The sequence below is a fragment of the Musca autumnalis genome, unplaced genomic scaffold (genome assembly GCF_047663935.1).
Source record: "Musca autumnalis isolate F117 unplaced genomic scaffold, ASM4766393v1 scaffold_3, whole genome shotgun sequence".
NCBI classification, from domain to species: domain Eukaryota; kingdom Metazoa; phylum Arthropoda; class Insecta; order Diptera; family Muscidae; genus Musca; species Musca autumnalis.
The window spans coordinates 56,414,663-56,486,751 of record NW_027411866.1 but is presented as its reverse complement, the minus strand read 5'-3'; the positions used below and the strand labels follow the sequence as shown (position 1 = coordinate 56,486,751).

The 72,089-nt window shown below is 35.5% G+C and overlaps 1 protein-coding gene across 2 annotated transcripts; it reads left to right on the top strand.

Moving 5' to 3' along the window:
* Nucleotides 1-12,980: 12,980 nt before the first annotated feature.
* On the top strand, nucleotides 12,981-70,747 carry Sik2 (Salt-inducible kinase 2). 2 transcript variants are annotated; one of them, XM_073978565.1, is made up of 14 exons: nucleotides 12,981-13,562; nucleotides 57,380-57,536; nucleotides 57,654-57,949; nucleotides 58,022-58,138; nucleotides 58,194-58,257; nucleotides 65,431-65,546; nucleotides 65,716-65,886; nucleotides 65,962-66,085; nucleotides 66,150-67,369; nucleotides 67,427-67,551; nucleotides 67,612-67,727; nucleotides 67,800-68,199; nucleotides 68,258-69,329; nucleotides 69,410-70,747. In XM_073978565.1, the coding sequence occupies exons 2-14, from the start codon at nucleotides 57,425-57,427 to the stop codon at nucleotides 69,770-69,772; spliced, it is 4,296 nt and encodes a 1,431-aa protein (XP_073834666.1). In that variant the 5' UTR covers nucleotides 12,981-13,562; nucleotides 57,380-57,424; the 3' UTR covers nucleotides 69,773-70,747. The 2 variants fall into 2 exon arrangements, with proteins under 2 accessions (XP_073834666.1, XP_073834668.1); XM_073978567.1 differs by lacking the exon at nucleotides 12,981-13,562 and adding an exon at nucleotides 13,714-13,872.
* Nucleotides 70,748-72,089: the final 1,342 nt, after the last annotated feature.

Below are 72,089 nucleotides of genomic sequence, written 5' to 3'. Positions count from 1 at the left end.
ATAAGGTTAGATGAATAAGTACTAAATCACAAATCATGCATACGTGTCTGGCACTCACTACATACGCATAATAGCATTTTTTATCAAGTTTAAAGGGTCAGTAAACGATATACTATTATATATATTATTAAAGGATTCACATAAAGCTCTCATGGGATTATTAGCTTCATAATTGGATCTAACGAGTGGCAAATTTATTGGGATAAAATTACGAGTTAAACGAGACGGGAAATTAAAATTTATTTCGCCTAATAAATATGGAGAATCAATTAATCCACGAGTCAGTTTTATAATAAACATTGATTTCAACATGAAACGTCTTCTCTCGAGTGTAGGCAGGTCAATTAACATAAGACGACTTTCATAAGGGGGGAGCGGTACCGATGTATTCCAATTTAAGCCGCGGAGAGCAAACAAAAGGAATTGACTTTGAACAGATTCAATTTTATCTGAATAACACTTATAAGAAGGACTCCATATAATACAGCCGTATTCTAAGACCGGACGAACCAAGCTAACGAATAGACGTTTGGTCACGTAAGGATCCTGAAATTCTTTGGACCATCGCTTAATAAATCCCAATAATGACTTGGCTTTATTAACACAGGAATCAATATGAAGATGAAATCTTAGTTTATTATCCAATATTACACCAAGATCAACGAATGACAAAACATTTTCTAATTTGTATGAACCAACATGGTATTCAGTGAAGATATGTTGAGTCCTAAATAGTGAAAGCTTTTTACATTTTTTAAGATTTAAGGACATTCCATTAACGCCACACCAGTTAGCTAAAGAATGTAAATCAAATTGTAATTGAAGTGAATGGCTTGAAGTTTTTATTTGATGGAACAATTTAACGTCGTCAGCGTACATTAACATTTTAGAAAAACGTATAACAGAAGGGAGATCATTAAGGTATAGTACGAACAGAAGAGGTCCTAAGTGACTACCTTGTGGAACACCAGACGAGACAGTAACATTTTTCGATAAACAACTATTAAATAACACATTCTGTGTACGACCTTCTAAGTAGGTGGATATCCAGTTTAAGAAAACGCAAGGAAACCCCATTACGTTAAGTTTGTAAAGCAACAGTTTATGTACAACCATATCGAAGGCTTTACTAAAGTCAGTATAAATAACATCAATTTGATTCTTATTACTAAATGCTTTATGCACATGCGTAACCAATTCTAAGAGATTTGCGGTTGTTGATCTTCCTTGAATAAACTATTTCCTCGATCTTACCTCGGAGTCCATTGCTATTAAATTGGAAAAATGATGCATTCTCTGGGATTGGGACAACAACGGCTGGTGTTAAAGGCTGCGTGTGCGGTTGTTGTCGAGGGGACTGCGGGGGAGTTTCGTAGTCAGACGACGAGGGAGTTTAGTAATCCAACGACGACTCACTGGGGACTGTGTTCACGCAGCATGCAGCAACATAGTCCCTTTCGTAGTCCCTCACGTGGACAAGTCCAGAGCAACCCCTTAGGTTTTCCTCCCTCCCGGCACGGAGCACGGGATATGCCGCTCCTAACACAGAAAAACGAACAAATACAAACATATGTACACTGAGGTGGCAGCCGCTGGCCGGAACGATGATTTTGTGCTGTTCTGGGTCAATCCGGTACGAAAGAACCCGCTGCCGTGGGATTGATGTTGCTTAGTGGCAAGGCTTATTTATATAAGGTATATGCATGAATTACAACAGCTAACAAATTTACAAAACAATATTGTCGTTATTGAAAATCGTCGTTCCAAAAATTTGTTCAGGAAAACATAAATACATTTTGAAAATCCTCTAAAATAGAACAAATTTGAATCAAAATGTAAATATAAAGTATACAGAACTATCGTAGGTCATTGTTATTACACGTTTACGGTGAAAAGAAGAATTTTAGTCGATGTTTAGACGTTCAAAGTTAATGGGAAAGAGAATTGAGTTTATGGGCGGTGGAGTAGAGAGGAATAAGAGGGGGTACACACACCCCTGTACTCGCAAATTCTGTTTTGTTTCTTTATTCTTGCAGATTTTTTTTGCATTTTCTTTCATTTTATTTTCTCCCCCGGCAAATAAACAACTACGCATACATATGAATTAAATAATTTTGTGATGAAAATTTAATGGAACAAAAAATTAACAGCCAGTTTCTGTATTTCGAAAGAAGAATGTGTGCGAATGAAACACGCCCGCAGAGAATTGGCGCTAAATGTCCATGTTCCGATATGGCCCTATAGAACGGTACTCTCATTTTGGGGATTATCAAAGTAGAAGCCGCATTATCCTAACGAAATGGCTGAAATAATTTTACCTTTGCTTTTGCTTCAAAACAAAAAAACAAATTTGAAAAACGTGTTTCTTTCGCACACATTCTTCTTTCGACATACAGAAACAGGCTGTGTTCCTTTACTTAGTCGATGGTCAGACTAGCAAGGTTTCTTGAAACCAATTTCGGTAAAGTTTCTTTTCAAGTTTCGTTAGTGTCCACACACGTTAACGAGAAATTTAAGATTTTTGCGTGTCCTCTTTATTTTACCATTCGCATTTGTTGTGTTTCTCATACCAATAAAAACAAAAAAAGACATAAATAAACCAAAAAACAACATAAAATAATTAACATTAATAATTAAATTAATATTAATAGTTAAATTTTCGCTATTTCATTAATTAAATGTTTTTATTAAATCTTTTTATGTTTGTTTTGTTGTTAACGTTTGCTTGAGAAAATAAAAATGAAAGAAAATGGAAGAAATAATCTTGCAACGAAAAACAAGAAGAGGCAACATAACAAACACAGAAAACCATGTACATGGGTTTCACTACTTCATACCCCTCGCCTATAAACTTGACGTCGCCATGTTGAAATCGTGCTAGTCTGACCATCGACTTACCTGAGGTTACCATTTTTACCATTTGTTACCATTTTTAACCTGCAAAGCGTTCCTTAACCCCGAAAAGTGGCAAAACTGGAAGCAATTTTTAAGAGAGTGAGAGAGGACAGAGAGCGAAAATGGCTTTCTCTTCTACCACAGGCTACCAGACAAATTTCTGCAGGTAAAAATGGCAGAACTGATTTTTCGACTTTTGTTTGACGATTATTTTACAATGAAGAAGAAAATGGACGAAAAACAGACGAAAAAGACGAACGCTGACAAAACTAAATTAAAAACTGTGAAATAAAAGACAAAAATTGATTTTGTATGTTTCTTTTTGACTTTGCTGCCAGATCTACCATTTTTCCGTTCCTTTACTTTTCTGGTAAAAATGTTCATGAGAGAGCAATTTTGAGCAATTTTGACACTTTTATCTTTTACCACTCTTACCATAAAAAAGTAAAGGAACAGAGCTATACATACGCGCTTATTTAATTTAATTTCTATAATGACAGCTTTGTTGTTGTGGTTGCTGGACGGTTGGACAGTTATCGATAATTGCAAAAAATCGTCATTCAAAACTGACTATGTGTACTGTACTTTTGTATTGCCTTTGAATGATCAAACGAGAAAATTAGTATGAAGAATCAGATATTTGACACAAACATATTTGTTCTGTTCCAGTACTGCAAGAATTGACTAATTTTTACTATTTTTTCGATAACATAAAGGAAAATGTGTTATCGTAGTAAAAAGTAGTAGCTTCTTACAGGTTCTGGAATAGAGCATATGTGTGTTCGTTTACTCAATAATTTGTACAAATTTGTACAAGCCCAGTATAAGAACAATTCGTACAAATTTTGAGTAAACGAACACACATATTTGGTCTGTTCCAGTACTGCAAGAATCTACTAATTTTTACTATTTTTTTCGATAACATAAAGGAAAAATTTTATCGTAGTACAAAATAGTAGCTTCCTGCAGGTTCTGGAACAGAGCAATTATTTGCGTGTCTAAACTGCAAGGAAATTTTAAATTTGCCATTCCAGTTTGAACGTCTAAACACGGACTTATGATAGCAAATTTCGATGTTTCAAATTTCATGAGTAGACCCAAGGCCTACAGAAGGTCAAAGACATAAATACAACTAAGACTAGACAAAATGCATGCAACAAAAAAATGTTTACGAAACTTTGTATAGAAACATTACCCTTAACAGGTTGCAGTTAATTCAAAATCGCAACCAAGGAGGAACATTTCATGTAATGGTATCAGAAACGAAATTTATGAATTCAAGGATCTATTCAAGAATAATTCTATGTCAAATGGATCGGTAAATTCGGTTAAATACGTAAAAATGTATAAAAGAAAAAAATGTTATATCACCATATCGTGATATAACATTATGTTAAATTCAAAAGCCATTCACTGAAGAATGATAGCAAACAAAATGTCTTATCTTGTTGTATTTATGTCTTTGAGAAGGTCGGTCATTCACAATTCTGTTAACAACTTTTGACAACAAACATAATAGATTTTACATTATTGTGATTTGAGTTTCTTTGTACAGTAGTTTTGATTTTGCTGCCAATCGTTTTAGTGCGAATTTGATTTTCCTGCCAAAAAAAAACTAAAATATTTGCATTTTTGTCAAATTTTCAATGCAAATTACACTTTTAACTGCTAATCACCTAAGTGCGAATTTTATTTAACTACCAATAATATTTGGAAAAATTAACGCATTTTCACAGAGAAATTTGTATTTACCAGCCAAAAACTAAAATCACGTCATGCTACAGTTGCTAACTCATGCACAGGGTCTTTTGTACAGAAGAAAACTGTTTTATGTTGATCATTTGTAGACAACCTATGATATTATGGAAAAAATAGGTAGGCTTTCTTAGTCTTGGGAACTCTTTCTACGAACTTATAATAATAATTAATAATAATTATTAATTATTCCAGAAACATCCCAGAAGGGACAAGGGTGACTTCACTCATATCACATCTGCAGGTTCAAGGCATATTTGTTGTGTCACCTGCAGGTTGTTGCAATAATACAAAGAAAAAGTTAACATCACTTTCTTTGAAACATAAATTTAATGACAAATGTGGAAGGAAATATTACGATAATAATTGTAATTTAAATCCATTTTGGTTCTTTCAGCTGATGGAAATTAAACTTTATGATTATTTGTTTCTATTTTTTTTTCAATATTCCTCTCCAAATAGTTTTCGCATATCAAGAAATCTGAAGCTGAATATTACATGAAGAGCCAATTCTTTGGTAGGTGAGCGAATCGGATAACTGCCACTTTTTGGCTGCTAAAAATATTAAAGATAAGTGCGAAATTCGCTTTGCTGACACAAAATGCGTGCAAAACTTGTTTTGGCAGCTAAGTCAAAACTGTATTTCATCACAATAATGTTTGTGACAACAAACATAATAATAATCAGTAGTGCGATTCTCTAACTCCTTTTTTGAGTTACCGACAAAAATCGTTAACATTAAAACGCAAAATTATGAATGAAAAGTTCAAACAACAGTTGACAACACTGTTGCTATCGGTAGAACTTTACGACTACTTTTTATTGGTCGCTAACTTACCGAATAATATCGTTAATTACCGAAATTATAAGCATTTTAATTTTACCGACATTTGTCGGTAAATCAAAAAATGAGTTAGAGAATCGCACTACAGGTGGGCTTATTGACCGATCTTGTATAGGCTAAATTTTTGAAAGCTGATTGTCACTTCTACCTTGTATAAATATGCCTTGCTTAGTGGTATATAGGAACAAATTTCTCAAAGACATTAGGCCTGTTCGATAACTTCGCAAGTAAAAAGTTTTTGCGAGTTCTTGCAAGTACTTGTAACTACTTCTCATTACTCTTTAACTGAACAAGTTTGTTATCGAACAGCATTTTGTAAAAGTTTGTACAAATTTGTACAAACTTTTGGGTTATCGAACAGGCCTATTGTATATAATGGTCTGTTCCATTACTGCAAGAATCTACCAATTTTTACTATTTTTTCCGATAACATAAAGTAAAAATGTTATCGTAGTGAAAAGTAGTAGCTTCTTGAAGGTTTTGGGACAGAGCATAAATTAAAACAGAAACAAATGCATTTTCCAAAAACATGTCATATGCTTCACCTCTCTCTCTCCATCAAGCTGACAATTGCCGCTAGGAAAATTGCTTAATATACACTGCCGCTCACTTGAATAGAACCCCCCTGCAAAATTTGTTTCAACCTCCATTTTTTCCGAATTATACAAGATATGAAGTTTTTAAGTTTTATTATATTTTGCTTCATGTGTTTGGAGTAAACTTAGTCATTCATTTGCATTCAAATCCAGTTTGTATAAGAATTATGCAAGGAAAACAAAATAAAGTCAAAAATTTAAGTTAAAAATTTGGCTCATTTGAATAGAACCCCCCTTTAAAACTTGGGAATACAGAAAGATTGTGTTAGCATATCAATGCATATTCACTCTATATTGAAAACGAAGTACTTTCAGTAACATTAGGAAAAGTATATCTCTCCTGATTAAGGATACACCCGTATATCCTGCTTTGACAAGGATTCTTTAAATAATCAGGTGTAATGCCTTACAAACTTGCTTTTTTCATTCAACAACTTTATTTTTGGAAGCGTACTGTCTCCTTTAGTCGTATATTTTACTCAAAAGTCACTCCCATATATTTTAGAGAATATTTACCACTGAAGAATATGACAGCCCCTGCAGGAATCCGCATTTATTTTCAAAATTTTAAGTTTTGATGACTCGAAGTGTACAAAAATCGTGATGAAATTGCCACTCGGGATATCTGAAAATGCTTCTCACTACTGGGAATGCCTGTTTTAGAACTCCTTTGTAAATTGTCGTATGCGTTCCAGTAATTAGTAATGCGTTCCAGCACCATAAAAACACATTCATCGCAACAGAAACAATTTAGAAGACGGTCTTCCATTCAATAGACGGGAAATCAATAGTTATATAGCTATGCAATTGTTTACTTAATGAGGGGAGTCCTTAATAATTATGAAGGACATGGGCGTCAATTTCTTTCACCCTAAATGCGCACGACAATTTACAAAGGAGTTCTAAAACAGGCATTCCCAGTAGTGAGAAGCATTTTCGGATATCCCGAGTGGCAATTTCATCACGATTTTATAAAGTTTTGTACACTTCGAGTCATCAAAACTTAAATTTTTGAAAAGAAATGCGGATATCCTGGAGGGGCCGTCATATTCTACAGTGGTAAATATTCTCTAAAATTTATGGGAATGACTTATGCGTAAAATATACGACTAAAGGAGACAGTACGCTTCCAAAAATAAAGTTGTTAAAAGAAAAAAGCAAGCTTTATTTGGCAATACACCTGATTATTTAAAGAATCCTTTCCCAAGCAGCATATCCGGGTGTATCCTTAATCAGGAGGGATATACTTTTACTGAATATTACTGAAAGTTCTTCGTTTTCAATATAGAGTGAATATGCATCCATATTCTAATACAATCTTTCTGTATTCCCAAGTTTTAAAGGGGGGTTCTATTCAAATGAACCAAATTTTTTACTTAAATTTTTGACTTTATTTTGTTTTCCTTGCATAATTCTTATACAAATTGGATTTGAATGCAAATGAATGACTAAGTTTACTCCAAACACATGAACAAAATATAATATAACTTAAAAACTTCATATCTTGTATAATTCGGAAAAAATGGATGTTAAAAACAATTTTGCAGGGGGGTTCTATTCAAGTGAGCGGCAGTGTAAATATGGACGATTTCATATTGTCTTTTTGATTAAAATGTAAAAATTGTTGTTTGTTTGTTGTCGGTTTATAAAAGAAAAATAGAATTATTAAAAAAAAATCTCAGCATTTTATACACAAAATAACAAGAAAAAATGGGAAAAGTCCTTTGCACTCATTTGAGAAATAGTAATAAAATTAGAATTAAAATAAATACACAAATTTGTACATTCATTAGCCAAAATTTACTGTTTGCAGTCTTTAAAAATAATTTGAAAAATGTAAGCATTTCCGCAAAAAATTTAAGCTCTGTTCCAGAACTAAAAAGTTTTTACAATTTTTACCACTTTTACACATTTTGCGTTCCCATACACAAAATTTATATGAAAATCATTTACGACTTTTACAACTTTTACGACTTTTACCACTTTATAAATTACGGAAATAGGCCATTAATATTAATTGCCTTTTTTATAGGTGAACAACATTTAATGCAATACATCCGCCGTTGTTTAAGGTAGATGTATTAGCAATCTGTTACAACATTAGTCGTTACGTGCCTGAGGTTACCAGTTTTTACCACTTTTTACCCGCAAAGTGTTTCCTTACTTTAAGAAGCATACAATTTATATGACAGCAGCTGACCACTTTTACCATTTTTTTGCCACTGTTACCATTTTTAAAAGTAAAGGAACAGACCAATTGTGTGTGTTCGTTTACTCAAAATTTGTAAAAATTGTTGCTGGATGTTGTTCGTTTACTCTACAGTACAATGCAAAAGATCTTAGCCAATTACGAGAAGTTACTGAACTTGTACAAATTTGTACAAATTGTTAAGTAAACGAACACACCTAATGTCAAAAGGGTTTTGTAAACATAAACAATTTTCTTATTTTCTTAGCACTACTTCATTCCGAAATTATTATTCAATGTATTGTTCAACAAATTTCACAAATATTCACATTTTCTCATTCATAATTTTGTTTTTTAGTTTTTTTTTAAATAGCATCAACACACCAATGACGGTAATCAAAAACAATTTGATGAAAAAGTGTCCGATTTCACTCAGAAATCCCCATATGTCGATGGTCTGACAAGCAAGTTTTTCGAAACCAATTTCGTTAAAGTTTCTTTTCCACACACGTTTACGTGAAATTTAAGATTTTTTAGTGTCCTCTTTATTTTACAATTCGTGTTTGTTGTGTTTCTCATACCAATAAAACAAAACAAACATAAATAAACCAAAAAAAAAAAAACACAAAATAATTAACATTAATAACACTGTGCTACAGTGAAAATTTGCAGGGGTTCTGATACATAAATTCGGTATTGTGGGAGTCCATGGAACACGAAAATACCTTTGGTTTCTTTGGATCACTTCGTTTTTTGATTTTAATGCGTTTTTGTCACACTTAAATCACTATAACTTAACCATTTGTTACCCGATTTTTAAAAATTATGGCTTGTTCGAAAGACATGTGGAAAAAAGAAGTTATGTCCGTTTTAAGTTGAAAATCCAAGAAACCCCGTTTTCACTACATTTACCGTTATAAACTCAAAAAACGAAGTGACCCAAAGAAAACAAAGGTATTTTCGTCTTCAATGGACTCCCACAAAACTGAATATATGCATCAGAACCCCTACAAAAATTTTCTTTCAACTTTTGTAGCACAGTGTAATTAAGTTAATATTAATAGTTAAATTTTCACTATTGCATTGATTAAATGTTTTTATTAAATCTTTTTATGCTAGTTTTGTTGTTAACGTTTGCTTGAGAAAATAAAAATGAAAGTAAATGGAAGAAAAAATCTTGCAACGAATAACAAGAAGAGGCAACACAACAAACACAGGAAACCATGAACATGGGTTTCACTACTTCATACCCCTCGCCTTTAAACTTCACGTCGCCATGTTGAAATCGTGCTAGTCTGACCATCGACTATAGAAATGTTCAGAATTTGTTTCAGTATTTATAAAATCCAGTGGATTTCGAAACATACATGTAATAGTACGTTTATATATAACCGGATTTAAAGGCCAGAACGGAATCAATCGTCGCTTCCTTCCCCAAATGCCAAATTATAAAGGAATGCCAGAGCCTCCTAAAGGAAAACGCAGGCGGATTTGCAAAGAGGCTCTGGCATTCCTTTATAATTTGACATTTGGGGAAGCAAGCGACGATTGATTCCGTTCTGGCCTTTAAATCCGGTTATATATAAACGTACTATTAACGATTGTTTTGAGTTATTTATGTGCTTAAAGTGACTCCAATTTTTTTCCAAAAAGCTCATCTATAAAAACTTTAAAAGCTTTTTGTTGTGCGTGAGCTTTTTTGTATCGAATCACCTTGTAATTAAGATTTTATCAAATCTTATGCAAAAGCTCATCAAAATATGACAAAGGGATGTGAGGTTGTAAAAAAGTCATAACCCTATTATTTACATTTTTCAAATAACTGTAAACACAAACACACAAAAACAAACAGAAGCAGAAAAATAGAAAAAATATTAAATAAAAATAAAATGGATGTAGCTTTAATTTAATATAAATTGTAAACAACATATTTAATAGCAATTTGTCAGATTATTTTTTGCAGTATTCCATTCCATTTTTAATTTTCAAGCAATTCTTTTTGCAAATTCGCGCATGTATACATACGTAAACAAAGATCAGCTGACTGGCATCTTATATCATTTTAGATTAGTCTAAACAACTAGGATTTGAAAGTTGGATGTAGAAATCGAGTCCATTTAAAATGACTAGTCTAAACGGGCTATAAAGCTGGGTACACATTATGTGTGTTCGTTTACTCAAAATTTGTACAAATTGTTACTGGATGTTGTTCGTTTATTCTACAGTACAATGCAAAAGACCTTAGCAGATTACGAGAAGTTACTGAACTTGTACAAATTTGTACAAATTGTTTAGTAAACGAACACACCTATTATCAGTTTTGAATGACAGCTTTTTTGTTGCTTGCTAGTGTGGCGTTCATTTTTGTCATTCATCATGCAACCACAAAATGTTTTGTGGTTGCTGGACGGTTTGACAGTTATCGATAATTGCGAAATATCGCCATTCAAAACTGACAATCTACACAATCGATCTACAAAATTTGACAATTCGTGTGAGAAGAATAAAAACTTTTACAAAAACAGGGTGTAAATCCTACCGTAAGCAACAGTGCTATCAACTTTTATTTAAACTTTTCATTCATAATTTTGCGTTTTTATTTTACCGATTTTTGTCGGTAATGCTTGGTTTACATTTACGAAATCCACTCGATTTCAACTGTCAATTCCATAGCTCAAACGTCGAAATCGAGTGGATTTCGTAAATGTAAACCAAGCATAACTGAAAAAACGAGTTACAGAATTCCCCTACAGACGATTCGTTCTCTATTCATCGTTCAACTCCGAACGACAAATTAATTACTTAATTTTCAACCATTCATTTACATTGTTCAGTTTAAATTACTCTCCGAACAACGATAAAATATGTGCCATCTCTAACAAATGTGAGTATTTATCGAAATAAATTAATTATGACAGGCAAAATACAAAATTTAAAAATGCTGTAAAACATTAGAATACATTCAAAGCCTAGTAAATTTTTTCTTCTCTTTCAGTTACATTTCTTGTCAATTGCTTTAAATTCAAGTAGAAATCCAAAAACTAAAATCAAATGCGTGCTTAAAAATTAGTATAGCAAAAAAATATTTTGGCAGGTCTCTCTCTCGTTAATATTGAAAATAGAAAATTTAAAAAATATATTGAAAACAACAAAACTTTGAGAAAAAAATAGGAAACATGAATAAGAGGAATATAATTTAATATTAAATAGATATTTGATGGAAGGACAATTAATTTTCCAGTTCATGTCAACTAATTTTACATGTTTTTGGTTGAAACTTCCTTTAAAATTAACAAACAAAAGTATAAAAATATAAACTATGTTGGCATGAAGTATGTACGACGTCGACGAAAAGTTCTAATAAAAGTTAACAACATTCATTCTATCGGTAGAACTTTACGACTGTTTTTATTGTTCTCTCATGAACATTTTTACCAGAAAAGTAAAGGAACGGAAAAATGGTAAATCTGGCAGCAATGTCAAAAAGAAACATAAAAAATCAATTTTCCTATTTTATTTCACAGTTTTTAATTTAGTTTTGTCAGCGTTCGACTTTTTCTTCTGTTTTTCGTCCATTTTCTTCTTCATTGTGAAATAATTGTCAATCAAAAGTCGAAAAATCAGTTCTGCCATTTTTTACCTGCAGAAATTTTGCTTACCACAGGCTAGTAGAAGAGAAAGCTATTTTCGCTATCTCTCCTCTCTCACTCTCTTAAAAATTGCTTCCAGTTTTGCCACTTTTCGGGGTTAAGGAACGCTTTGCAGGTTAAAAATGGTAAAAATGGTAACCTCAGGTAAGTAAAGGAACACAGCTAGTGTTATCCGTATAAAAAATTTCATCTATCAAAATGATGTGTGAACCCATGTGTAACTTTTTCGTTTTAGAGCCCTTCCTATTTTTGTATGTACAATAAATAGAAAACAGCTGATTTGTTTGTTTCGATGAAAGCTGCTGAAAGAAATAATTTCTTAAAGAAACTTAAATAAATCGATTTGATAAAGGATTTGTTTACATTTAAAGGTTATGTCACACAAAAAACATATACTGGTGTAATAGCAAAAATTATAAATCATATGTAAAATGTCATTTTTCGCACACACAAAGAATTACACGAGGACAAACAAATTCAAAACACATGAAATACACGTAATGTAATATAGCTAGAATGTACCAAAAAACATCGGTAATTACCGAAATTATAAGCATTTTAAATTTACCGACAATTGTCGGTAACTCAAAAAATGAGTTAGAGAATCGCACTACTGATTTACTAACACATACATACATTTGTCGGCTGTTTTCCAGCTGTCCATCATTTTTTCATAGACAGTCGGGTTAACAAATTTTTGACATTTTTGTAAAAATAAGTGAGATATTAATTGTAATGTGCTGAAAACAAAAGAAAATATGTGAACGGAAAAAAAAACGACGATTTTCATTCCAAATTTCACAACTGTTGTCTGGACGTCTACGTCACACAGACAAGTTTTGGGGTTTTGACAATACATGTACTCAACTGTCCTGTCATGTGTAAACACAGGGTAAAGGGCTAGTTTGAACATGGCATAAAGGAAAATAGAAAGCACTACTTTTTAGATAGTTGGCAACATTGATTATTCTCCATTTACTTCCACTCAGCGTTGTATACGAACTGTACTATTAAAGGAGTATCCTCCTCATCTGTAGCGGTAACATTTTTTCACCGTTGCAAACGGCAAGGAACAGTTGAAAGTCACGAACATCTTCATATATAAGCAAATTTAATTTTTTCTCCTTTCGTGCGTATGAATATCTAGAAGGAAAAGAACATAATTTGCCAGTGTCGTTTTACTAAACAACGGTTTTATAACAAAAATTGTATTCAATGCTAGTAAAATTTATTGAAATTGAAAAGTTTACGGGAAGTTAAAAAATCTTTTCATGATATCTGTGATATTTTTCCTGTGTGATATTTTCTCAATTCAACTTTGTGTGTGTGCGGTCTATCCGACATTGACGACCTCGTTCGAGGCCAATATGCAATGTTCTCGTTAATTTTGCGGTGGAAGAAGAAAATTCATTCAAATGGTCGGTCGTTCTTCTTTAGTGCAGAAGCGTTACAGAAAGTTTTTTATTGAAAATAAATAAATGGTCCTAAGGGATGGCCTGGTGAAAATTATGGTGATATATATGTTATTGTGAACAAACAACTTGAAAACTGTATAACCAATCACGCTTTAACCGGTTGGTATTCTTTTGTGGCAGGAAAATGCATTTATTGTGATTAACAGTTGTGGAAAAATGGTGAGTTTGCCTGTACTGTGAAAACTTCAGAGACATGTGTGTATGTATGGGTATCTATCTATCTATACGACGATGGCAGTGTACAAGCGTTTCGAATTTGCTCTTTATATAACTCTCTAGATTTTCCACCGACAACTATTTCAAATCGTTCGCAGTAAGAAGTCGAGAATGTTACAGCATGTGTCAGTGAGTGAGTGGATCAGGTGTTTGTGTCTCAAAAGTCGTTTGGAACTGTTAATAAATCAAATAATGTCCAGATATCCATCGTAGCTAGTGTAATTCGTAATTCGTTTGGTTTGCTGAGTTGGTGGTAGGTGGTGACAGTGGTAATTGTAAAGTGGTGGTAGTTTATCGATTTTCCCCCTTAAAAGTTAACGTTAATCGTTCTTTGCTCCTTTGTTTTAGCTGTCACTCTTTGTCGTGTGACCCAATGACTGTTGATAATATTCAGTGTTTTTTGTTCGTTTTCGTTTTGGTATTTGTATTCATAATGGGGTGGTAAATTGTAAAGACGTAAATTAGCCAACAACTTATTATTTATTTTTAGAGATTTTTGTTTGTGTTTAAGTGTGTGACATGTAATCGAAGTTATTTTTGAATAACCCAGTTATCCACAACCCCTTTTTGGTGATGAAATATTATTGCGGGGGAAGGAAGGTTTTTATTTCATTCTAGTAGCTGTATATTATATGAATATGTGTAATTCTGTTACGAAAATTGTTAGTACAACGTAGTTGAACTGTTGTTATACGGATTTATTTGTTTATTGTCTTACCAAATGTCAAATGACTATTGCTAACCGAAGAGAGGAGTCAAGATTCGACGATTTGTTGGATCATTATTATTATATTACGAAAGTGCCTTCCAAAAAATTGTGATCTACAATGAATCGACTATGCATTGTTTAGCTTAACTTTGTTCGAATTACTAACAAACTCCTGTTATTGTATACAATAACAGTTTTGATTGAAAACAAAAATTGATATTTTTTCAAAAATCATAAGTTTGGTAGTAGTTCGAACGAATTTGAATTCGAATGTTCACAGATAGGCCAAAGGTCTCAAAAAAGTTGTATGCACGTGAGTTTTGTGGAAAGAAATTTAAAAGGAACATTTGAGTTGCTAGACGAATCGAAATAAAATTCTGATTTTCGGGACAATCTCGGACAAATCACTGAAGAAATATTTGAAAAACGACAGAAAATATAACTATTGTAGGAGATTTGGTTCTGAGATCCTGAAAAATATCGTGTACAAAATCCATGAAGAGAAAAAAAGGGGAATGTATTGTAAGGCATGGGTGCACAGTGGTCCACCGAATTTTGCCCCCCCACGCACAGGCGCCATCTATACATAAATGAGGGAATAAATTATTTTTTTTGTTGTTTTTAAATTTTTCTTCGTTATAGTAATTCCATGGTACAATAAAGTAGAGGTAGGCCAGGTATGAAAATCGCTGAAAAATACAACCCTGCAGCCATGGTATAAAACGTCAAATGGCATGGTACAATAACAAAGGTAGATGTATCTGCATAGCTTCACTGTTTATATGTTAAAAGTACCAAATAGAGTTAAAAATAAAAATGACTTTAGCTAGGATCCAGAATATTGTTGCTAGAAAAGTGTTCCAAAAGTTGTTCCCAAACTTATGACAGTGTAAAAATGTCATAATCTTATTTTCTACTTGACAAGTTTGGCTGATCTAACATCGTGATTGCTGGCATCCGATTTGCAGATATATTTCAGCTAGAATTTTTACAAAAATTATAATTTTTACATTCCCGTACTTTTGGAAAAAATTTCAATTTGACGAATCGTTCATTCGCAAGAAGTACTAATAAAAAAATTAACAATTTAATTTTGCCACGCGAATAAAAATGCTTTGAACTTGTTTTTAATTTTAAGATATAGCGTTGCAGCATAAGTTTTTTGTTGGAACAATTCAACTCTGCATCTACCTTTATTATTGCGTAATGTTTGACAGAATAGGCCATAATAAGAAAAAATTGTAATCAGCTGTTAGCTGTGGCCTACCTGTAATTATTCTACCATGAGTAATTCCCATATATTAGGTCTGTCTGGTTACTTTCCCAGCAAGTATTGTCCAGTAAGAACTTTCTCTGAGAGTAAGGAGTTTTTATTCTCTTTTGCTAGAAAATTGTAAAAAGTAAACATACACCTTCCCTGCAAAAACCAGCAAGCAATCAGCTGACTTGCCAAAACAGAACAATTTGTGTGCCAATGAAGGAACCAAAGGAAGCAAATATCTTGTATTTTATTAAAAATAAAAAACGAAAATAAACTATAAACTAAATAAACTATTTTTTCCACTTTGCAAATTTGTTCTTTAAAACACAATAAGACATTGCTAATTCCATAATAAAATTGTTTTTCATTTTCACAAACATAAATCAACGACAAATTAAAAACAGATGATTGATTGTTTTCAGGAAGAAGAAGAGTTGTAAACGTTTGCTAGAAGAAATTTGTCCAGCAAGAATTTGCAAAGTCTCAGTGAAAGAACTGCCAAAAATGTCTGAAAAAAGACTACACGGCGAGAGTATAATCTGCTCGATTTCGAGCGTATATTACTCCCAATTGAAGAAAAATAGGACTGCTCACTCTCGGATTTTGGATCTATGATTTTTATTTATTACTAGCAGACCCCGGTCCGCGTTGGTGGTCTATCATAATGAGTTTTAATGACAAGTTTTTATGGACTTTATGCTTGACAATTCAAAAATAGGTATTTCCTACTTCACTTCTTTGATCTATTGTAAACGGAGAATTTTAATTTTATCAAAAGATTTTGTCTGTAACCTTTCTTTTATCTTACGACTTTGTCGGATTTTTCGCCCATTAATGCTGTTTAGGATTTATTATCGTCCATGTCTCAGTCTTTATCCTAAAGCGATTTAGGGCCTGTTTCACTATGTCCAAAGAAAATTATTGCAAAAAAAACATCTAAACTTTGGTTTTCATGGCAATATTGACTTTGTGTTTGCTTTAAAACAACTACGAAATTTTAAAATCACACGCAGAGAAAAAATATTTTTCGCTTTTGTTGGAACAAAAATATCTGTTTTGGTTCCAAAAATGTATTTGTTTTGTTCAAACATTGTAATCCAAATCCAAAAATACCATCTTTTGTTCCAAACATAGAAAACAAAAACAACTTTCGAAATTCCGCAATATTGTAAAAATAGTTAACAATACCGATTGTAGGAACTATCATAATCTAATTTTGTTTACAAAAGGTATTGTCAACCCAGAAAACCACCCAGAAATTTTTGATTTGAGTGTATATACTTCTCATATACACTTTTCGCATAACTTGGATATAAATGTCGCGTATAATATTGCAATCATTGATGAAGACAATACATGGTTTGCTGCATTGGCTGACAACAAAGACAAACAAAAAGCCACAAGCACCCACCACAACATGAGGAATAATTAAACACCATAACAAACTCCGGTATAACACCAAACCTCAAAGCACAATGAAGAGTCTCCTTGTTGGTATACATACACACAAAGATAGAGGCATCATGTCATACAAACAAAACTCACCATAATTGTTTTTTTTTTCAACAAAACCCAATTGTTGGAATCACAATACTACATTTGGAATTTAACAATATCTTTACAATGCATATTTTGCTCTTCGAATATTGTTGGATCAATCATATTTTTTTCTCTGCGTGCATACATGAGTTGTTTTTCGTTCGTTTTCATTTTCGTTCGACATAGTGAAACAGGCTGTTAATTATAAAAGTTAAAAACAAATTGTTAAATCGAATTCGCCCGCTTATTCAGACCTATATTTTCTAGTTTTTCATGGCTGATGGACAAATGAACCTCACCATTTAAGGACATTTGTAAATATATAGTTTTTCTTGATCGGGGGCGCAACCACTGTTGTCTCGAAAATTAATTTGCAAGCCGATGTACCCATAAGTTTAGCAAATATAGGGATTATAAAACAATAGGCCCCGAAATTCGTCTACAAATATAGTGCATTTTGGACCACTGGACATTCCTGAACATTTTCTGAAAATTGCATGAAATTAGGTTGAGAAGTTTTGGAAAAATAATGTATCGAAAAGAGTGGGCGTGGTCAAAACGTGGGAGTGGTTCGGTATTTTGGCTCCAAATATGTATACACACAACCCGATTCCTCCCAAAATTTTTGCTGAAACCGATATAATCATAAGGTTGACTTAGAAATATAGCGTTTAAAAGAATGTATGTGTACATTTCTAAACCTATACATGCGTAATTTTTGCAAATATAGCGTTTTTAAAAATATCGCATAGAGGTGTTGCCATCGCTGTACAGTTCCTGACAATTTCAGGAGAATCGGTTCAGTAGTTTTGTAGATGTAACATATTTTAACAAGTGGGCGAGATCAAGCATTTGGGTCCTAAAAAGTGGGTAAGGTCGGAGACACAACCACAATTGTCTCGCAAATTAATTTTCAAACCGAAATTCAACAAAATATGTAGCCCATTTTCACCGGGAGCCATCCCTGTACATTCACTGTTTTTGTAGAAAAACTTAAAGTTGAAAAAAGTGGGCGTAAAAGTAGGCGTGGACAAATTTTCTTTGCATAAAAACCTAAGTTGGGTTATGGCGAACATTTCAAAAAGTATCCAAATCGGTCCAGCCGTTCTCAACTGATGTCATTACCAACGAACGACATTTGATTTTTATTTTATTTTTATTAGGATTTATTTTTATTAGGATGAATGTCATTATTATACCCTCAGCCTTTAGGTTAAAGAGGGTATATGCACTTTGATACGACTAATGTGTCACATTGAAATAATGGTTTTAGAGCCCAAGTATGTTTGCACGAAATCTGTTTCAGACAATTTGGAGTCGGTTTAGCCATGTCCGTCCGTCTGTCTGGCTGGTACGCACGACAACACTCGAACGGATCAAGCGATTCGAACAAAATGTTGAACTCCGCAATATTTTGCCCAAACTTAGCTTAAGTTCGAAGATGGGTCATATCGGTCCACTCCTTCGGGTACCTCCCCCACAAAAGTTCAAAACTTTTCCCTAAAATTGTGCGCACGATAACTCTCGAAGGTAGTATTCGATTTGGTCCAAACTTTGCACATCGTAATATTTCTACCAGATATTGATCTGGGGCTCAATTCTGTTTCTATGAAAATGTGAAATGAAAACTTGTATAAAGAAGAAAACAGTCAAATGAAAAAAATCATAAAGGACATATTTTTCTTAATTTAAATTTTCATAGAACGGAAATCCAGTCCCTGTAATCTGTAATTTTTTGATTTACCGACAAAAATCGGTAAAACTGAAACACAAAATTATGAATGAAAAGTTTTAATTAATGTTGGCAGCACTTTTGACATCGGTATGAATTAACGACTACTACATTTTGGTCGCTATCCTACCAAAAAATGACGTTAATGCAGAAATTATTAGCATTATAATTTTACCGATTTTTGTCGGAAAATAGAAAAATGAGTTACAGAATTCCATTACAGGTTTGAATATGAACTATATCGGTCCACTCTTTACGGTACCTCCCACACAAAATTTCGGAAAAGTATCGGTAACAACCTCCTCTCGAATCGTTTTTTTTTTGTTGCATCAGGTTGTACTCTGGTCCCGTTTTACGACAATACAAGTTCTTTCAGGGGCAAGTCGACACGTCCTGAGAAAATGGCCTGAAAGCCGTGAAAAACTTTTATGGCACCATGTGTAGTGGATGGAGCGCACGATAACTCTCAAACGGATCAACCGATTCCGTCCAATAATTCCTTCGTAATATTTTGTCCTAACTATTTTTAAGTTCGAAGATGGGGCAACTCCTTCAGGTACCTCCTCCACAGCAGTTTTCAAATTTTCGCTAAAATGATGCGCACGATAATTCTCGAAAACAGTAACGCATTTGGTCCATACTTAGCACATCGTGATATTTCGTGATATATTTTCTTCAAACTTTGCTTGCGGGGGGTTGTCAAATTAGGTTGGTTCATTTGCATACTTCCTTTTGTCCATATTTACATTAAGCAATTTTCCTTGCGGCAATTGTCAGTTTGTAGGTGAGAGAGGGTTTGAGAGGCAAAAGGTTACCATATGCTTCACCTCTCTCTCTCTCTCCATCAAACTGACAATTGCCGCAAGGAAAATTACCTAATAATATGGACTTTGTTTTCTAATAGTAGTTTGTTTAATAGGGTGATGATTTTTTAAAACCTCATCTCCCTGTGTCATATTTCCATGAGTTTTTGTTTAAGATTATATAAAATCGTACATATAACGTGATTCGATAAAAGCTTCACTCACAAAATGATTTTCAATTTATTATTCATAATTTTGGGCCAAATTTTGAAGGCACTGTAAGCAGATAAAAAATATGTAAAGTTCATATTCGTACACACCTAAACAATGAATAAAATCGTTATTAATTCCATATTTTATATGCTAACATGAAACAATTGATGGGAATTACTATGTCTCGGGCCACACTAGAGTAATTTCAATGAAATTTTGACATGAAAGTTTGCATTTTTTGGAAAGAAAGCATAATTTCAAGAAACTAGTGTACACGGTTTCGTGTGTTCTGCAATTTTGCTTTGTTGCAATATTCGTATGAAACAAACAGACCGTTTTATTTTACATTTTCTTTTACTTTCTTGTCAAAATTTCAGTGAAATTAATCTTAGTGTGGCCCGGGACTATAATGAAGAAATTTTTTAAAATAACAAAACAAATGTTTAAATTATTCCGTCATTTAGGTATGAATGGCGCCTGTGTGGGTGGCAAAGTTCGTATTCGTACACCTAGAAGCACTATATATTTGTGGAATATAAGGATTTTTCAAAAAAAAAAAAAATGCCATTCATATTTGTTATTTTCTTCTTTTGGAATGCCTGTGCTATAGAAAAATGTAAAAATAACGAAATTTTTTTTTAATAATTTTGCATGAATAAAAGTCGGACAAACATTCGAAATACTTAAGAATAATGTGATAGATATAATGACTAACTGTGGCAATTTATTCTCGATTTTCGGACGAAAATAGCTAATATCGGTCCTTCTGAAACAATATTTAAGGTCTCAAATGAAAATAAATGTTGCCAAAGTTTGGAATTGCAATGAAACATAATCCGGGCTAAGGTAACGTAAAGACATTTTTGGTTTCTAAGTCTTAAAAATCGCAAATTTCATTCCATATTTGGTCTAAAACTTTTTGTAATTTTAGAAAACAGCGAAGAAATTCATGTCATGTTAAGACATATCGGAAATTACGAGAATAATTAATATATGAAAATTTCCCCGAAAATGATGCATTTATTCAATAAGTAAACCCATAACTCTTTCCTGGCTAATTTAATTAATTCCTTTGACATTTATGTATTCTAGAAATAAAACCATTATTTTTGCAATTTTATCAACCATAACCATCTTTTATAAGTTGTGTTCGTTTACGCGATAATTTGTACAAATTTGTACAAATTGTTACGGGATGTTGTTCGTTTACACAATTATCCAGCAAAAGAGAGCGAATTGAGAGAGCACTTTTGACAGTTGTGTGACTGAGAACTTACAAATTCTTGCTGGGAAAATTTGTCCAGTAAGAATTCATAAGTTAGATCAGCTGTTCATTAATCAGTTGTTTTGCGTTAAACAAACAAATTGAAAACAAAACAAACAAGAGTTTGCAGAATAAATTTATTTTTTAACACTTTCAAAGGAAAAAAGCAAGTAAAAATAAAAAAGAACTTTTGCAGCTGTTATCTTGCAAGTGTTTTGCTAGATGCTGTTCGTTTACTTTTTGTAATTTTTTCTCTTGTGAGAGTAAAATTGGTATTTATTCTCAGTAACTTCTTGCTGAGTAAATGTTACGGGAAAAGTAAACGAACACACCTATAGTAAGCGCAGAATTTCAGTCTCACACAGACAATATGAAGACTGTTATAACTTAACTGTTGCTCATAATGTCTCACAGACATAATATGATTTTCGAAACTGTATTCTAAAACTTCAATACATTTTATCTCAAATATAAAACGAAACTTGCGAATGTTGCGACGTAGAAACCAAAAATGTCGTTACGTTACCTTAGCCCGGATTAGGTTTCGTTGCATTTCCAAACGCTGGCAACATTAATTTTCATACGAGACCTCGAATAATGTTGCAGAAGCACTACCAGTAGCTATTTCCGTCCAAATTTCGAGAATAGTTAATCATATCTGTGACATTTTTCTTAAGTATTTCGAATCTTCGTCCCATTTTCTATGCAGGCAACATTTTTAATCACATTGTCGTTATTTTTTAAATTTTTTCTGTAGCACATGCATTCCAAAAAAAGAAAAGAACAGAGTTGAATGGTATTTTGCTCGAAAAACCCTTAAACACCACGAATACATAGTGCTTCTAGATGTACGAATACGATCTTTGCCACGGAATAAATTGAAAAAATTGTTTTGTTATTTTTAAATCTTTCTTCGTTATAGCAATTCCCATCAATTGTTTCATATTTGCATACAAAATATGGAATTAATAACGATTTCATTAATTTTTGAGGGGTGTACGAATATGAACTTTACATACTGTATGTATTTTTTCTAATCCAGAATTTTTAATGATCTACTAATTTTACTAATTTTTTTGCGATATCATAAAGGAAAAATTGTTATCGTAGTAACATTTGTAGATTCTTGCAGGTTCTTGAATAAAGCAAAATAAAATCATCAAACACACAAGGAAGTAAAATATTCACGTTTTCATTGAAGATGATGAATTTCAGTGAGAGGTTGTCCTTGTAGCGGTAGAAGTTGTATAAGTATTGCATAACTATGATCGCACGCACACAGCACTGGTTGCTTCGGACAAAGCTAATTGAAGATTCATATTTTTTCCAGTGTGTCTTCAAGCATTTGAGAGCTTGGGTAGTCAATCAGAGCTAGAGACAGTTTTTCAAAATCTTCAGCGGGGAACAATTGACTACTGAATCAATGATCAGCCCATGAATATGAAATGAGTGAATGAATAGATTTTACTCGACCTTATCTGGGTTTCAGCCATCAGAATAAACGCAAAAAAACGAGATTGGCACGAGAGTTCCAGCGTGCATGGCAGATGTTTGGGATCAGGGATGCCAACCGTTCCGAGGTAAAAATCGCTACAGCCACATACGCACCATAGGTCTGTAGCGATTTTAACCTTAAAACAGTTGTCATTCCTGCTTTAACAGTGGTTTTTGTACGACAAAAATCACCACAAGTAGCGTGAAAACCACCAACTTGGCACCCCTGTTTGGGATATACTTAAACTTTACAAAAGACACCTCAATCTTCTCAGGGAAGTGACGGAAGAGAAACTTCAAGTCGTCTCTCCAGCCGCCAGTTTCCTTAATGTCGTTTTACCATTGCTGAAGGCTTTCAACTGGGCACATTTGATTATCAAATCTTGCACAAAATAGTTCTCGATGTTTGGTGGTTTACGAACGGAGAACACAATTCAGCACATGATGCTGACAACTAATGAACTTGGGTGTGGGTGGGATGACCTTTCTCTTTGAACATTTGCTTGAGTCGAACCACAACGCCTGTCTTATCGCAGCCAACATTATTTCTATAGATTCATTCTTGAGGTGCTCTCAAGGCGCTTATCATCAAAGTGCATGGTCTACTTCCATTTCAATTTCTCTCTTTATACCACACATGTCTTTGTGCATTTGTGTGTAAAATACATACGGAAACGAAATAGACTCATAGTCCTTTTGAGGATATAAATAGAATCACTTTCTGAGTCCATTTATACAGGTCCGTCCATCCGTACGCAATACACAGGTCGCATTTATTGTCCGATTCAGCTGAAAATTGGGGAATATAATTTTTTTAGCCATAGGAAGAACGCTCTTTTTTTTCGGTGAACGGTTCAGATTTGGATATAGCTCCCGTATTTGTTGCACCAAACACGCTATATACATATTACCGATTTCGATTAAATTTAAAGCGTGTTCCTGAATTCTGTCTAGAAATAAATGTGACAAATTATATCGAAATCTGTCCAGATTTTGATATAGCTTCCATATATACCCAGCAAAATTTATTTGAAGTTGTTCCTTGTGAAGTAGTGATTGAATAGCTTTTTTTGAAGCAGTCCACGCAGAGTCATGAAAAATGCAGTCCGTTCTTCACATTTTGACAATGTCCGATTTGAATCCATTTCATAAATTTTTCACATTTTAGAAATTTCAAAATTTTGCAAAAAAAAACTTAAAAAGACAAAGAACATAATTTGTTTCTTGTTAATTATAATAACAGCAATATGTTTGCATCCATAAAAAGTAATTTGTATACAATAAATAATAAAAGTGATTTCGAACTACATCTTTGTTTGTAGCCAAAGAAGTAGTTGAATCATATGTTGTTGTGATTTATTCACTACAAAGAACTAATGCAAACTGTGTGCTTAAGAAGTAAATTAGACAGTATCCTCACTGCACCATGCCCTTGTAAAAATCATGACTTCTTTCACGTAAAAAGATGTAGTCCGAAATCACTTGCACTCATGATTTAACTACTTCTTTGGCTACAAACATTTTGCTGGGTATTTTTCCCCGATCTTACGTATTTGCTGCACCAAACACCTTATAATATACACATAGCCCAGAAAGCCTACGTTCACCTTACTACTTTTCAAAAATGATACTAAAACATTACATAAATAGGAATATCTTCAGCAAAGGGTTCTGAATCAACTACATAATTACCAAGATGCGATTTTGTGCGTTTTTAAGTTATATATCACTTTTTTGAAGGTGCCCTCCTTGCAGAAAAAATTATTTTTTTTAATTTTTTGTTTAGTGAAGGAAATATTAAACACAAATAGCATCCGATTTGAACTAAAAAGATATTTTCTTTAAAGAAATATTCGCAATGTATTGTAAAAATGTACAGACGTGCTGTGGTCAACATTTTTATACCCTCCACCATAGTATGGAGGGTATATTAAGTTTGTCATTCTGTTTGTAACACATCGAACTAATCATTTGCGACCCTATAAAGTATATATATTCTTGATCAGGATAAAATTCTAAGACGATCTAGCCATGTCCGTCTGTTGTAATCACTCTAGCGTCCGCAATAATTGAGATAGAGTGCGGAAATTTTGCACCCGAGGGTATTTTTTCCATAGGCAGGTCAAGTTCGAAGATGGGCTATATCGGTCCACTTTTTGGTATAGCCCCCATATAACGGTACCTCCGGATTTGAGGTATTTTGACGTTATTCGCCACATTTGCAGACCGAATTAGCTATAATTTGGCACTTAGGGTTCCTAGTGATCAACAAACTTATATCCCAAAGGATATGGGCATAGGTCCATATTTTGGTATAGCCCCCATATAACGGTACCTCCCGATTTTCGGTATTTTGAGAATTTTAGCCACAATTTGTAACCGAACTATCTGCAATTTGACATTTGAGGTTCTCAGTGGTCACGAAACATCCCCACCAAACATCGTCAACATAGGCCCATGTTTTGGTATAGCCCCTATATAACGGTACCTCCCAATTTTCGGTATTTTGAGAACTTTAGCTACAGTTTTTAACCGAAATAGATGTAATTTGACATTTGAAGTTCTCAGTGGTCATAAAACATCTCCAAAGAAACATCGTCAACACAGGTCCATGTTTTGGTATAGCCCCCATATAACGGTATCTCCCGATTTTCGGTATTTTGAGAATTTTAGCTGCAATTTTTAACCGAGCTAGCTGTAATGATCGGTATTTTGAGAATTTTAGCTACAATTTTGTATATTCCAAAAATAATCGTCAATTTAGGTCCATGTTTTGGTACATCCCCCATATAACTGTTCCTCCCGATTTTCGGGAATTTTCAGTGGTCACGAAATTTCTTCACTAAAATTCGTCAACATGGGTCCATTTTTGAGGGTCTACATTGTATTGATGAAACTACCCTCAATTTGACTCTTGAAGTTCCCTGCAGCTATAAAACTTTTCCGCCAAAAAATTTAAAGATAGGTTGACTCTTTGATATAGCCCCGTAGGTGGTACCTTTCACCTAGCTGAACACATTTTTTTAGATTAGATTAGATTAGATTAGATAACACTGTGCAACAAAATGGAGGTGAAAGTCTGGGGCACGGAAAATTCCTCTTGGGGAAGAAAGGCCTTGGTGAGTATATTATGAACCCCCAAGGACAGATCCGCCGTGAGTCGAACTTCCGCGTTACGGCGTGATGAAATTTTTGTTAGAGACTGTGTGGGCCATCAGGAATTAGTCGTTATATCTTTGTTCAATGTTGCTTAAGTGCTCTACAAAAACAACAAACAAAGATATAATGCTAATTCAGGATGGCTTACAGGGTCTCTTGCAAAAACTTCATCACGCCATAACGCTGAAGTTAGACTCACGGCGCATCTGTCCTTCGGGGTTTTTAATATACACACACCAAGGGCTTTCATCTCCAAAAGGAATTATCTCTGCCCCAACATTTGTGTTCACAGTGTAATTTAAGCAGTAGTGGGAGGCAGTAGGAGTCTAACCATTGTCGAAAAGTTGTTCCACCTAAAATTGTAAAAGGACCCTAATTATTCCATTTTAATTAAGACTATTTTATGGTGGAGGGTATAAAAAGTTCGGCCCGGCCGAACTTAACGATGTTTCACTCGTGAGACTGAAGTTCCCGACTGTTCATTTTTGGAATAACTTTAATATAATGGCAGGACACGGGTCATATGTTTTTTTCTGCGGACTCGTAGAATATATCTTTGGTCACCTCGTTCTTGCCTTCAGTGCATTTTGAAAAAATGTTGCTTTTATCTGAATTGTAGCAAGTCTTTCACCCGGCGGGTTGAAACTAGGGACCAAGGGCTGGATTCTTGTTCTATTAAAATTTGAAATGAAAAATATTTCCTTTATAATTTTTTTCATTTAACAGTTGTTACCTTTATAAAAGTTTTTATTTCACATTTTCATTGAAACAGAATTGAGCCCCAGATTTTTTAATCTCCTTGGAAAATATAACGTTTTTATAAAAAGTGGACATGGTACGTTCATTGGTACCAAAATAGGTACATAGAAACACAATAACCTTTGTTTCGTATACTAATTTTCAACTCGATAAGATCATACGTTTTGCAAATACCATAACGTTTATTGTTCGAATTTAAAAAAAAAATATGTTGTCTATTTTTGCAACGAGACATTTCTTTACCGTCTCCTAAAATTTCAAGAAAATCGGAATATATTAAATGTACAAATTTAATAAAATATACATACATCTGTATACTCAGAAAATGACAAAACTTTAAATGTAATCCGATTGTTTTTCAAAATATAGGTCCATTTAAATGTCAAAAATTACATAAAAATTAGTTCTAAATAAAAACTTCACGGGGAATCAAATGAAACCAAAATTATAATAATCGGGATAATTGATTTTACAGCTATACCTAACTTTCAGCGCGACGTACAAAAAATATTCAGCAACCTACCACAACAACGCTCTCTGAGCGTCCGTATTACCCAAATACGTTGAGTCTAAAATCACATTTAAAACACAAAATCCGAAACCGAAACTTACTTAAATGTTTCCATTCGTAAAACAAACGATTTTCCATTGCAATGAATTGTATTTCATGTTTTGTTGGGCTTTTGTTTTTAAAATATATATATAGGTATGGGCCTTATGGGTAAAATATACACATATTTCGATAACAAAAAATAATTGCTCTGTTCCAGAACTTGCAAGAAGCTACTATTTTTTTACTACGATAACATTTTTTCCTTTATGTTATCGGAAAAAATAGTAAAAATTAGTAGATTCTTGCAGTTTTGGAACAGACCAAAATTTTGGTTTGAAAAAATAGTTTTCACATGCATTCTAGAGTATTAAAGTATTGGAAAAAAATCTAAAGGAGTACTTCTATTATTTTTCTTGAAACTCCCATGAAAATGGGCAGATTTTGCTTAATCTACATTCGCATAGAAGGTTTCACATTGAAGAAAATTATCGGGTGTTGAGATAAATCATTAGGCTTCTTAAATGGAAATAGAGTTCAAATAAATCGTTTTAATTTATATGCATTTTTAAAATATGTGTAAATCGCGTAATTATCAAAATCATTTTGTCCGCATGTGATTTTCATGTACAGCAAGACCATATCTTTTAATGTGTAAATATTTTTCGAACTATAACTTCGACGCTAAAATGTAGCATCTTAGCATTAAAAAACCTATAGGTTAGGTTAGGTTAGGTTGAAAAGAGGGGTGATGCGGGATCACCACATGTCCGTGTGGACATACACTTAAGCCATAAGGTAGGCCTGTTGTGCGCTCTAATTTCGGGTTCGGATTGAGGTTGTAAACTTGTGTTGAAATTAGTTATAATTCCTGATTATTGTTTTTGACGTTAGTCTAGGATTTCTGTCATGTTGACATAGTCTCTTAAAGTTTTGAGCTCGATTGTCCTGATGTAATCGAGTCCTTGTATAATGTCGCTCCCTAGTAGCTGTTTTCTCTGGTTCGTGAAAGCCTGGCAATGACAGAGGTAGTGTTCCAACGTTTCGTCGTCCTCTCTGCATGCTCGGCATTCACTGCTTCCAGCACAACCTATTTTGTGCAGGTGCGCTTGTAGACCCAGGTGTCCTGTAAGGATGCCCGTCAGTCTGCTAATGTCCTTTTTTACTTAGTAAAAGTAATCCCTTTGTTTTATCCTCGTCTGGGTTACCCCATAGGATTTTTGTGATTTTTACCTTGTCTTCTCTGTTCCAGAGGGATATATGTGCATCTTTTGCCCATGCCTTTAGCTCAAAGCGCGTCGCCTTCAAGGGCTTGGCGTTATCTAAGCTAACTGTAGGTTGCTCCCTTGCCTGTTTTGCTAAAGAGTTTGCTATTTCATTACCCCTAATCCCAATGTGCCCTGGTACCCATATAATGTTTACCGTACCATGTTGGGAGTAGTTGTTGATAGACTGTATGCATTCTAAGACAGTTCTAGATTTTACCGTCTTGGCCGTTATAGCCGTGATGGCTGCTTTGCTGTCCGTAAGGATGTTCGCAGTGGTAGGCTTTGTGTGAGTGTCAAACCAGCTCAGACATTCTGTTATCGCTCGGACTTCCGCCTGAAGAATCGTATTATGGTTCGGCAGTCGGAGGGAGACTTTCGTTTCCGGTTCCATTATATATAGACCCAGTCCGGTTCTCCCCTCTAGCACGGCCCCATCCGTAAACCCGCAGCTTCCAGCGGGAATCTGTGCTAGAGTTCCATCGATCCATATGTCTCTGTCTGGTATTGAAACTTCACACAGAGCTACTGCATTTGTTTCAGGAATGCGGTCTGATACTATTTGGTTAATAGATTCACCCGTTGTGACCTTTAGTATGTTTTGGTGGTATGCTTGGTGGTCACTACTGATCCACTCGCTCATCGACTTTAGCCTTGTAGCTGCGATAGCTGCTTCATACCTTACCTGAATTTCTATTGGGTGTATAAACAAAATTGTTTCTAGAGCCCTAGTCGGTGTAGTCCTCATTGCTCCGCTAATGCTTAAGCAACATGTTCTTTGGACTTTTTGCAATATCTTCACGTTGCATTTTTTATCCATAGCTGTCCACCACACAACAGACGCGTATGTTAAGATTGGTCTAATTACGCCCCTGTATAGCCAGTGTATCATCTTAGGATTGAAACCCCATTTTGAGCCTATTGCTCTTCTACATATTGACCAACATCTTTGTGCCTTGTTGGCCCTTTCTTGAATATGATCTTTCCAATTTAGTTTCCTATCCAGAATTACTCCTAGATATTTAACTGAGCGCGAAATATTTATTGTTCTATTTAGGAAAACTGGTTCCTCGAGGTTCCCCACTTTCGTTTTCCTCGTAAATAGACATATTTCCGTTTTTTCCGGGTTAACGTTCAGACCTCTCGGTCTGGCCCAGTTGTATGCAATATTGAGTGCCGTTTCTGCTTTTCTGCAGAGAATATTCGGATTCTTTCCCCTTAGAAGTATTATAACGTCGTCTGCATAGCAGACTGCGTCAAATCCTTCTTCGGTTAAGGTCCTTAAGAGACTGTTTATGGTAGTAACCCACAGAAGAGGTGATAGTATCCCTCCCTGCGGGGTTCCTCGTCCGACTTTGTCTCTTAATTTAACGTCATGTAGCCCGCAGCTTATCCATCTGTTCCTTAGCATATGGTTGATCCAGTTCCTTAAGGCCCTGTCCACCTGAAACTCGTCTAAAGAGTGGATCAGCGTTTCGTTGCTGACGTTGTTAAAGGCGCCTTCGATGTCAATGCATACAGCAAGTGTATACATCTTCATTTCAAAGGTCCTCTCTATATGGTGTACTACCTCGTGCAAAGCGGTTTCCACTGACCTACCTTTAACGTATGCGTGTTGTTTAAATTTGAGCATATCGTTCGGAATTCTACTCTTTATCATGGTGTCGATCGTCCGTTCCATTGTCTTGAGTAAGAATGAAGTTAAACTTATCGGGCGATAAGATTTTGGTATTGCGTAGCTTGCCTTGCCAGGTTTAGGGATAAAAACTACCCTCGCCTCTTGCCAGGCTAGTGGGGTGTAAGCAAATTTTAAACAAGCGTTGAAGATCCCGACCAGTTTGGACGCAATAAGGTCCACTTCCCGCTGTAGTAGGGCTGGGAAGATCTGGTCTGGTCCCGCTGCTTTGTATGGTGAAAAGCTCGTGATGGCTTGTTTGATCATCGAGCTGACAATTTTTGGTGCATCTCCTGATGAGTAACCAGATTCGATCGATTCCTCGGTGTTGGCCGCGGTATTCGATGGAAAGTGAGTTTTCATCAGAAGGCCTAGGATTTCTTTAGTTGTATCTGTCCTTTTCCCATTTTCATCGACCATTTGTTCGGTCTGTGTATGGGTTTTGGACATGAACTTCTTAATTTTTGAAACGTCGTTAACGCTGTCCACCTGTTCGCAGAATAGCTTCCAGGAGTTACGTTTAGCGTTCCTTGTAATTTTGTTGTATTCCTTCAATTTTGCCTGGTAGTTGTCCCAGAAGTCTGCGGATCTCCTTGCCTTTATTACGAATTTCCCCTGTCATCCAGGGTTTTTCGTAGGCGGATTTCCTCTCTCGAAGGGGACAACTTTCTTCGAAAGACTTTACTAGTGCCTCGGTTAACTTTAGGACATTTCTATCTATGTCCTCTTTACTTAGGCATTCCTCATCGGCTTGCCCTAGTCTTTCTTTTACTCGTTTACCGAAATTAGTCCAATTTGTTTTGGATTTGTTTCGGAAGGTTATAGGGTTTGGCGGTGGCCTCGCTATTTTAAATCTAATATACCTATGGTCCGAGAAGGAGTATTCCTCCGAAACCCTCCACTCATGTACCTCGTTTATTAGATTTTCTGAACATATCGTTATATCTAATACTTCCTTCCTAACTCTATTAACAAAGGTTGGTATATTTCCTGTGTTAAGTGTAATCAGGTCGTTAGTATTTAAGTAGTCTATAAGGGCTTGACCCCTTTTGTTAGTGTTAGTACTACCCCACGAAATGTGGTGAGAGTTAGCATCGCTACCTACTAGTACTTCGTTACCTGTTTGCTTGATTTTCCTCACCAGTTGCTGCAATTCCGACGAAGGTGGTAATGTCGGGGAGTCGAACGGCAGGTATAGTGATGCCAGGTATATGTTTCCATTCCCCTGCTTCAATACTGTGACGTCCGACGTTGACAACTCTGGAGAAAAAAGAAAGCATAAGTTTTTGTGGCATATAATACAGGTCCTCGGGCGGGATCCCGTATTTGCGTAAAAAAGTTGATAATTAATATGGTTCAGTCCAGAAACCTTGTTTTTTATAGTCCAAGGTTCTTGGATTAAACCAATATGTATATTACCTTTAGTTATTTTTTCCATCAGGGCTAGTGTTGCCGTCTCGCTCGGATGGAGCTTGATCTGGATGACCTCAATCATTGGTCCTCCAGTAGGTTGGCTTCCTGGGAGGCGGTGATTTGCTCATCTGCTCCTCCCTCCCTGGTACTGTTGGTAGGTTTGACCTCCTGGGTGGTACTCTTGGCATTCTCTTCATCGCCCACTCTTGCCTTTCCAATTTTGAAGTACACTGAGTTCGAGACAAAATACGCCTTACCCTTAGTCTTGGCGAGCCCAGCAAGTGAGAGGTCGTCGATCCCCACCACAAGGAGAGTGCCGTCTTCTTTCTCCTCCCTGTGGAAGACCTCCCACCTCTTCACTTCCAAGGTCTCATTTTGAACACCAAGGACTTCGAGGATGCGCTCCGTCTCGAGCTTGCAGCCGTACCCCTTAATGTACACCGACGCTTTAGTCAAGTGAGGAATTTCGTCTTTCCTCACCAGCTTTAATCTGCCACCTTCCCATGGAGTTGCTATGCTGCTGACTACCTCCCCGAGTGCTGCAGAATTTGTATGTGGGTCCAGGTGGTACAATAGAATGTCCCTCCAGGGCTCACAGCAATCAATTTTTATTGAAACACGCCCTTTCAGGATTTGTTCCAGTAACTTGTCGTTGATCAGCTTCTCGATCTCCAACAAGTGGTCTTTATGTAGCCTACCAGATCCTTTGCTGGTGTCGATTACTGCATAACACAGATCGTCCCTGAAGTATCTCTTGGCTACCTTGGCGTAAGCATCGTTAATTTGGGCGAAGTGCATACAATTTTGTTCCGCATCCGGTTACAGTGCCATTATTAAAATTTACATTTACAAGGTGATTAATCAAGAACCGTGGATGTAGTATCACACACTTTTTTTTTGGTATAAAATGAATATAACTCCCTTTGCAGTGATGTTCTTAAATCGCTGATTCCGCCAATACGAAGATGCTGCACTAGTTTTTTCATTGCAGTGGAACCGACCCCCAACTCGATATTTTCAAAAACAATTTAAGGTGATTTTCCGACCTTGGAATTTCACGTATCTTGCGTTTTAGTAGATGGATTTTCACGAGTAATGATTTATTAGATTCGCAACGTAAAAATCTAAAATTTGCAACCAAGTACGAGGAAATCGAATGACAATAATAAAGTCCCGAAAAATATGATTTTTTAAAAAAAATTTCGCACAACATTTTCGTATTTGGATACAGATTTCTGTAAAGCTGTATATACTACATTCACAACACATATATCAAATAACTCAGAACCGCGAGTTCTACAATCCTATACATGATAATTTGAAACCCCTGTTTGCGGAATGAAGTTAAAAGAAATGTTTAAAAACCACTTAAAATCTGGCTTCAAAATGTCAGCATCATTTAATGGTAGACACAGATCAAATTTTGAAAAGTTATGCATTGGTAAGATTGTCCTTATTTAGTTGGCTTCCACTTTGACAGGAAAATAGTGAAAAGTGTGGTTTAACCACAAATCGAGAGAGAACATAAAAGACACATTGGCTTTAATTTTACCCAGTTTTTAACATAAACATAGCCATAGCTTCCACGCAAATTAACATTTAAGGCCAATATTTTTTGACAAGTCTAAATACATTTCAATTTATCCAAAAGCATTTAATTTGTATAATATACAAACACAATTCGTATAAACCTTGGCTTCAACTATGTTAAATTTTCAAAAATATTGCCCATATGTACTTTGTATGTCCCAATTTACATTAGGCGAGTTTCTTCTTCTTCTTTATTTGCAAATTCGGTATTCGAATATAAGCGACCATACAATTGTAGCATATTTCATTGCAATTACATAGATTACAAATGTGATATTTTTTTCATGACATTTATAAATTATTGATAATTCTTTCAAAACTGCTTCTATTTCTTGATATACTGAGAAGATTAGCCGTGTTGTTGATATTTGTCCAGTCTTCTATGTTTTTTATCCAAGTCATCTCTTTTCTGCCTCTGGTACGGCGTCCTTCAATGGTCATTTTAAGTATTGCCTGCAGGAGCTTATACTTTCCATGTCGCATGATGTGTCCTAAGTATGCCGTTTTTCGTTTTTTGATGACAGATACAAGTTCTCTCCGTTGGTTCATTTTTGTCAGTACTTCGAGATTTGTGACGTGTGCAGTCCAAGGTATTTTTAATACTCTTCGATAAATCCACATTTCGAAGGCTTCTAGTCTTTTTATGTCAGCAGCTTTAATGGTCCAGACTTCTGCAGCGTATAATAAGACTGACCATACATAACATTTAATAAATCGTACTTTTGTCTCAATGTTTATATCATGGTTGGTCAAAACTTTTTTATATTTGAAGAATGCATCTCTTGCCATTTCTATACGACATCTTATTTCCTTTGAGGGATCCCATTGGTCATTAATTAGAACCCCGAGGTATTTAAAACTTTGTACTCTTTCGACGTGTGCGTTGTTTATTTTTAACATCGTTTCATTGTGCGAATTTTTCTTACTAACAATCATCAGTTTTGTTTTGTGTGTGTTAATTTTAAGACCATATGATTCGCTGCGTGAAGTGAGTGCATTTACTAGTTTTTGAAGTCCGGATATACTATCGGCTAATACTGTGGTGTCATCTGCATATCGGATGTTGTTAATATAAGTACCGTTTAGTTTTATTCCTTCTTTTATATTTTTGACGGATTCTTGGAAAATTCTCTCTGAGTATATGTTAAACAGCAACGGAGATAAGATACAGCCTTGCCTGACCCCTCTTGATATCAGTATATCGTCGGTAAGATTGCCGTTGACATCAATCTGTGCAGTTTGATGCCAGTACAGACTCCGAATGCACCTGAGTTCTTTGTCATCTATCCCAATTGACGAAAGTATTTCCATTAATTTGTCATGGTTCACTGTGTCAAATGCTTTCTCATAGTCGATGAAGCATAAAAAAATGTCCTTGTTAGCCTCTCGACATTTTTGAATAAGGACCTGAACACAGGCGAGTTTACTTGCGGCAATTGTCAGTTTGATGAAGAGAGGGGTGAGGAATATGGTAACCCTTTGCCTCTCAACACCCTCTCTCACCGACAAACTGACAATTGCCGCAAGTAAACTCGCCTAATGTAAATTGGGACTTAGTTTATAATATAAATACAGATGTATGTATGCGAGTATGCTATTTTATATAATAAAGCAACATTTTATTAGAAATAATTTCAAGATAGCTATTCTTTATATTATTAAATCATTGTAGAGAGTTTCTTTGATATAAAACATATCCCTGACCTTGTATAATTACATACACACATACATACATTCATACATAGTATAGATGAGAGGAGATATGACAATTACATTTCCTAAGTTGTCGAATATATACAAACATACATACATACATATAAAGAAAATAAATGTGTTTTTTATATACTTGGAAGTGTTCCACAAAATTGCCTTCAAAGCCTATATTTCGTTCTTAATATGGCACAAAATAACTGATGTTGTACAAGAATTGAAACTAAATCTCCTCCTAATTAGTTATCCAAACAATAAAATAATTTTGTTTCACTGTAGTGGTGGTAACAAAATATACAAAATACCAGAACTGTCAACACAATTGTTGCACAAAAGAGTTTTATCGGCGATGAATTCCATCTATCGTTTATATAAGAAATCTTAAAGCTAATTTTATTTGGTGACCAAAATCCGAATGAAACAAAATATTATTTGAACAAATTCGTATTTTTTATTTTGTGATGGTTTTAGTCAAGTGGTTACAGCCAAATGTTCCAACTTAGGACAATCCTCCAAGGACATCGGCTGCTGTTGTTGTAGCAACGCAAATATGTTCGTTTCTTATATTTTATTCAGTTATCTGGTTTCTCTGTGTCCAGATTCAATTCTGCAAACTGGACTGAGTGCGTCCATAAAAAACCAGGAGACAGGTGTGTGGGGTTAGCTGGGCAGCTAAACAAATGCAGTGTGTATGTGGTCCCAATCGACATGCAGGACATATGGCTCATTTACTCAAAGAGTGGCATAAATCAAAAAAGGCGTTTTTTGAGTTAGCAATTTTTATTTTTTTCTACGACTTCTATTTTATCTTGTGTCAAATTTTCATGTTGATATCTCTAAAACTCAACGAATTACAGCTCATTTACTACGAGTTTGACACAATCCAACAAAAACGTTTTTTGAATTTATGAAGCACAAAAACTCTTCAAATCATGCTTGATCTTGCACAGAAATTTAGCACTGATATCTGCGTAGCTGTTTACGAAATATGGTCCCAGTAGTTATTTTAGTCTTTGTGTAATAATCTTTTTAATTTGGGAAGTCAAATTTCAATCGCCAACTTAAAACGCGTTTTTCTCGAAATTGGATTTTTTTTAAATGTGTCACTCTTTGAGTAAATGAGCGATATGTTGAGTATCGTGCCATCAATTCGGGTCCAATATGAATTGAGGGGCTTCATCGACCGGATCTCAACTGGGCTAAAACCACTCATGTTTGCCTTTGCAGCTGGCGTTCTTCTACTGCGATACGGAGGAAGTCTGTCCACTAGAACGTGACTGGGATGCTCACGGCGCACAGTGTTGCCTCAGTGGACAAAAGTCGAAAAATGTGTTCTTGACTTTTTTATAATTTTATGGTTTTATTTTATTGAGAACACTTCAAATAGGACAAACCTCAAAGATGTTGTCGATATTTGGTGTTACTATAAAGTTATAGCTCGTTAAACATAGAACATTTTTCGTATGTGACATTTACTAAAATGCATTTAAAAAAGAAACCCATGTTCATTGAAATTTTTTAAAGAAGTTATTGACATATTTCACAACTTTTGAAAAGGGAATTAAAGAGTGGTCGATAGTCTTGCAATTTAAGAAAAAAAGTTTACATAATGTGTATACATAAAGTACCGTTATGTTGATTGAAACAGTAGCGTGTTATACAAAACTCACGAATTTCGCTTCTTTCATGGAGTGTATCTAAAAATTGCAGCAAATTGCAGTTTCGACCATTTGGTACATGAAACAGACATCCCTTTCGAATTAAAAAATGCAAAGTTTACATCCTATAAAATCCGATTCTCGGAGCCACAACCATATCATCATAAACAATTTGTACAAATGGAGCAAGAATCCTTGTTTTGCCTCAGTCGATAAATTCACTTTATTTGACTGCATCGTTTTATTTTTGTTAAAACGCTTTTACGCCGATAGTAGATGTCACTGTTGGGATAGAATTGTGATATGATGGTTACATTTATGGTAAATTTAACCTGTAAACGTTCTTATTTTAGACGCAGATAGATATCTTGATTTGGTCACGTCAACTAAATCGAGATAGGAAACCATTAATCATGACCATGGCACAATTACGAAGGTAGTGGCACCATAAAATTTTGAATATGTTATGTCAAAACTTTCTTTATGTTGTTGGGGAAATTACAACAAAATTTGTTTGTTATAAAGGGATTTGACACTTCATATTCGAACAGCTGGTGTGATACCACTACCTGGTAATTTTGCCATGATCATGACTATAGTTCCAACTAAATTTATTTCGAATTCAAACCAGATATGTGGCAACTACAAATAAGAGGAAATAATTGAAATAAATAGAAGTACCGTTATGGAGAATTTAATAATAGAAGATAAGGAAAAACATATGTCGCGTGCTTATAGGTTTCGTCTCGTAATTACAGCAAATTGCAAGTTCTATCTGTTAATCACCAACGAATATAATACAAAACTTGTTTTTCGACAAAATTCTTTGTGTTACACCTGACTTTTATCAAATAATAATTATGAAAGTGCGTGATATTTTTAATTTGTGGCTTCCTCTAAAAAATGAAAAAGTGAAGGATGTGAAAAATGTAATTCTTTTAAAAATAAAAAATGAGATGAAGGAAAATTTAAGCCCTGAAGGAATATCAAAAATTCCAAATTTTATTTATAAATTTAAAAAGTACTGGATTAAGAGTTCATATTGTAAGAAAAGATTTGAAGTTCTTTTTAAAACATTCCTCGATACAGATATATCTTTAAACAAATGTCCATATAAGGTAAATATAATGTTTTTATTGCACAAAGTGTTGAAGGTAATAAAAATGTGTTCAGGTAACATGCTCAGAGAGAAGTGATAGAACAGTGCAAACACTTACATCCGCAGATACAGTGATGTGGAAGGTAATTTGATTATTTTTTCTTAGCAAGTCAATAAAATGCATAATATGTTTTACCTTAGGAGCCACAAGAAAAAGGCGGCAAAGGTAGACCCAAAAAAATATTTGAGGAGGCATCTTACAAAACTAAGAGCAGGCGAATAAATCAATTAATAAAGTCATCGTCCACGGAAATAATTCAAGAGGCAGCTAAGAAGATTGGGGAGTCAAAACCTAGCACCATTTCTGTCCAAGAGGCTTTAGCATTATATGTTGACATGGACCTTACATATAAACAATATAATTTAATGAGAAATTTGGTGAACTCGGTCCACAAAAATTGTTTCCCCTCATACAAACAATTATTTAATGAAAAGAAAAAAATTATTCCGAATGACATAAGTGTGGATGAAATTTCCGCCGAAGTTCCCCTTCAATCACTATTAGATCAGACGGCGAAAGGATTGTTGGATTCAAACGTCTTAGACTTTCAAGACAATGTCACTTTAGAATGTAAATGGGGGTTTGACGGAAGTTCTAACCACAGTACATATAAACAACCACTTTCGAACCCGAACTTAAGCGACGAATTCGTTTTTGTTGCATCTCTGGTACTCTGAAAATGCTTCAGTATTATGGGAAAACGAGAGGCATTCATCTCCGAGATTTTGTCGACCAATAAAATTTATGTTTATGAAAGAAAGTCCGGACTTAATTAAGAGGGTAGAACAAGATATTTCGAATCAGATTAATGAACTTAAAACTTACTATTACAGTGACAAGAATGTTAATATAAATTATTCAATGTAATTAACATTGATAGACGGTGCTGTTTTAAATGTCCTAACGAATAATAACAGTTCTTCTTCTTGTTATCTTTGTGGAGCTAAACCCACCCAAATGAATTTTCCAAATAACGACAGAATGGTAAATGAAGACAATTATAAATATGGTCTTTCAACATTACATGCAAAAATCAAATTTTTTGAATGTATACTTCATATTGCATATAAACTTCCTGTGAAGAAATGGAAAGTTTTAAAAGAAGATGAAAAGTCATTAGTGTCAAAGAGAAAATTAGACATTAAAAAAAAATTTAAAGACAAATTGGGACTAAATATAGATAAAGTAAAAAATGGTTACGGCACTACAAATTATGGCAATACTGCCAGGGCCTTCTTTGCGAACATTGAATTGTCCTCCGAGATTACCCGAGTTGATATTAATTTAATCAAAAACTTCTCTTTAATTTTGAAAATAATTTCTTCTGGTAATCAAATTAACGTAGAACAATTTAACACACTTCTAAATGAAACCCATAACATACATTTAAAACTCTATCCCTGGTATTATATGCCCGCTACGGTACACAAGGTGCTGGCCCATGGCATAGGTTTCGTAAAATATTTTACGATTTCGATAGGTAATTTGTCTGAGGAAGCAATCGAATCGTGTCATAAAATAATAAGAAGTGCCAGATTAAATCATACACGAAAATGTGACCGAGAAAAAACTAATACAGATCTTTTTACGTATATGCTATTACAATCAGAGCCATCAATTAGCGTTTTAAGCCAAAAAGGAAGAATTAGCGCAGCTGATACAGACATTCAACCATACATTGTAACAGAATTTGATTCAATTAATAATGATTAAATATGTAATAACATTTTTATTTACTTATATTTAAGAATATTTAATAAAAAATAATAATATATTATAATAATATTTAATAAAAAACATAAACATATTATGGAAATGAAAATAATACCTTATAGTTTTAAGTTTCTTTATTTATGTATTTGTTTCCCAATACCATTTTTAATGTTTTCTCAATAAACTTTAACTTTAATATTTAATAAAAGTATGAATTTAAATTTAGCTACCAATTTCAAATCAGTTTGAGAGGCAATCACATAGGTTTACAGCACATAACAAATTCGTAGGTTGTTCCATTAAAATTGACTGAGTTATAGCAAAATCAGGGGAATATTATATGGGGGCTATATAGAAATCTGATCCGATTCATAACATATTAAATTTCAAGGCGGTTCAATTAAAATATACTGAGTTATAGCAAAATTGGGAACATATATATATATATACTAGCAAAATGCCCGCTACTTCGTATGCGGAAAGGATATAAAAAACAAATAAACAATATATATAATATATAATATGGAAATGACAAACACTGAAAATTTGGTCGCACTAATACCAATTTTAATCAATATTTACTTTTATCTTAGTACTGTACGTACCCCTTAAGTTCGATTTTCAAAAAGATCAGCCGTATCTCACCCTTACACATTAACAGCGAGATCAACGTTGCACACCAATACACACCAGAGGTCCGGAAAATGCCACTCGCTTTTAATGCATATTCGCGATTTCGTGCTTTTTTCATTGCTTGCTATTGCCATCTCTGTTTAATGCTATTGCTTGCTTTGCCTTTACTTTCATGAGTGTGTGCCAATTGCACACACACAACACACTGCAAGAGGTCGTTGCCTTTTTTTTGCACGCTGCCTTCGAAAAAGCACGTTGCATTACAAAAAGCAGTAGATATTTCTGGTCAAATTTACATGTTAATAAACATAAAAAACTAATGTTGAGACAATAAAAACAATTACTAGTTTAGTGTATCCTATTATTAAAGAAACTCAAAGAAAAAGCGAAATTTGGCAAATGTATTCATTTATTCAAACAGAAGATGGTACGATACTGTGTGGTGGCATGCAGTATTGTGCATACTGCATTTGCGAATCGTGTGAATACAAATGTAAAAGCAAGCAAGCATGCACTAAAGCAGTGAATCATTTTTTGGGGTGAATCTGCTTATTGCACATTCATATTTTTTATATGCAAGGCACTGCACTATTCGCTTTTGGGAAAAGGCAATAGAGTGTGCCTTTTATATGCATTTTGCGGACCTCTGATACACACCCTAACTCCAAAAAATAAAAATTCCAGCACTGTCCCTACACCCAAAAACAAATTGAGTACCATTAAGTAATTTTCGTAAACTTATGGTACGTATTTCGACGACATATCTCAGCCATACACGGACATTAATACAAAATAATTACAGTAAATTCCATAATAATTACAGTAATTCCAAATCTCAAGATTCCAGCTGTATCCGTTCGTCCAATTCCAAATTGTACCAAACTTAGTATCAAGTCGAACTCTTCGTACCCATAAGTAAGATTTTCCAAAACTACCTCAATCCTTCACTTTAGTAGTAATCTTACTTCCAAATTTCAGGATTCAAACTCTATCCGTTAAACCAAATAAAAATTTTACTAAATTTAGAACAGTTTAGAATTTTCGTACCAATTTTCAAAACTTCCTCAACGCAACAGGGCTACAATAATCATACTTTCAAATTGCAGGATTCCACCGCTATCCGTTCACCTACATACAAATTGTATTAAATTTAGTACCATAAGTTTGCTTTTTCAAAACAACCTGAATCCTACTCTTCGACTGTAATCGTAATTCCAAATTTCAGGATTCCAGCTCTATTAATTCACCCGAATCCAAAGGTACGAATTTCCAAAACTATCTCAATCCTACACCCCTACAGTAATCTTAATTCAAAACTTTAGGATTCCACCTCTATCCGTTCACCCAAATCCAAATTTATTACTGCTCGTAATCATAAATACGAACTTCCAAAACCATATCCTTATTTCAACGCCATTTCCCAACCTTGATTCCCATACCAAATTTGAAGATTCTGGCTTTATCCATTAAAAATATGCAATTGGTACCAAATTTAGAAACTTTTAGTACTTTTCGTACACTTATAGGTCGAGTTTCTAAATACCCTTTGGTACATCTTCCTAACTCTCCATCAATGACCACTCGTTCAAAATTTTAGAATTCTAGCTCTTCGCGTTTGCCTAATTCAATGGATTCCATATTTAGTACACTTTAGCACTTTTCGTACCTTTCTACGACGAATTTCCAAAAACCCCTTTACACAAAAACAAATTGTACCAAATTCTGTACAATTCGATTTTCCAAAACATCCTTAATTCTTCACTTCAACAGTAACCATAATTCCAAATAACAGGATTCCAGCGCTATCCGTGCACTCAAATCCAAGTTGTACCATTTGGTACCTTTCGTACCCATAAGTACGAATTTCAAAAACTACATCCATCTCAATCTTATCCTCCAACAGCAATCTGACCGAATTCCAGGAATCCAGCTCTATCCGTTCCCCCAAATCCAAATTGTACCATAGGTAGTACCACTTAGTAATTTTCGTACCCTTACTACCTCAGTCATACACTCCAATAGTTATCCTAATTTCAAATTTCAGGACTCAAACACTATCCGTCACCCAAATCCAAATTCTACCTCTATAGCCCACCGCGAACGGGTAGCAAATTCTAACTCTTTCCGTTTACTAAAATTCATACTTTAAATTAAAATAAATAAAATTAAAATCTTAAAATTCAGGATTCCAGTTCTATCCGTTCACCCAAATCCAAATTGTAATAAATTTAGTACCATTTAGTACTTTTCGTACACATAAATACGAATTTCCAAAATTTCCCCAATCCTATGCTCCAACAATAATCTCAATTTCAAATTTCAGGATTCCAGCTCTGTCCGTTCACTCGAATCCCTATTGTACCAAATTTAGTACTTTTCGAACACATAAGTACGAATTTCCAAAACCACCCTCATATCTCAGTCCTACACTTCACAGTAATCTTAATTCCAAATTTCAGGTTTCCAGCTACATACATACGTTCACCCAAATCCAAATTGTACTAAATTTAGTACCATTTAGTACTTTTCGTACCCATAAGTACGAATTTTCAAAACTACCTCAATTCTACACCCCACCAGTAATCTCAATTCCAAATTTCGAGATTCCAACTATATCCGTTCACCCAAATCCCCATTGTCCCAAATTTAGTACTATTTAGTACTTTTCATTCACATAAGTAAGAATTTCCAAAACTTCCCCAGTCCTACACTCCAACAGTAATATCAATTCCAAATTTCAGGAATCCAGCTCTATCCGTTCACCCAAATCCAAATTGTACTAAATTTAGTACCATTTAGTACTTTTCGTACACTCAAGTTTCCAAAAACCCTTTGGTGCATCTTTCTTACTCTTCATCAGTGATCCTCAGTCCAAATTTGAGGAATCAAACTCTATCCGTTCACCCAAATCGAAACTGTACCAAATTTAGTGCTATTTAGTATTTTTCGTACCCTATGTACGAATTTCCAAAACTTCCACAATACTAAACTCCACCAGTAATCTCAGTTCCAAATTTCGAGATTCCAGAGCTATCCGTTCCCCAAATACCCATTATACAAAATTTAGTTCCATTTAGTACTTTCCGTACACATAAGTACTAATTTCCAAAACCACCCTCATATCTCAATCCTACACTTCAACAGTAATATTAATTCCAAATTTCAGGTTTCCAGCTCTTTCCGTTCATTCAAATCCAAATGGTAATATATTTAGTACCATTTAGTGCTTTTCGTACGCATAAGTACGAATTTTCAAAACTACCTCAATCCTACACCCCACCAGTAATCTCAATTCCAAATTTCGAGATTCCAGCTTTTATCCGTTCACCCAAATCCCCATTGTATCAAATTTAGTACCATTTAGTACTTTTACTACACATAAGTACGAATTTCCAAAAGTTCTTCAATCCTACACTCCAACAGTAATCTCAATTCTAAATATCAGGATTCCAGCTCTATCCGTTCACCCAAATCCCTATTGTACCAAATTTAGTACTATTTAGTACTTTTCGTACACATAAGCACGAATTTCCAAAACTACCCTCATATCTCAATCCTACACTACAACAGTAACCTTAATTCCGAATTTCAGGTTTCCAGCTCTTTACGTTCACCCAAATCTAAATTGTACTAAATTTAGTACCATTTAGTACTTTTCGTACACATGATTGGTAATTTTCCAAACCATTTCTTTTTAGCAGTACAACTTCCCAACCTTGATTTCCATACCAAATTCCTATATTCCTGGAGCCTATTATTGATTTCATTAATTATTTAGCGATTTCTTCAAATTACAGATTTTGAAATTGAATAGTTATGACTGTACATCTCCATATACGATAAAATTCTTAATTGCAAAGAAATCGTGGTAATATGCACAATTTTATTGCACTTTCATTGATTTGCAAATATTTAGTTATTACCAAAAAGTGAGGTCCATACAGTTTTTAGTTGTTGTTATTTCTGGCCGATTTCTGAATTTATTCCCCTAATGTTGTCTTCAACAGCAACTCATTTGTTCAACAAACCCAACATCATATATTGAAAGAATTTTTGTTTTAATTTTAAATTGAAAATCAAAATTTTTACAAATGCATCGTTTGTAATCATCTTTTCTAACTGTATTTTAACGAATGAAAATCTTTTGTGCGACACCTGTTATGTGAAAACTAAATCAGGATCGGTTTGTATTTTTCACGTAATTGATGTTTATACCATAATCACCAACTGCGACATCTGTTGCAATGGAAGATAACAAATGTCTTGTCTTTCTATTTTTTAGTGGTTTACAATAACATAAGTGCGCCTAGAAGTAAACTACAAAATTTGAAATTATGTGTGGTCGTTTACGGTATCATGAAATTATAGCATTGTTAATTTGACACATGTCTTGCAGAGGGCCAACTAAGTGAATAAGTACGTAATAATAATGAAAAATAAGGATTTTTGTTGTTGTTATTTTTTGTGGTTCCAGAACGAATTTTCTAAAACCCGGCCTTATCTCGCACATTTGCATCAACAGTGACCCACTGGTAAAATTTCAAGCTCCTAGCTTTAGCCGTTTTGGCTGGGCGTTGATGATGAATCAGTCAGTCAGTCAATCACTTATCACCAAGCTCATTTATATATATAGATATACTAGCGGACCCGGCGAACTTCGTCTCGCTATTAAGGAATAAAATTTCATACAAAAACTCAATTTTCGATTTTTCCAATTTTCCGACTTTTCCAGAGAGATTTTCCAAAATTTTCTTCCGTAAAGACCTTCTCCTCGAAAATACGAATAACTGACAAAAAATTTTACAGAAATCGGCCTAGCCGTTCTCATTTTATGAATTACTATACATTTTTTACATATATATATATATATATGGGGCTATATCGGAATCTGATCCGATTTTTAACAAAATCGGTAAAACTGATCAGACGCCCAAGCAAATATTGTATATCAGAGAACTGCGTAAGTAGCTGATTTTGACACTCATAAGCCACGTGCAAAAAAACAAGCGTATGTGCGGCTTGCTACTCTAAAAAATAAATGCAAGTGTTGCTTGCCATTCTCAAAATATGTACGAGTGTGGCTAGCCACTCAAAAAATAAGTTATTTAAAAATGGATATTTTTTGACACTTGCGTATGCTTTGCCAAGTAGTTTTAAGTACGCAATTACATTTTCTGTTTTACTTTCTTGCTCATCGCACATCAAGTGTTGTTTTCAACCCTTGTAATTCAACCGTTTGTCTTTGTTCTCCGAGAGAATGAGAGCAAAAATAATTATCTAAGTGCTGTTTTACATTTAAGCGACTTGTCTTACGATTTTTTGTCTCCTCTTTGCTCATCTTCGTAAATTTCACACACAGGGTTGCATATTTTTGTAACATGGTACATTTTGTTAAAAATACTTAATGTAAAAAGAAGGTATTTTATAAAAATATGTTATACAAATTTTAAAATGCTTATAACAAATAATCATTTTATGCTTTAAATGATTTTTTATGCACAAAATTCATTGCAAAACTAAATTTTGTTTCAATTTCTCTTACTATGTTTTGCAACTCTGCCTAACAAGAATAACCACCACAAAGAGGAGACAAAAAATCGTAAGACAAGTCGCTTAAATGTAAAACAGCACTAACACTGATTTTCAAAGGTTAGAAGAGCATTCAAAAGCACGCATAACATTCCAAGCAAATAAAGAAAATCACACACAAACGAAACAACAAAAAATAAAATTAGAAATGTTTATTTTTTGTAATGTTGTGTGTGTGCTTCCACTTGATAAGTCACTTGGCAAACTATCTACGATTGCGAGTTTTGTAACAGTGCAAAATATGATGAATACTTGTTTTACTTATTACGCACAAGCAACGGTCTTGATGCGTCGCAAGTATTTTTGGTGGTGGTGGAAAAAATACAGAGTGCAAGAAAACACACGCATTAAAAAAGCAAAAGGCCCAAAAAACTTGTGCGTGCACAATTGGCTTACGGGGACAAGTAACTCATTGATGATCTCTGTTGCCATGCAGTGCTGTTTTCAAAAAAAAAAAAAAAAAAAAAAAAAAAAACGAAAACTGCTATATGCTGTGCTGCAGACATTTCGACATAGCATAGCATCATTAATATTAACCCAGCAAACCCACTGACAGTTGTTCAATGTTTCCGTACACTGAGGAAGTGAGAATGAATAGTTGCTGACAAGGTATATTACAACACGTGACAATCACCTGTAACCCTGCGTTTACAAATGCCAGTATTGGCAAGACAATAGCAAAAATACAAACCTTTTTCACAAATACATTTATAATTTTTTTAAATATGTATAGAGGAAAGTATGAATGTATTGGTGAAAATGGTTTGTAACTTTGCTATTGTCTTGCCAATACTGTCTGTGTGTAAACGCCCAGTAAGTTCCATTCTTACCCATAAATTAAAAAAAATGGATGAACTTTTCAACGTGTAACATAAGAGTTAATAGAGTCTACTTATAAAATGTATAAATACGAAATTCGCATCCATAAATAACTTCGTTTCAAAAACCTGTTGTTATTCGATTATTATTATATTTTGAATAAAAGCTGTTATATTTGTTTCTATATTTTTCTTAAGAACATTTTTAGAACGAAGGAAAATATTGTAACAGTTTCAAAAATAGGTTCTGGAACAAAGAAAATGTTGTTTTTGTAAAATTTTTAGTTGGTCGTGCATATGGGGAAATACAAAAATCTTTAGCAATTCCATTTGAAAAAAAAATATTTTTTTCGAGCAAATCAACTATTTTTGGTACATGGATTCGTAGGTATTTAAACATGTAGGATTTAGAAAATAAAATCTGATAATATACTATATCCGGCTAATGAAGTCATATCTAAATGGCCTATTAGCTTACCATCGAAAGCATAATTGCCTATTGTAATAACTTATAAGGTTTGGAAATAAAGAGTAATATTGATATTACAATCAATCAAAAAATATGAAAATTAAGTCCGTTATTCGCGAATTCGTTAAACTCAGTTGATGCGCATCCGCTTTTTGGATGCAGCGTATCAATCTCTTTCAATATCTATGCATACTTCGATGTTTCACTCAGCGGCTAAAGTGTCAGTTGCATCATACAATGCAAAAAACCCAAAAGTGGCTACAAAATAAGGCATTGTTCACAGGATGTTTATGCGCATCCGATTTCAGTAATCACAAAGTCAAATAGAACTGTCCGGTTGTGCCACCACATTTAATTTTAAGTAAAAAATTCCATATTTCTCAAGTATTGCTATATATTTCGATACAAATTTTCACAAAAATTACAGTTGCGTATAAATAATTACATATATAAAAAGAGTACAAGGGAAACCAGATTTAGGGCCCTGAATTGTCAATATACATATGTTTTTGTAGATTTGTCTATTCTCAAGGTGGCATAGGGTTTTTAAGATAATTTACGCATCTTTTTATCGATTTTGGACTCTAATTACTTGGATGCTGTGCTGAGCACACTCCTGAGATATATCTCAAACGACGTAAAATCCAGGGTTTCGGAGTCGAGTCAATTTTGATTTTTTGGCGACTCTGGACTCAAATCCGAGAGTTATTTCCAATACCACTCAATCGATGACCACTAAAAATAAGCAGCAAATTTTCATAGGGTTTCTTCAATAGCTCAATAACAAGTTCTTTTACATTCACTCGAACGTATTATGCAAAAATTTTGTCTAAGATCACTTGCACGCATGATTCAACTACATATGTACTTCTTTGCCATCAAACATTTTTCTGGGTTATATTTTATGCTATGCAGTTGATTTCGTTCATAGCACACTACAGCAATAGTTTTCGTTTTTGTTCTCATGACTGCGGCTGTTTACTATGCTGCTAAAATGTCTGCAGCACAGCACATCAATATCATATGCTACTGAAATAAAAAACTAGCGCAGCATTGCAACAGCATATTTTTGGTGTTTTCAGTGCTGTGCTGGTAGCAAATCTGAACACTGCTGAATTCTACAAACGACTGGCATCCACACATATAGTTGATTATACAACGTTTCAAACACGGCTGGAGGGAAGTTTTTTCTATATCCTCGAACAACTTGGCATGGTTGACGGCATCGATGGCCTTCTATAGGTGATATATGGCATGTAATGATGTTTTGGTGCTATGCATTTTTCGGAATCCATGCTGATGATGGACAGACAGATGGACAACTGGGAAACTGTTTCTCATTATAGGGAGGAGTAGTGCCTCTGCTGGCATCCATGCCTGGCTTCAGTAGCGGGTCCACCCTGTCATCTTTCCAGGCTTCTGGGATTTAGGACACTTGTTTAAGCATTACCATTGAGATTCTGTGTGGGCCCAACGCTTTGGATGATTTCTCGTTTCTGATGACGTCTGCATCATCGCTCATCGTAAATTGTTGTGCCAAGGAGGTACGGATGGGAGGGCTCTCATACGGCGTAGCAATCTCGGGGTGCTCTATAAACTGCCTGCTAAAATAACTCCCGCACCTCTTCGGCTTTGTCACGCCGATGAAAGTAACAGCCGTTCTATCATCCTTCTTTCCCGGATTCGAAATTGATGTCCCGGAAAATTCAACAATAGTCATGTCTGGCGAACTGTGGCAAACTCCTCTTATTCTCGTAGGAGCGTCTTCGGTTCTTGATGGACCGCACTGAAACAGCATAGAATGATGTATTTTTTAATTGTGATGAAAGTGAAAGTGTATATCAAAAAGAGATTCATTCGCTGTGTCGGAAAATCTATGCACTTCAAGTGTTGTAATAATTAGCTTAACTTTATTTTAGTTTTATGCCACAATTGGAAGTCCTTGAGATTTAAAATAATGATCTAAAATTTTTCGCCAATAGGTAAACTATAAAGCAAAAATTGGTTGCAACAGAATATCTCCATTATTGCATACATTTTTGACGAAAAGGACTAACATTTTTTCTTCAACTTTTTCCTTAAAACCATAAAACAACAAAATTAGAATAATATAATTTTTATTTTTTTCATCATATTTTCTTCGCATTTTTGCAAATAACATGAATATTATAGCTCCGACCTTCACGCCATAGGCTTAATCTTATTTGTTACAATGCACTATAGGTTATTTGTCCTGTTTTTGAGTCAAAAATTAATAACGGCGGAATTAAAGGATTGTTTAACTTTTTAAATTATTTATGTGTAAAGGTGAGATAAAACAAAGATTTCTACAGGTAAATTCGGATTCGGAACAACGGATATAAGCAACTACATATATAACGAACAAAGCTTTTTTTTTATTAGTTTTCTTATACACAACAAACTGTTGAAAACCATCACGGTAGTAAGTAACAAAAATTTTGACCCCGCGGGTACATTTTCAAACAATTTTGTATTTTTTCAAATATATATTAATAAAGACGAGCATAGTACTCCTTTAAACCGTATCAATCAATGATTAATATGTAAAAGAGAGATAAAATAAAGCTTACTAGTACCGCACCCTTTATAGAAAACCACGGACATAACGAACATTTTCTCACCATTACTTGCAATGAAATTGTAAACAACAATATTTTTATATTTATTATTTACTAGCTGAACCCGGTGCGCTTTGCTACCCCGACTAAGATAAAATATAATGGAATGCCATAATATAGGATCTATGAAGGCGTTCTCTACCTATTCAGGGCTGTTATGGAGCTACTATGGTATTTTTGTATGTTTCAGGAGGTAACACTCTTCCTAAAGCCTTTTCGACTATTCCTATGTAGGTTATATAGTCATACCCTATTAATAGCTCTTTCTACAGATTGGATTTAGATCTACCTGAGTGAATTCAATTAAGAATAGAACCAGGTTTGTGCACCGTAAATTTGAGGATACGTAGGGGTTGGAAGATACCAAGGAGCGGTCCTGACCGGTTTTAACATGGCAAAGCCCAGGATTTATCTTGGTCCCTCTTTCATCTCAAGTGGACACTGACCTCCCCGTGGTGTCACCTGTGGAACTGCCTTTAACACCCGTTAAAGGTAGTGAGCTAACATGTGCCGCGCGTTCACCCATAAGAACGTTAACAACTTGGGTTTGGGCGTCGGGTTAGTAACCCTCCCCTAGAAAAAACAGCCTACTATGAAAAAACGAAAGAAAAGAAAAACAAACCCCTCTAAAGTTAACGAACCCCGCAAACGTTTTAAGGACCATCATCTGCGAATCTGCACCTGGAATGTTCGTACTCTTTATAGAGAAGGTGCAGTCTTCGCATTGGCAGACGTACTTGAAAAGTACAAGGCCGATATTACTGCCATACAGGAAATACGATGGATTGGGAAAGGCGTCACAACAACACGTAAAGGTGACGCACTGTATTATAGCTGCCATGACGTAAAGCATGAGTTTGGTTGCAGATTCGTAGTTAGTCGGAGACTAAAACATCTGTTATCCAGCTTCACTCCAGTGAATGAAAGACTTGCTGCAATTCGAATAAAAGCTAAATTCTTCAACATTAGCTTTATTTGCGCTCATGCTCCCACTGAAGAAAAGGACGAACAGACCAAAAATATATTTTACGAGCGCTTAGAAGAAATATATGACCGTTGCCCTGCCCATGATATTAAAATCATTCTAGGCGATTTTAATGCCAAAATTGGAAAGGAGAATATCTTTGGCCCAACAGTCGGGAAATTCAGTCTCCACAGTGAAACATCTGACAATGGAATGAGGCTGATAGACTTTGCAGCTGCAAAAAACATGGTAGTTAGCAGTACCAGATTTAAGCATCTCGATATTCATAAGGGCACCTGGCTGTCTCCAGATCAAAGAACAAGTAATCAAATTGATCATGTTGTGATAGATGGAAGACATTCATCGAGCGTGTTGGATGTACGATCGTTCCGAGGCGCAAACATTGATTCCGTCCACTACCTTGTTGCAGCAAAGGTACGTACCCGTCTAAACGTTGCAAATAAAGCACGAACAGACACAACGCGGAAGTTGGACATCGATAGGCTGCAAACACAACAGATAGCCACAGCATATTCCACTCAACTAGCTCAATTGCTTAATGCGAGCACTCCTTGTCCCGATAACATAACAACACAATGGTAAAATATTGCCCACTCCATGCAAACAGCCGCAAAATCCATACTTGGATTCCAGAGACCTCCACAAAGGAATTCATGGTATGACCAGGAGAGTCGTGCTGCTGCCGAAGAGAAAAATGGAAAAGCGGTAGTGTGAAAAAATCGAGATGTACAGGAGCCAGAATGAAGTCCGAAAATTCTACCAAAGAGTGAAACATCAAACAGATGGCTTTGGTACAGGCACATCCTCCTGTAGAGACCGCAAGGTAATCTGGTAACATATACAGATAGCGTGCTCAGGATATGGAAGGAACATTTCTCCAATCTGCTGGTATCCAATAGTAATACCACAGATCCAATCCCAGAAGATGGTATAGAATGTATACCGCCCGACCAAGAAGGTAAAAACATCAATCAACCGGCTGAAGAATAATAAAGCAGCAGGAGCCGATGGCTTACCAGCCGAGCTGTTTAAAACCGGAGGCGACGCGCTGATAAGGTGTATGCATCAGCTAGTTAGCACCATCTGGCAGGAAGAACGACGATTGGAACCTGAGTATCCAGTGTCCCGTCCACAAGAAAGGAGATAAGACTGTATGCTCCAAATATAGGGGCATACGTTTTCTCCCTATTGCCTATAAGATAGCGTCAGGGATATTGTGCGAACGACTAAAGCCAATGGTCAACGAAATAATTTGACCATACCAATGTGGCTTTAGACCTGGCAAGTCCACCATTGACCAGATATTTACCCTGCGGCAAATCCTGGAGAAGACCCAAGAGATGCAGATCGACACATATCACCTTTTTGTCGATTATAAAGCAGCATTCGACAGTCCCCTCCGATCAAAGGTATTCCATGCAATGTCTGAATTTGGTATCCCCGCAAAGCTCATCCGGCTTTGTAAGATGACATTAACTGATACTAGATCCTCAGTTAAAATTGGAAAGAACCTCTCCGAACAGTTCAGTACCAAAAGAGGTTTCAGACAAGGAGACAGCCTTTCGTGTGACCTGTTCAACATTTTGCTGGAAAAGGTAATACAAGATGCAAATGTCAAAAGAAATTGCACAAATTACACCAATAGCCACATGTTACTGATGACATAGACATCATGGGACGATCAGTAAAGGAAGTAACTGATACTTTTAGGAAGGTCGAAGCAGACTCTGCGAAAGTGGGTCTGGCGGTAAACGGCGAAAAGACCAAATTGATGGTGTCGACGCGTAAAGCGTCCATAGAGCTCGGACCAACTGTGGAAGTTGGTACCTATAATTTTGAGGTAGTTAAAGACTTCCATAAACACAACAAACAATATCAGTTGTGAAATAAGAAGAAGATTTGTATTGGCCAATAGATGCTACTATGGTTTAAGTAAGCAATTTAAAAACAAAGCCACATCTCGTCAAACAAAAATAACACTATACAAAACGCTGATACTACCCGTGCTAATGTATGGCTCCGAAGCATGGGCATTTGCGCAAGCAGACATGGCAGTGCTTGGTGTGTTTGAGAGAAAAATTCTTCGAGAGATCTACGGACCAATCTGCGTTGACGGTGAATATCACATGAACCACGAGCTGTATCTGCTATACAACGACATCAATATTGTTAAACGTATCGAGATGCAGCGATTGCGTTGGCTAGGCCATATCATAAGAATGAGCGATGATGAACCCGCTAAAAAGGCGGACCGCTTGGCGGTGCACGCAGAATTGGCAGGCCAAGGAATAGATGGCGCAAACAAGTGGATGATGAGATGAAAAGGCGCGGTATTCCAGAGTGCGAAGCAACAAATAGAGAGAAATGGAGATCTCTTCATAGTTCGGCCTATAGAACAAATGTTCTGTAATGGGCCAGCTAAGTAAGTAAGTAAGACCTACCATAACATTCCGTGCAGTTGAGGAACTTTGGGTCGGTGAGGCTCGGATCGTTTTAGGTTATTACTCCTTACTATTGGGAAACCAATAGTCATACCAACATCAAAGATATTGCTCTGCATACAAACATCAATGCTTTTAGCTCCTACTGCCGATATGGTTATTGTATGGCATCTTTCTCGTTCCAAATGAAAAATACCATTTATGTATATGTGATCCATCCTGTTTTGTAGGAAAATGGTTAGGCCAAGGGAATTTGCCGCAGTCCGTGTTGATGCGTCTGTTGAAACTGATGTTATTGTGGTTGATCCCTGCTCCACAGCATGAATCTTCCGCTATTAGTTGGAATATTCGATTTTGTTATTTTATTTTTTTTCACAAACACAAACTAACAACTTTATTTTGTTTTTGTTATTAAATGTTATGTATTGTTGTTGTTCTGTATTTGACACGGTCCTGTACAGACATACAGATTTGCATTTACCTAAATTTGACAGATGCGACTACCTTTTATTATTCTACCATGAAAAAACTTGGGGCTGGATTCTTGCTCTATGAAAATTTAAAATGAAAAATATTTCCTTTATAGTTTTCATTTGATTTTCTCCTTTATAAAAGTCTTCATTTCGCATTTTCATAGAAACGGTATTGAGCCCCTGAAATACAATTCATTGCAAAGGAAATGGTTTATTTTACGAATGAAAACATTTAAATAAGTTTTGATCGCGGATTTTGTGTTTGAAATGTGATTTTGTACTCAACGTATTTGGGTAATACGGACGCTCAGAGAGCCTTGTTGTGGTAGAAAGGTGAAATATTTGTGTACGTCCCGTCGTTAATTAGGTACAGCAATAAAGTAAAAACTTCAAAATATTAAAATTGTGATAGCTTTTTGGAATAACTCTGAAGGCCCCCACTCATTTATCAGTCTGTGCCGCCAGTCCGATGAACCCTTTCTGTATGTGTGACTGACAAGTGTGTAGCACGAACCATCAGTCAAGTCTAAAAATCTTGAATTTCTCCTCCAAAAATTAATGAATTCTACGTTTTTAGTGTTCCTAAACCAACATTATTTTCTGTTTTTTCAAAATTGTTTCTTGACAATTTGAAAATAAACACAATTCACAATATCAAAGTTTTTTAGAAAATGTATATGAAAATTATTAACAACCAAACAAAAATAAAACAAAACAATCAGTTTTTAATCACCTATCTGCTCAAAATATGATCAGAAGATACATAATTTTAATCACTTTTCAAACACCTGCATGACCCTTTTTTGATTAAGCATTTTTCAATCTTCATGAAGATCAAAATGTGACAATAAATATGGAAAAATAGTCACATTTTAAACGTCTCAATGATTTATTTGTGACTGCTGCACATTTGTTGTTGTATTACAAATTGTACTTTTTTTAATCATTACAGGGAGTCACTTTCGAGTCCCTTTCTGATCATACAAGCGACTTAATCAGTTTTTGATCACCAAAAGGATTCTAAAAAGAATCCGCAATGTGATTTTTGAAAAAACAGTCTTCCAAATGCTATCTGGGGATAGGTGAGTGCCCAGCTTGATATTTTACCTTAAATGTCACATATATTTATTTAAAGCTCAGATGGTTTAGTTTCATTTTCAAGCTCTATCCTTGGAATATATCCAACAGAAGCAGAAATATGTGACATGGAAATAAAATTCCATAAATTGGAAACTGGGATATCCCAGCGTATTTTTCAACATCACAAGGATTTTACCAATTTTGGTAATGTAATTGGGAACATTTTAAAGCTCAGAATGTCTTCATTGTTGAAAAGCATCCGACCAAAGCTGAGATAGATACTCGTCAGCGCAATTCAAATAAAACATTTGGAAAGTGGGATGTGCGCCAAACTATTTTGCATCATAATAAAGGTAATATGTTCCTCATCCATTGACGGGCTTTCCTTTTGGAATACGACTTTTTGAACTTTGAATTTTTGTCCACATAAGTTGTTTGCCCATTCAGACTCTTGAATATTATCCAACCATCACCAAAGTCAATATGCTTCTTCCTCTCTGGGAGCCCTTTTAACCACCAACATTTCGTGACGATCCTATCAAAATTGCAACCTATAGTGTGATTACAAACAAGTAGGAAAGCGTTAAGTTCGGTCGGGCCGAACTTTTTATACCCTCCACCACAAATTTCAGCCATCTCGGTGTGATAATGAGGCCAAAATCTTCAAAATACCGAAAATCGGAAGATATCGTCCTATGGGGACTATATCAAAACGTGGACCTATATAAACATTTTATGGTAGAAATGTTTCTTAGCCTCTGGAAACACAAAATACAAAGTTACAACCGATTCTGTTGTCAAATAGGACTAATACATTCAAAATATATTAAAATGACGCGTACTTTATATGGGCCGTTATATGGGGGCTATACCAAAACGTGGACCTGTATAAACCAACTTTGGTAGGAATGTTTTTTGGTCTCTGGAGACACAAAATAACAAATTACAACCAATTCGGTGGTAAAATAGGACAAATATCTTAAAAATTTCTTAAAACGACGACGCGTCACGCGTCATTTTGTATGGGGGCTATACGAAAGCGTGGACCTACATAGCTCGCTTTCAATTCCAAAAGTCCTACGTACATATAATAGATTTTCCCAAAATTTCATCCACCTACGTCAATCCGTTCAGACGCTAGAGTGATTTCCACAGACGGACGGACATGGCTATATCGATGTAGAATTGCACGCTGATCAAGAATATATATAGTTTGTGGGGTCTACAATGATTATTTCGAGTAGTTACAAACGTAGTGACAAACTTAATATACCCCCATCCTATGGTGGAGGGTATAAAAAATTGATAAATGGATGCATTACCGACTTTTGCGATATCTCCGTTATTTGGACACCTACGATTGCCCGGCTAGGCAACATCAAATTTTCATCGGTGGAAAAATAACCCTAAGTAATGTTGGCGACATTTCCTGAGTATTTCAGCCACGTAAAACTTCTCTACAATTGGTGTCTGAGGACACGCCGTTTGGACTCGGCGATAAACTGTAGGTCCCATATCATTGAGCTAATATGATTCAGGGTGCACTCATGGATGGGATGTTTGTGGAACAATTATTATTGTGATATCTTTGTTGTTTAACCACCTACGACAACCTACTTTACATCGTTAGGAGGGTGGTATTTTCTACTTTCATTGTCAGGTTTTACTTTTTACTTTTGGTATACCCCTTATAGAATCTGAGATATTCGCATTGGAAAAAAACGTTGACTTTGTTCCAAATAAGTTTTTTCCCATTAACACCCAAAATTTGGTGACGATCCGATCAAAATTGCGACCTGTAGCGTGATTACCAGGTTTCGATGGACAGACGAACGGACGCACATAGCCAAATCGACTCAGCTCGTCGAGACATTCTTTTTGGTATATAAAAGTATGGGTCTACGACCATTATTTCGATGCGTTACAAACTTTTTGGCTAAAACCAACTTATAATACCCTCCCCACATAGTGGTGTAGGGTATAATGACATCCCCATGTTTACGTTTACAGATGATTGCACTGTGAGGGGTCTAAAGTGGAACTAGTTACTGTAACCCAGAAAATCGATGAGTTTCCGATGCCAAACTAGTTCATCTTGCTACCTTAAAGCAGCGCCGATCAGAGAAATACAAACAAAACTAACGCATTTGTGTGAATGTATGAGTGAAAAAAATCAACAACCAAATGATGTTTTTTTGTTTGTTTTTGTTCACGCACAGTGTACGTGAGGGAAAAAAGCAAATGCAATGATAACTTAGAGGGATCGCTGAGTATACTGCCTTTGTAAAAAAGCGCACCCTGCCTTTTAGAGTTATGTATTAGTAGATTTGAGATGAGTGAGTGACTAAAAACCAGCTAAAACCCGCAGACAAAACGTCTGAATCTAGATTCAGATGTTTTGGATAAATGTTACGCACGGGGTCGCTGTTAGTCAATTGGTATTGGCAATAGGTGAACGAATAGAGCTAGAATCTTGAAATAAGGTACGGGTCGATATGTCTGTGTACAACGATGGTACAAAAAGGGATGGGGGTAGATGGCTTGCAACCAACAGATTGTGCTTTTGGAAATTCGTAGTACAGATGTATGGAAATATTAAACGAACGTATTAAAAGGTACTAATTAGTACCACTAGCAATTTTGTGCAATCGGTTCTTGGTAAAGAAATAGAGCTAAATGAGAGAGAAATAGAGGGTTGAGAAAAGGTTGTGATTTTGGATATTCGTATATCCCTTCTCAGGGATACTGGTCGATGTTTGTGTGTAGGGTTAAGATATGAAGGTGTTTTTCGAAAAATGTAATACGAGCGTACAAAAAGGTACTGAGTAGTATTAAATTTAAAACACTGGGTGAACGGAAATAGTTGTTGTTTGTTTAGCCAAACCTTTTAGTGTAATTTTGTTCTATGTACTGTCATATTCAACAGAGCATAATCATAATGTTTGTTATTTTCAAATTTGTTTCAGTGAAATAAAATGTGGATTTGATTACACACAAAGTTAAAGACAAATATGGGAGAAAGCGACAACGAAGACATCAAGAAAAAGAAAGGAAACTCTGATACGAAACCGACAACCAAATCCCAATCGCAGGATGAACGCCATGACATTGGAACCAGAAACGGTAAGGCAAACAAATTTTCAATAAAACAAGTTGAAATAACTTTGAATTGAATTTGGACTAAAATTATGTACATTTAAAGTGTACTTATGTATATATGTATCATATTTTAACTTTCAGGCGATATCGGCATGGAGAGGCCACGTAATCGCGTTTCCTCCTCATCATCCTCGTCGACGGTGGGTGGCGGAGGTGGTTCAAGGGATGAGGCCCATGCGGAAGCCGCCGATACGAAAGAGACGGTCAATACAAAACAAAAACACGACTCAAAGGGACATTCGACACTTCTGCCGACCAAGGAAGGTCTGAAAGTTAAGGAGCCGATACGAGTTGGTTTCTATGATATTGAAAAGACCATTGGCAAAGGAAATTTCGCCGTAGTTAAATTAGCAAGACATCGTATAACTAAAAATGAGGTAGAGACTTGTCAAAACTTTAATAGAATAAAACAAAATAATAGTTGACGTAATAATCTTTCGGTTTATTAGGTGGCGATAAAAATCATCGATAAATCTCAATTGGATGCAACAAATTTACAAAAAGTCTATCGTGAAGTGGAAATTATGAAACGTCTTAATCATCCCCACATTATCAAATTATATCAGGTAAATATCTCCATTCTAAATACGACTATATTTAATGATAGAATTTCATTTGCAGGTGATGGAGACAAAAAATATGATTTATATTGTGTCTGAATATGCTAGCCAAGGTGAAATATTTGGTAAGTATATAAAAATACTAGTAGAGAAGTATCAGTGTTTGGACGTAGGAATTTGTCGACAAAGTGTTGAGGAGTGCACTGGAAGGAATGGACCGACATAGTCCACTTTGGAAGTTGATCTTTTTTTGGGAGACTATCCTTTCGGTTTATATATCGCGACCACCAGTCATTTCAATAACAGGAAGCATGCACATACCCTCGAAAAACATTATATCGCTTTATACAGGACCACAAATAGAAGCTTCTGTAAAAATTTCCAAAGGATCTATTATCTATGCCAGGCTAGAAATATTACGATGTGCCAAATCGGTTACTCCCTTCGAGAGTTATCGTGAGCAGATGTAACCACAGATCTACTGAAGTTAGTTGAGTAGGGTTGGTTGGACAGTTGAAAAGATGCAGTGTGTCGTGAGGACATGTGCCGCATGCTGGGCATATGTTTTGCACGGTGTCATCAATCCTCGGAATCCAGACGGCTGCTCCATCCCGAGCATAGCTGTCGCGGCAGCTGACGCTATTCAGCTGGCATCTTCGATTACATCCCTGTGAATGCCATTCAAACCCGCTCGATGTGCTTGCTGATCAGGGACGTACGCAGGGGGGGGGGGGGGGGGGGGGGGGCACGGGGGGCCCGGGCCCCCCCCGAAATGGTTTGGTCGAACAAAATTTATTAAGCAACTGTAACCAATTATTAAATTTTTTCTTTGTCATAAACATTTTTTATGTTAGGAGATTTCAAATGAAAACTTATATATCTATCTTATATATATGAAGTTTCTGTACAGGAAATGTACATCAAGTCAAGTTATGTCAGATTTTTTTTCAAATTTTTTGTTTGTATACTCCTTTTGGGAGAAACTTCCAATGAAATCTGAATAACGTTTTCATGCCACATCATTCCACTATTAAATACGAATTCCGTAATGAATATGCTCCATATTTGTTATGTCTTATTCAAGCTATGTTGAGGTCTCGAGGCTTTACACTCATCCTGAATCCAAAATAATTCAGTATGTGGGAATGGAAGTGCATGAAAAATGTCTATTGGACAAAATGTATGAAGCGTTCTTCCTGGACTATATATTGAAAGCCAATTAGAAATTTGTTTCGCTGCCTTCACCAACATTTTTTTACTTGTTGCTAAACAAGAGGAGAAAATTATGAAGAAAAATGAATTTGTGTTCGTCAAAAACTGCTAAAATCTGCTAAATGTAGCATACTCACTTGCATTTTTCCCTATAATTGCACATATCGCTCATTTATATTTTAAAAAATCAAGTTTCGAGAAAAACGCGTTTTAAGTTGCGGAATGAAATTTGACTTCCCAACTTAAAATGGTTAATACACAAAAAATAAAATAACTATTGGGATCATCTTTTGTACAGATTTTGCCAGATATTCGTGCTAAATTTCTGTGCAAGATCAAGCATGATTCGAATTGTTTTAGTTCTTTATAACCTCAAAAAAACCTTTTTGTTGATTTATGCCAAACTCCTAGAAAACAAGCTGTAACTCGTTGATTTTTAGAGATATCAACATGAAAATTTGACACAAGATAAAATAAATGTCGTAGAAAAAATAGAAATTGCTAACTCAAAAAACCCGTTTTTTTATTTATGCCACTCTTTGAGTAAATGAGCGATATGTTTGGACGGACAGACCGTCCGTCTGTATCTCAGTTGTCTGGAAGGCTGGAGCGCATGATAACTTTCGAACGGATCAACCGATTTGGTCAAAGTTTTGGATCTCGTAAAGAAAAAATTTTCGCTAAAATGGTAGTAATCGATTCGATCTGAACTTTGCACATCGCAGTATTTCTTCCAGAAATATATCGAACCCAAAATTGATTATATCGGTCCAGTTCTTCAAATAAATTTTTTTTCCAAATGTACAACAAGTTCCAAGAGAATATGTGTGGCCAACATCAGTAACTATTCATAGATGAAAAAAAAAACAAAAAAAATATCGCCGGAGGAATTTTCAAATAAATCGCGATCAAAGTTCACATTTTTTGGGTTATTTTAGGTTTTCACGATTTTGCGTGGGAACGACAAGTCCTATCGAAATGGGACTAAAGAAAATGTCAAAGAGGATTTTCACTGCTACAACATTTTCCTTAGTTGCCTTTCGATAGGACTTGCCGCATCCAGCAAAATCCTGAAAATCTAAAATGAACCTAAAAATGTGAACTTTGACCGCGATTTATTTAAAAATCCCTCCATCTATTTTCCCAGGTGTAAGCCGTTTTCAACTAAAGTTAGTTAAGGACTCCATACATGACATTTTTGTATAAGGAGGCGATACAGTCAGTGCATTGTCCCAATTTGAACTTCTATATCTCAAAAATGGTAAAACTTAGGAAAAAGTAGTAAAGGCCAATCGTGTAGAGAATTTTTACAGCTACAACATTTTTAGTCCCATTACGATAGGACTTGCAATTTCCAAGCAAAACCGTGAAAACCTAAAAGGCACCTAAATATGTGAACTTTGACCGCGATTTATTTAAAAATCCATCCAGCGATTTTTATACCCTCCACCATAGTATGGAGGGTATATTAAGTTTGTTTTTCCGTTTGTAACGCATTGAAATACTCATTTGCGACCCTATAAAGTATATATATTCTTGATCAGGGAAAAATTCTATGTCGATCTGAGCACGTCCGTCCGTCTGTGGTAATCACTCTAGCATCCACAAAAATGGAGATAGGACGCTGAAATTTTGGGAAAATGCGTCTTTTGTTTGCAGGCAGGTCAAGTTCGATGATGGGCTATATAGGTCCACGTTTTGGTATAGCCCCCATATAACGGTACCCCCCGATTTACGGTATTTTGACGTTTTTAGCTACATTTTCCGACCGATTTGGCTATAATTTGACATTTAGGGTTCTTAAGTGTCAGTAAACATATATAACAAAACTTGTGGACATAGGTCCACGTTTTGGTATAGCCCCCATATAACGGTACCCCCCGATTTGCGGTATTTTGACGTTTTTAGCTACATTTTAAGACCGATGTAGCTATAATTTGACATTTAGGGTTCTTAAATGTCAATAAACTTATATAATAAAAGTTGTGGACATAGGTCCACGTTTTGGTATAGCCCTATATAACGGTACCCCCCGATTTACGGTATTTTGACGTTTTTAGCTACATTTTAAGACCAATTTGGCTATAATTTGACATTTAGGGTTCTTAAGTGTCAGTAAACATATATAACAAAACTTGTGGACATAGGTCCACGTTTTGGTATAGCCCCCATATAACGGTACCCCCCGTTTTGCGGTATTTTGACGTTTTTAGCTACATTTTAAGACCGATGTAGCTATAATTTGACATTTAGGGTTCTTAAATGTCAATAAACTTATATAACAAAAGTTGTGGACATAGGTCCACGTTTTGGTATAGCCCCCATATAACGGTACCCCCGATTTACGGTATTTTGACGGTTTTAGCTACATTTTTAGACCGATTTAGCTATAATTTGACAATTAGGGTTCTTAAGTATCAATAAACATATATAAAAAAAGTTGTGGACATAGGTCCACGTTTTGGTATAGCCCCCATATAACGGTACCCCCCGATATACGGTATTTTGACGTTTTTAGCTACATTATCAGAACGATGTAGCTATAATTTGACATTTAGGGTTCCTAATTGTTAATAAACTTATATATTAGAAGTTGTGGACATAGGTGCACGTTTTGGTATAGACCCCATATAACGGTACCCCCCGATTTACGGTATTTTGACGTTTTTAGCTACATTTTCAGACCGATGAAGCTATAATTTGACATTTAGGGTTCTTAAATGTCAATAAACTTATATAACAAAAGTTGTGGACATAGGTCCACGTTTTGGTATAGACCCCATATAACGGTACCCCCCGATTTACGGTATTTTGACGTTTTTAGCTACATTTTCAGACCGATGAAGCTATAATTTGACATTTGAAGTTCTTAAGTGTAACTAAACTTATATAACAAAAGTTGGGGACCTAGGTCCACGTTATGGTATAGCCCCCATATAACAGTACACCCGATTTACGGCATTTTGACGTTTTTATCTACATTTTCAGACCGATTTAGCTATCAATTGACATTTAGGGTTGTTAAATGTCAATAAACTTATATAACTAGTGGACATAGGTCCATGTTTTGGAATAGCCCCCATATAACGTTACCGCCCGATTTCAGGTATTTTGAGAATTTTACCAACAAGTTTTAACCGAATTATCTGTAATTTGAACATTTGACATTTGAAATTCTTAGTGGTCACCACACCTCTCCACCAAAAATGGTCAAGAAAGCCCCCATATAACGGTACCTCCCGATTTTCAGTAATTTGATGATTTTAGCTACAATATTAAACCGAACTAGCAGTAATTTGACATTTGAAGTTCTTAGTGGTCACAACACCTCTCCATCAAAAATAGGTCCATGTTCGGATATAGCTCCCATGTAACGGTACCTCCCAATTTTCAGTAATTTGGCAATTTTAGCTACAATTTTTAACAGAACTAACTGAAATTTGACATTTGAAGGTTGTAACGATACTTCCCGATTTTCGGTACTTTGAGGATTTTACTTAAAATGTTTAACCGAACGTAGGTCCATGTTTTTGTATAGCCCCAAAACAAACCTCCCGATATTCCGTACCTTAGCTTTATTTTTTGGACGAACTTTCTGTAATTTGAAATTTAAAAGTCAACAAAAATTCTGCAACAAAAATTGTTCATTTAAGTTCATAATTTCGTATAGCCCAGATACCTCCGAACTAGCTGTTAATGACATTTGAAGTTCCCACGTTATGTACCGATTTTCGATATTTTGAGGATTCTAGCTAAATTTTTTAACCGAATTAGGAGTTATTTGACATTAAAGGCTCCCATCAAAAACTGTCAACATAGGCCCATGTTTTATTATAACCCCTATATAACAGTACCTCCCAATTTCTAGCCCACCAAAAATTGTCAACAGTTAGATATAGGCACCATAAACAAGGGCCTCCCGAATGAAGCATTTTATGTACATTTTCTGACATTTTAACGTACTCACTTAAAGTTGGGGACAGGAATGAATATTTTATGGTGGAGGGTATGAAAAGTTCGGCCCGGCCGAACTTAATGCTTTTTTACTTGTTTTTCTTTTTTTTGGATTTTTCTCATCTATGAACATTGTAGTTTCCGAAACTGCAAAAACTTCCCAAGTGTAAGCACCTTTCAATTAAAGTTAGTTAAGTCGTTCTTTAACATTATACCAAAAGTAAAGAATGCAGCCGGAACAACAATCATGAAAATTTTCGACTTATATTATTTTGTCACGACTTAGCTAGAGTTTGCCAATTGGTTTCTGAGATATTTGATCGACCATGCTGTGGCTTAGTCCAAACATGAGTTTTGTAGTCTCAAACAGTACTCTGAAAAGGATTTGGAGTCTATGAATCGTAGTCTGTATCGTCCGTTTTTAAATTTCTAAAGTTTTTAATTAATCAAATTTGGCGTTTTTATGGCATTAAAGAATAGTTTATTCTTAGGTTATCGACACAATAGCTAGGTATAGAAGTCCAATCTGTGCTCGCAGATACGTGTTATTCTTCTTTATAGAAGTCGTATGGGTATTTCGATATGTAATTAAAAAAATGAGGCGTTATGTTCGGGTCGAACTATACCCCTATACCCTATAACTCCTGTATAACTCAATTCGTCCTACTCGCGAATATAGTTAAGTAGGGATTGGATTAAAACGTGGATATATTTTAACCACTTTCTGCATGGAGGCTCTTTCACAAAAAGGAATCCCAAAATCTGTATTACAGCTGATATTCTAAAAATTAGATTAAGAGCTTTAAAATACTGAAAATCTTGCGATAGCAGAAATAATGGCAATTCTCTGTACTTTTAAAATGCTGGGATATACCATAACGTTGACCTATAGTTTTAATCATATAGGTCCAAAATACAAATCCAAAATACTGAAAACGGGGCGCAACTTTTATATGGCGACTATACCAAACGAGGTTTCAATTTCAATTCTAAATATCTTATATTTAACTTATATTTAATACTCTGTAAAAAGTTAAAATTGTATCCTAAATATTGTGATCTTTCTCTACTGAATTTTTATACTTTGTGTCAATATTTCATATAAAATCAACAGCTAAACCTTAAAAAAGCTTTACGTAACCCTACACACCATTTTCAATTTTCATGATTTTTGGTCAAGTTGGGCCCCCCCCGAAATGAAATCCTGCGTACGTCCCTGTTGCTGATCTATGGGTTCTTTCTTGTAACGTTGGACCTCTATTTCTAGATCATGGGTGGGGGTCTTATCCACCATATGGTGATTAGGATGACTCTCACGGTGACACCCAAGTAAGTACTGCAACGAAAGCATGTCATTGTGTTGCTTTACTGGAAGATTCTTTGAATATGGTCCACTGAGGACATGAAGGCACTCTGTTGCAGTTCTCAGGGTTTGAATTTTTTTGCATCGTGCCGCATAGCTTATCACAGACATGTGCTTCTGGCTAGGGATTTGATCTTTATTCGATCTGTACGATTCGCCGTTGCTGGAATCCTTGTCTGGTACACATTTTGTATTTGTAGCTTCCGTGTAGATAGTCTTGTGGACTCCTGCCTGACAAAAGTTTAGGATTTCAGTGCCTTTATAGGAAAGCAAATTTCACACCTTTGCTTCTTTCTGGAACCACAGTTTTAAGGTTATAACAAAGCGTCTTGCAATGCTTGCTGATTTATATTTCCATTAGCTCGTTGACGCTGCATTATCATCCTGCCAAGGACAATCTGGACTGCTGTTGGATGAATCCGTGCTACTTTCGGGACAGTCAGGTATCGCTGAGCTGGTAAGTGTGGACACATTCGTCTCCATTTTCCTCTTTCGCTTGGATGGGTGGATTGTTTTTACACCAGGATAGGAGAATTGCCGCAGGTGCAACCTATGTGGCCCTTGCGCTAAATTCGTAGTTTGTTGTAATTTGACATACACAGCAACTCAAATCGAAATAGTGAAAAATATTTTATTGCCAAAAGTAGCCTAACAGGTCGATCTTGTATAGACCTTAACCAAACTATTCCGACGTTTCCTTATAATTCAATAAGCTACTACGTTTTTTCTAAGGCCATTAAACACCTTGTATGTTTATATGAATTTACAGATTATATAGCAAAATATGGAAGAATGTCAGAAAATGCTGCACGTTATAAATTCTGGCAAATATTGTCAGCTGTGGATTACTGCCACAAAAAAGGAATTGTCCACAGAGATCTTAAGGTAAGTTAATAAGATGTAATTCTAAACCCTGTAGAAGAAGACTTACACAAAATCGTGAGATACACTTAACACTCTCCGAATACATGAGTTCACTTTGTTTCACACATTTTGCACTGCCGTAACAAATGTCATTACCAGCGAATATCATTCTCTTGTTTATATTCCGAAGGCTGAAAATCTACTTTTGGACAATAATATGAATATAAAAATAGCAGATTTTGGATTTTCCAATCATTTTAAAGTTGGTGAATTGCTTGCAACATGGTGTGGATCACCGCCATATGCCGCACCTGAAGTATTCGAGGGAAAACAATACACAGGTCCGGAGATCGATATATGGGTAAGTAAGAAGTTAATAAACAGAGATTATAAAAGTTACACTCGAGTTACATATATGTATAAACATTTGTTTTAGTCTCTCGGCGTGGTGTTATATGTCTTGGTTTGTGGGGCTCTACCATTCGATGGTTCAACATTACAAAGTCTCAGAGACCGGGTGCTTTCTGGACGATTTCGCATACCATTTTTTATGTCCTCAGGTATGTGCTCGCTCAACACATCAGAATTTTTGTACCTGAATGTTTTTTTGTATTAATATTACAGAATGTGAGCATTTAATACGACGAATGTTGGTACTGGAACCATCACGCCGTTACACAATCGATCAGATAAAATTACACCGTTGGATGTGTCCCGAAATATTGGAATTGTCGAATATAGCCAAATTCAATGTCAACATGGACGGCACTACGAACATTGAACCCAACGAGGACATTCTTCGTATAATGTCCGAATTTGCTGGCATACCACCGGAAAAAACTCGTTCAAGTCTTAAAAAGAACAGTTACGACCATGTCGCTGCCATTTATTTACTACTACAGGATCGCGTCTACAATAAGAAAATGCAGCAGGAGCAGAAACACCTGCTGGGGAGTGCATCGTGCAGTACTGGCAGTACTGCATCCATTTCACTGCCAAAACATTCCAGTATAAGCAAACAGCATGCCCTAGCCGGTTCCACTCTCTCGCAGCTGTCTACGGTATCAACTGCTGCTGCAGCCCATCAATATTCCTCAAAGATGCTATATAAACAAACGAAATCAAGTTCTACGGACCAACATCATCGACTGAAGCCGGGTCATGTACTGCCAGAGGAACATAATCAAGTCTTGAGGGATCACTATAGCCTCATGTCGAGGCTAAGCCGACAGACGTTGTTGAGTGAACGCGGTGTTACCACAAATGCTGCTGAACATATGCTGCAGCCAAAGTTACAAGACAGCCAGCTGCGATACCAATTTGAAAGGCTGGGTCGAATGTCTCGACAAGATCTAAGCAGCAGCCAGCTGCCCATAGGTTGTTCAACATACGGCATAGACAATAATAAACACTCAATTTCCAATTTAAATTGTCGGGACATTGGCTCCTCAAATCACTGTCTGAATGGCGGCGTACCAATCACAACTCAAAGATACGCCGACGATCGTTCAATGCGTGAACGTCTCTTTGGGGGAGTGGGAACGCTAGGAGCTGCGAATTTCAACATCGAGGAAAGTATCCTAAAACAGAGTTCAGAAGACTGTAGGCTTTTGTTACAGAAGGCCACTGCCATATCCGAATCCAAAAACAATAAACACAAAAACAAAACGACTGATGCCAAACAAAAATCTGATACCAAGCTCAGTGATTCTAAATCTATTTCAAGCTCAACCAGTTTCGATTCTTCGCCACATTTAGATCAAAGTCTTAGTTTCCGCTTTAAAATGTCTGCAGAAGCAACAAAACTATTTGAAACGTTGCAAGAGAGTCCTTTGCCCTTGGAGGTAAGAGGAGATAAGTTATATTCGTAATTAAGAATTTCCATCGATTTATTTCTCCAGAGTCCAACCCAAGATATTGACAGCGAAACAAATCCAAGTGTGACAATTAATTTCAGCAAAGAACGCACGGTGTCACAATCATCAGAGAAGGATAAATCCAAAAATGGTCCTGAAAGTCATTCAACGTAAGTTATTCAAAAGCTTTTAAATCACATTTCACATTAGACTTCTCCGTTTGTTTTCAGCACCAATGGTAACGAAAAATCTTCAACGAAGAGTTCATCGAATAAAAAGGTTTCTGCTCAATGTAGTTCAAGTACGGATGAAGGTTGTGAGACGGACATGGGCAATGATGCCAAAGGTATGGAACATCGGTTAGAGTAGGGCAGAAGCTAAGTTTTTTGTTTAATGCAACTATTCGTTCCTTTTGCAGACACATCGCAATCTTCTACAGACTTGCGTAATCAACGTATACAGTCATATGCCAGTAGCAGTTCATCAAGCGGAGTAATCGGAAGTTACTCGAAGAGTCTTAGCCAAAACTTAAGCCGGGCTTCGTCTAAAAGCAACTGCTCAACATTCGAGAGCATTGATTTTAATTTAGTTACCAGCATTGATTTTGCCGGTAGCTTGCCATCGTGTGCGAGTAACTCTACCATTGCCGCTGCAGTATCGGGGACCAGTGGAAGTGCCACACCCGAGCAAACATCAGAAGGCTCCTTTTACAATAGCAATAATTCGTGCGTTTACATGCCCCCCGTTACAAGTACATCATCCATGTTGTCAACTAAATCTACTCCATATTCCGACAAACGATCTCCAATACATTTTCGGTATGTTCATGGAATAGCCTTGATTTGAAATATTGATTTCATATTTGTGCCATTTTAGGGAAGGTCGCCGTGCTAGCGACGGACTCGTGGCCCAGGGCATTGTTAGTGCCACGGGACCTATACACAATGGCTCGGCCTATGGCAGTTATCGTTACGATACACCGCATAAACGCAACGGTTGGCTTGAATTGCAGCAACTGCAACGCGAAGCTCACACTCTAAAGTCCAAGTACAGATCCAATCTGCCAATGGATGAATTCAATAATTGTCAATTTCAGCACAGTCAATTCTATACCCTGTCAAACAGAATACCTGCTATGGATTTCCATCCAACATATTCACCGCATTTGATGCGTGCCATGGAAAACATGGAAAACTTTCCCGAAAAGAGTGGTGTCCCTCTTCATCCGTCACTCTATCATTATATGCGCATGGATGCCGCCGCAAGTCCCTATCCGGGCGGTTTGCCTAGACAAGATCCCAATCTCATTCTTAGCCAGATGAACACTGGTACAGCCATGTTGCCGATGCAGAAACCGCCATTGCAACAACAGCTGTTGCAACATCGATTGTTGCAACAAAAACGTCAATTGTTTCAGAAGCAATATGCTTTGGAAGCCCATTTAGGTCGACCACATCATGTAATAAGGGAGCACAGCTACAAACTAAGTGGCCATGCGCCGCCTGCTCTGACCCCGGCATCTACACCGCCACCACCTCCCGCTATACCACACAATGATGACTTTGTGCAGTTACAAATGTATGAACGCAGCAATAGTAAGCTTCATCACAATTCCCTGGCGCCTTTGGCAGTCTACAATCATCATCAGCCTCATCATAATCATCACAGTGTTAACAGCTACATGAAGACCACATATATAAAACAACAATCCGCCGATGTAGCTGTAATGCCTCCAATGGGCCCAGGTCGAAGAAGTCCCAACATAAATCGGCATGCATCGGAAATATGGTCAGCGACGACAGGAGGAAATGTGAACGCAGGTGGAACAACGCCAATGCTGGACCATCGCAAAATGACACCCGTTAAGTTGGAAAATGGCGGTAGCCGAGGTTCGTCGGTATCTGCCCCATCACCTTCGCCATCTTTATTACCACCGCATGCATACCATGTAATTGTGAATCCATCATTTCTTTTATTTCATAATTATTAATTGATCGATTGTTCTTTTTTCCTCCCCTCCGTGTACAGCCATCGATATCGTCATGTTCAACAGCACCAACGTCATTAACATCTCCAGCACTAGCACTATCGTCCTCCTCATCACCATCTGCATCGTCTGTTGCTGTTGCTGGTCTAGCTTCAGCTTCGGCACCCGTATCATCCATCAATCCATCCACCTGTTCCTCCTCGTCATCCACTTCTTCATCATCATCATCATGTTCCACCAAAACGATAAACACAGCTCCTCTATCGAAACCACAACCAATTCAACAAGCATCAGCAACGGCTTCTTCACAAATAAATTTATACACACCGAATTGGCAGACTGTTATAAAACCGCTTAGCGAAAGTCCCATACTCGAAATTGCAGAGCATTTGGAATCGGTTTAAGTTCTATTTTTATTATTTATTCAATAATGCGCTTATTATCTATCTACAGTTTGTTTTATACATATACATACGTACTTTAAATATTTGAAATTTTGAATATTGTAAATATTTGAATATTGTACCACAGACAAATTTTATATATTATACAATTTTTACATACAGAAGTGCATATTCATTCATACATAAAGTCCTGTTTACAACATTCTAGGAAATTCTTCATTTAGGTTTTATACATTTCTGGGGAAATGTATATACATATGTATGTATTTTAGTAGCTTCCCAGTAGAAAGTGTCTTAAGCTGGGTACACATTGTCAGTTTTGAATGACAGCTTTGTTGTTGCTTGCTAGTGTGGCCGTACATTTTTGTCATTCATCATGCAACCACAAAATATTTTGTGGTTGCTCGACGGTTGGACAGTTATCGATAATTGCAAAAAATCGTCATTCAAAACTGACAATGTGTACTGTACTTTAAAGACAACATTGACGAATCGTTTAAGACAATGGTAACTCCTTGAAGACGCCTTGCAGACAGTAATGTGAAATCATCGACGAAATTTTCACACAAATGACCCAGTATTCGTGTAAGACAACTTGAGCGACAGGGTAAGCGATGTTTCTAAAACCCCCTTGCTATTAGTCACTCATGACCGAAATGAATTCTGCAAAAAGAAAATAACATCAACGATAGACACTAATATTGTGTTACCATCGAGCGTCATATTGGGATTTTCAATGTTTTCCATTGACTTCAGCTAAATACGCGAATTCAAAGAATAATTACAATTATTTTTTATGCAATATAATCAACTTATTTAACTTACCCTTTTCTAGTTAATTCACATTTTATAAACAACAAATGTTTCATTCGAGACGCGGCTTACGATTTTTATAAGAGTTCATTTGTTTGTTTGTTCATTTGTTACAAAAATATAATGTTATATTTGCATAAATATGTGTACAATTATTTCAAAGCACGCATTTTAGACATTTTTTGGGTGTGGTACCAAGGCACAATACAAGATATGGTCATGCAACTTGTCGTACATGCCAATTTCGGAAATTTCGTCGACGATACGTTGATGTCAACGAAGAGTCGATTTTCTACTGGGTTTGTATATTTTCTGTGATTTCCGTATAAATTACTTATTGTTTTAATCGGATTAAGGGCGCAATTGCTTTTTATGATGAATGATCGCTTAGCATCCGCATCCACGTGTGTACGCGATCCCTACGAACGTAACTAAATGATTATTTATTCCATATATTTTAGTATTTGTAGTTGGCATTTTTAGGTGGGAAATGTGTTGACGACATTAAATCGAGATAATTATGAGATCCAACAACAAGAATAACGTACAGTCGAACTTCTCTATTACGTAGCAGTTGGGGACCGACAATTTACTACGTTATAGAGAAAATTCGTTATAGAGAAACCGGTGCAAAATAGCAAACCAATCATTTTTAAGCAATAAAATTAAACTAGTAGTCATTGGAAATTTGAGGTATTTTGAATCAATTTTAATTCTAAGAGCGTTGATAGACGAGTTTTGTTTCTCTTGTTTAGTGTGAACTCAAATAAAAAACCGCTTATTAATGTGTTTTGTTTCACATTTATTGTGTAAGTTAAAATGAATAATTGTCTTCTAGCCATTCACATCCGATATGCCTGATGAGCTGAATTAAACCACCAGTTGGGTGTGTGGGACTTCGCTAGACCTCACTTTTTCAATACAAACTCCTTAGGTCATGTTACCTCGATTAAAATTCAATTAATTACAATGAATAACGTTATTCAAAAATTCGTTTCAGAGAGATGACTTTTAGTGAAAATTTCCACCTTTGCCTTAAAAAACTTCGCTATGAAGAAGTATTCGCTATAGAGAGGTTAAAATAGGTGAAAATCTGTGGGAAAAAGTTGCATTTTCAATTTTAATTCGTTATAGAGAAAAAATCGTTATAGGGAAGTTCGTTATGTATGTATGTCGTGTTTGATATAACACTTCGAGAATCAACCACCTTTTAACCCCAATTACGACGCTCTGAGACCCTGAATTGAAAGCTTAAAAATAAACTATGCCTCTAAACTATAGTAGTTATAAATTATCCTCGTATTCCGAAGCGTAAAATCAATTATTTCGTATACAGGATTATTTAAATGTATGCCGAGTTTATAATAACAAAACATCAAAAAATAATAAACAACAAAACTATGGGAATACATTTTTATACATTTTATTTCGACGGAAAATTAAACAATCTTAATGAAGAATTTCTTTTCGAAATGTTTTGAGCATATACATATTAAAAGAATTC

Bases quoted from the DNA above. Each gene is read 5' to 3' on its own strand.
- Sik2 (XM_073978565.1), top strand. From the start codon at position 57,425: ATGGGAGAAAGCGACAACGAAGACATCAAGAAAAAGAAAGGAAACTCT. The intron at 57,950-58,021 runs GTAGAGACTTGT...TCGGTTTATTAG, and splicing joins ATCGTATAACTAAAAATGAG to GTGGCGATAAAAATCATCGA. The intron at 67,728-67,799 runs GTATGGAACATC...TTCCTTTTGCAG, and splicing joins CATGGGCAATGATGCCAAAG to ACACATCGCAATCTTCTACA.